The sequence below is a fragment of the Protopterus annectens genome, chromosome 2.part2, assembly GCF_019279795.1.
Source record: "Protopterus annectens isolate FY-2018-M chromosome 2.part2, PAN1.0, whole genome shotgun sequence".
Taxonomy (NCBI): Eukaryota; Metazoa; Chordata; order Ceratodontiformes; family Protopteridae; genus Protopterus; species Protopterus annectens.
The window spans coordinates 123,377,259-123,449,347 of record NC_056730.1 but is presented as its reverse complement, the minus strand read 5'-3'; positions in this window follow the sequence as shown (position 1 = coordinate 123,449,347).

The following is a 72,089-nucleotide window of genomic DNA, read 5'->3' as shown; positions in this document are numbered from 1 at the left end:
CTCCATCTGCCTAATGCATGACTGATCAAGTCAAGTCACTTTGCTTCATAGGTACATACTAGCTAGCTGCCCTTGCAGGCCATTTTAAGCCTACCAATTTTCCTTTTTGTGCTCAAATTAACCTATACTTTTTGGTTGAAGATTGGCCTTACCCATCGTTTCATAGGTTCATAGGTTCATAGGTTCATAGTAGGCTATCTGCCCTAGGGCATTTATAAGCCTAGCCAGAGTGTGTTTGGCTTTCGCCACCCATTTTAAATTAATTTTGCTATGCCGTTTTTTGAGGTTAGTATACTGTGCCTCTGTCTAACAGTGACACAGAAGTGATAGCCGAGGTAAACCTATGATCTCCCATCCACTCATCAAGATTCCTCTTGAAGAGAGTCAGTGTGGGACTCTGTCTAATCTGGACTGGGATTTTATTCCAGAGTGAAGGGAGCCTCTGGGCTATGAATCTGTCCCTCCAGCATGTCCTATTTATTTCAGTGCTGAGGTTCAAGTCTCTCGAGCCAGAGCTCGATGGGATTTGGATTTTCTGAGGTGCAGCATGTCCATTAATTCCGGGTTGGACATGGCTTTATACGTCAGGCACAGATCGCCTCTGAGCAGGTGGTATGCCACTGAGTAGAGCTGGAGTTTCTTTAACCGGGCAGCATATGGCATCTGTTTGAGCCCTTTGATCCTCTTGGTGAGGTACTTTTGGGGTCTTTCCAGTTGCTGCAGGTGTCTGGTAAGGTACATCCCAAAAGGGGCATTGTACTCAATTATGGACCTGATGAGGGATGAGTAAAGAGCCACGATGACCTCCCCGATCTAGATGTGAATCCCTTCATGATTAGGTGGGCTATATAAAATGTTTTTCTAACCACTTTGGCCACGTGGTTGTCAAATGAGAGATTGCTATCAACTTGGGTCCCCAGGTCCCTAATGACTTCTTCTGTACTTAATGGATTACCACCTATGTGGTAATTTGTGGGCACTTTGTTTTTGCCAAAGGGGATGACTATACACTTTTTGGCGTTTAGCTTGAGGCCATGGCTCTGGCACCAGTTGTCTGTTTCTATGAGGCCCTTTTGGAGGATGCTTGTGTCGGCTGGAGAGTTGATTATGGCGCCCAGTTTGCAGTCATCTGCGAACTTGGTCAGCCACAGTCCTTCCGTGTTGGCCTGTACCACCGTGAAATATATACCGAACAAGAGGGGTCCCAGGGCTGAGCCTTGTGGGACGCCACTTGTAACTGGTTTGGAGTCTGACATGGCTCCAGCAAGTCTAACCATGTGGGTTATGTCCTTGAGCCAGTTTGCAACCCATCTAGTGACAGAGGGGTTTATATTTAAGCTGGTGAGCTTATCTATAATGCCCAAGTGGGGTATTGTATCGAAGGCTTTTGCGAGGTCCAGGTAGGCTGTGTGGACCACCTTCCCCTCGTCAATGGCCTTGGTGATTGTTTCAAAGAAATTGACCAGGTTTAAGAGGCAGGATCTGCCCTTAACAAAGCCAAACTGAGTAGGATCCAGTGTCTGTAGGTCCCCAATATCTTTATTTATGAGATCCATGATGATCCTTTCCATAGCTTTGCAGACCAAGCTAGTCAGGCTTATGGGGCGATAGTTTCCAGGATCCGTTGAGGCACCACCTTTGTGGAGAGGGACCACTGTTGCTGTACGCCACTCTTTGGGTACATATCCTGTAGTAAGGCTAAGATTGAACAGTGGTTTTATGTTTGGGTTTAGCTCTTCTTGGAGTTCATGTAGGATGCAGCCCGGGACACCATCTGGTCCCATCGATGCTGTATTTTATGCTTTGGAGAGGGTGGCTCTTACCTGAGCATCTGAGATGTCAGGGGGGGCAGCACTCTGTTGGGATAGATATTTGCCCTTTTGGTGGGGAGGGGGGGGGGTTTGCACTGAACCTGTTAGCTAGGATGTTGGCAATGTCTGTGGTTTTGGTGTATTTTTTGTCATTTTGGACTAATTCTGAGCATTTCTGGGAATTCCCACCCAGGTTCCTAACATAACTAAAGAAAGCCTTGTGATTATCCTTAGTGTCCTGTGCAATTTTTCTCTCGAAGCTGGCCTTAGACGATTTTATGAGTGCCCGTAGTTTTTTGCTAATACTGATCAGAGATGCCTTCCCTTTTTGGGATTTTGCTCTATCATGTAGTAGCTTCCTCCTTCTATTGTATAGTTTGTTTATGGCTGGGGTCCACCAGACAGGATGTCTGCCTTTGGAGAATTGGATCTTGGTTTTATTTGGGATTGCATGATCCATGCATTCCTGAAGGTGTTCATAGAATGCGTTTATAAAGGATTCTGCGGTCTGGGCCATACTTTCAACAGGCCTGGGGGCTTTGAAGGATTCCATCTCGGTTTTGAGGCATGTGAAATTTGCTTTAGAGAAGTTTTTCACTGTGGTTTTCTGGGCAGTGGGTGGGGTCGGGTTGTGAATATCCAGTGAGATTAGTTTATGGTCTGATCTTACTAGTGAGGGATACACTTCTGGTCTGGAGCATAGTGTCCCCTTGTTGGTGATGATCAGGTCCAGTATGTTTTCCCCTCTTGTGGGAGTGGTAACAAGTTGTTCCATAGCATTTGAGTTTATAAATTCTAGGAACCTTTGGGCTAGGGTGTTGGAGCTAGAGTAATGCTCCCAGTCTATGTTTGGGTAGTTGAAGTCGCCCAATATAATGGTGTTTGGAGAGACCTTCATATTTTCCAGTATTCTCAGGAAGGCTGAGTGGGGTTCCTGTGTTTGGTAGGGTGGTCTGTAGCAGGCTATAAACGGGAAGGCAGTTTTACCCACTGTTAGTTGCACATGGATAGTCTCTGATGCTTCGTGCTGTGCCACCAACCTGGAGGTGTGGGTATCTTTGATGAATATTGATACTCCCCCTCCATTTGTGGTTCAGTCCAAGTTTTGGGGCCGAAAAGCATGGTATGAGGTATAACCTGGTAGTGCTGGGATGCTCTCGGGAGCCTTGAACCAGGTTTCTGTTACTGCACAGATATCGATGTTCTCCATGCTAAGGAGAGTTTCGAGTGTGTGCATCTTGAGGTTTAGACTTCTGGCGTTGAGTAGCATTACTCTTTGTTTCTTATCCCTTGTGATACCTATGGAGGTGGGTTTGTCTTTTGAGCCTTGCCTAAAAAAGGCACTATGGGGCTAGCAAGAGCCTTTGCAATATCCAAAAGCCCAGGGGTGACAGGTGCAAGCCATCCCTAGCGAAGCATCGTGGCTTGTCGAGCATGTCATCCCAAGCTGACAGGCATTGGATCCCCTTTGAATAACACCAATACTTAAGCCAACTGTTGAAATTGATCATCTTGTCTTCATATTGTGGCATCATTCTTGGTGAGGGTAAGATGCTACTCAAGGTCAGGGTCATCCCGGCCTGGGCTACATGCTCAGAGAGCTCCTCTATGTCTCTTTTCATGTAGTCGAGGGAGGTATGTCTCAGGTCATTCACACCAGCATGGACAATGACTGAGTCATATTTGTACTTGCCTTGGAGTGACCTGAGTGCTTGTGTTATGTGGTGGATCCTAGCGCCCGACAGGCAGCTCACCATGACCTTCTCCTTGTTCAGCCTGGTGAGCGGGACGTCAGTGTGCCTGACGATAGAGTCACCTATTACAAGTGTATCAGGTGTGTTGTTTAGCCTTAAGGGCTGTGACTGTTCGGCACACTGGCTTTGTGAGCTATGTGTTGCACGTGTTTTGTTTTGGGATAACGGTTGCTTGGGTGTCTGCTTTGGAGGTCTCTGCTGCTTAGGCAGATTTTTATTTAGAGCCTCCGAGTATGTTTTTGTGTGTTTATGTGTTTGGTTTGTTGTCGTGGTAGGTCTATGTGAGACTGGAATTATAGTGAGTGTGGTTTCCTTCTCCTCCTGACTGGTTACGCCAGTACTGAGTTGAGAGAGCTTAGCCTCCAGTTTGGTTATATGGTTGCATCTCTCACATGTGTTGGAATTTGTTGGGAGGAGGAGAGGGTTGTCTGTGTACATGAGGCAGTTGTAACATTGCCTCAAGATTCCCAGATTCACCAATTGGACCGGAGAGGAGATTGACAACTGACCTTTGGATATGCTAGAATAGTATTGGGAATTCCTTTATAATTGAAAAAAAGGGCCAATGGGGAACAAGGTACTCGAGGGGAGTTTGTGAGGGTGTAGTGCTTCTAATTTTTTAGAGCTGACATATAATTGCTTTAGTGAGCAAGTGCCAGGTAACTTAAATGCAATGTGTTACAGGTAACTTAAATGCAAAAATGACAAACAGTAACTTTCTTTCAAGTGAAACAAGGAAATAAGTACAGTAAGCAATGCAGATATCACTAGGGATCCACAGAAGTGCTAAAAGGCCGCGTTTTAGGTGGAATTAGCATTTCATGGAAATAAACAAACAACAAGCATACAAACAAAGCTAAATTCAGCAGGCCTGGATCTAGTCTATGCTACAGCAAACAATGTGTACCAATTTCAGTAGGAGACAGAATATGCAGGCACTATAAGCCTTTAGCCAGAAATTCCCAGCTCAGAAGGGCAGAGTCCAGCCTCTTCTCCCATAAGAGTGCAGGCCGCGATCCTTCTTAATGTAAAATAACTGGCCTGAAGCCCAAGTGCTTAAACCAGAACTAATACACTTTTAGAATAACAGACACTGAGCCCTCAGTCAGCAGTTCCCAACATAGAAGGATGTAAGCTACCTGTTCTGCCAACACAGTGCAGGCCACAAACCTTCCTAATGTAAAACAACTGGTCTGAAGCCCAAGTGCTTAATCCAAAAGACTTAGAAATGATAGCTACACTTTAATCAAGTTACTACCAAGCAGTAATAAATACAACTGAATACTTTAAAGAATGCCTGGATTAGTGCTCAAGTTATACAAACAAAGCTAGATTCAGCAGGCCTGGATCTATTCTATGCGACAGCAAACAAGGTGTACCAATTTTAGTAAGAAGCACTTCAAATATGCAGGCACTATAAGCCTTTAACCAGAAATTCCCAGCTCAGAAGGACAGACTTCAGCCTCTCCTCCCACAAGAGTGCAGAACACGAACCCTCTTAATGTAAAATAACTGGCCTCAAGCCCAAGTGCTTAAACCAGAATTAATACACTTTTAGAATAACAGACACTGAGCCCTCAATCAGCAGTTCCCAACTTAGAAGGATGTAAGCTACCTGTTCTGCCACTACAGTGCAGACCACAAACCTTCTTAATGTAAAACTGGTCTGAAGCCCAGGTGCTTAAACTAAAAGGCTTAGAATGAGTTACACCAAGCAGTAATAAATACAATTGAGTACTTTTAAGATGATGCAAAAGCAAAATAAAGTAGGAAAAAACACAAATACAGTAAAAGCAGATACATTTTTTTTTTTTTTTGGTCAATATTTATATATTACCCCTAATGAGAATAGCTGTGCTCATACCATAGATAAGTTGAGGGGGTCCGTGTATGGGATAAAGCATTTAGGAGCTGTCTCTGTCCTCTAGTAGTACAAGGGGCAGTCCAGGGGTACATTTTTTGTTTCTCATCCACAGATACAAGTCGTACTTGAATATGGATAGGGATGAACTTCATTTTTTGTGGATGCGGAGTCTGTTCCATAGCAATGGTTTCCTCTATGAGATATACCTGTCCCTCCAAGCCATTTTGCTGATGTTGCAGATGAGGGTTAGATCCATAGACTGAGGATTTCACATGCCATTTGACTTGATGAAGTGCAGTAAATTCATCAGTACTGGGTCGGAGGATGCCTTTTATGAAAGTTACAAGTCACTTCTTATCAGTCTGCAGGATACAGAGTATAATGACAGGGCTTTAAGTCCATGTTGGACATCTTGTTTAGGCCTTGAATCTTTTAGTTAGGTATCTCTGTGGGCATTCTGGACAGATACATGTCAAAGGGGGCCTTGTGTTCAATGATTGCCCTAATAAGGGCTATGTTAAGAGGGACAATGACATCCCTAGATCTAGACACAACTCCTTTGTTTATAAGCTGTGCAATATGCAACAATATTCTTAAAACAATGGCCACATGTTAGTCAACAGTTAGGTCATTGTCCACATAAATTCCCAAAAGTTGAACTACTGTGTTAACTCTTTGGGACTTATCATCAGTGTGGTAGTTCTCTTTGGTAGACAACCTCCTAAGGGATACAATAATGCATTTCTTGGCATTTTATTGTAAGATCATTGCCATTATATTTAGAACAACCATGAGCTTACTTTGCCCTTGAAGAGGTATTCTTGATTCCAATAATATTAACCTATAAACAAACAAATAAATAAAATAAACAAAGCATAAGGGAAATTTCATGCCATTCTTGTTGAAAGAAAGCACTCACACAAGGCAGGTACAGCAGTCGAGATTCACAACTTCAGAATCATGACTATGCTAAATGTAACGGCAATGATCTTCAAACAGGTTACTCAACAGCAACTCATGACCACCTCATAGTAAACACCTTCAGTGAATCACACAGTTGTTTTCTGAAGGTTTTCGCTCAATATATTGCCTTTTGATCCATCCATTCCCATGCTAACCAGCACATCAGGCAGCAAGTGCTCTCCAGCACTCATTATTTCCATAGTGGTTATAGTTATTATAGGGTCAGGTTGCTAGCCTGGCACCCAACTCTTCTCCCATGTATACACATGGAGTCAGATACACTACACTCACAGAAACACTCATACCTATGGCCTATTTAGAGTGTACAGTCCACCTACTACATGTCTTTGGAATGTGGAAGGAAACCAGAGCACCTCGAGGAAACCCACGCAAACACAGGGAGGACATATAGACTCCACACAGAAGGCACCCCAGCCAAGAATCGAACCAGTGAACCTCTTGCTGTGAGGTGACAATGCTAACTGCTGCACCACTGCCCTTTGATATTAACTAAAAATTGTTAAGGAAGAGCTTAACCAAGGGCATGTGATAGTGAACATATTTCTTGACAAATCTGTGGCATTTGACACCACTTCATGATTGTCTACTATTCATATAATTGAATAATTACAACATGCATTGGTTCCATGGTTATCTAAATGGCATAAAATGGAAGGTTAAGTAAGTGTTCATTTTATAGACTTCCTAAGTAACAGTGTATTAATCATAGTTCATTACCAACTTCTCTTTATTTATTGTACCTGTCAACTCACTACCTAATGGTAAGTAGATCTGGTCATACTATAATATGCTGATTATATTACCTGACAAAAATACTGACAATGAGTTCAGCAATTACTTTAAAAACATCTTTACTGAGCGCTTTAGTTTATTTACTTATTTGTTTACTGGGAAAGGGCCCATTTTCAGTTAAGGCCCAGGAAGAAACACTCAAGACACGTCTTTGGAATGTGGGCGGAAACTATAGCACCCGAAGGAAAACCACATGAATGCAAGGAGGACTTGCAGACTCTACAGACTCTGCACAGAAGGCACCCAGCCAAGAATTGAACTGGGGAACCTCTTGCTGTGAGGAGACAATGTTAACCGCTGCACCACTGTGCCACCCAGTTAGTTTATTTCTAGCTCTTTACTGCTCTCACAGCTAATATCATGCTACTTCTGATTTAGTTACATGAAACTCCAGGACTGATTAACCTATGGTACAAAACTCCAGGACTGATTAACCTATGGTGCAAAACTCCAGGACGGATTAACCTATGGTGTAAAACTCCAGGACTGATTAACCTATGGTGCAAAACTCCAGGACTGATTAACCTATGGAGCAAAACTCCAGGACTGATTAACCTATGGTGCAAAACTCCAGGACTGATTAACCTATGGTGCAAAACTCCAGGACTGATTAACCTATGGAGCAAAACTCCAGGACGGATTAACCTATGGTGCAAAACTCCAGGACTGATTAACCTATGGTGCAAAACTCCAGGACTGATTAACCTATGGTGTAAAACTCCAGGACTGATTAACCTGTGGTGCAAAACTCCAGGACTGATTAATCTATGGTGTAAAACTCCAGGACTGATTAACCTATGGCGCAACCTTTCCAAATGTGTCTGTAGACATTTAATGATGCTGTATACAAATAATTTACTTATATGTAAACTATTTGCTAAATTATTGTTCTGTTTTTCCTCAACGTTTTCTGAAAAGCTTTAAGTTTCACACTCAAATTTATATCAAGAAGTTAATAAAAGAAGATAATGCATCTAAAAATAAATATGATGGGTAAGTTAATAAAATTGTGAGACTGTATTTTTTTTTCAAGCAACAGTTCTTAAGTAGGGTAACCTGGCTACTTCACAAAGCAAGAATAGTATACACAAAGAACTTCTAAAAGGATGAAACACTATCTTTAGGAGTGAGTAAAACTTTATACCTGCTGATCCACAGGCATCACTGGGTATGAAAATACTTTCTGAGCTTCCTCATACTGATTCGTTATACAGATATTTGGTATCATAGAATGTAACTGTGAGGTTAGAATCTCAGCATGCAGAAATGCTAAGCAAAACGGAGTAAGAAACTTCAAGTGGCTGTTTAACATTGTGATTCTCAGCTTTTATGTATTTCTGCAGATAATTTGACTGCCACACATATTCAATGTGAAGAATGAAGAAGATATTTCTGCAAAGAAGTTAATTCTGTGGCATTGCTAAAAGAATATCTGTGGGTGCTTGTGTGACCCTGATTCTACTTGGCCTTCAAACAAGTATTGTAGTTTACTAGGCCACACCCTGTAGAGCCTTTCTAATGCAATGAATTATGTAACCTTCTAATGTCTGTAAATAGTGATAATAGATATATTTCTTTCTGCTGCAAGTTCAATTTTATGACCAGAACAAGGTGAAAGAGGTGGTTTGAATCACCCATAGTTTAGGCTTTTTGAATACCTAATTTAGAGGAGATATATTTTCTTTTGAATTTGAAAGCTAAATAGTTTGATAATGGATATGGGATTGAGACCTGATTGAAGGATTTTTTTCAGTTTCTTTTAATGAATATATGCCTTAACATTTTATAAAGTAGGCTAGGCTAAAAAATCAAACATACAAAAACACATTTTTGGAACCAGCAGTATATATAATAATTCCTATCTAGCTGTGTAAAATAATAAAACAATAAATTCCTAAGTAAAGAGTAAAGCTGGAAGACTGTATTTATTTTTTTGTCTTTGGTGAGTGGAAAAGTCTTACAAGGCAAACCCTACTTTCAACAGAGGACGATGTAGAAAATCTCCAGTAATTTACATTTCCATTACATATAAGATAAAAAATTTCATATACAAAAGTGTATTGTAGTAAAATAAATGTTTTTACATATCTCATATTGCAGTGCTCAGTGAGTTTGTATCATAGACGATAATGCATATAATAAGTAAATCATCTTGCATAAGAAAACAAGGTTTGAAAGGAAGATATTTAGATACAAGTCAGACAGGAAGTTAGATGTAGGTAGATTTGGAATTTTAATAAAAAAATGTTGGGGGGGAGGTAGTATTTAGCTTGAAAGTGAAAATGTTTATACTATATAATTGAATACATATAGTAAAGAGTAGGGCTGATTTGCAATGGTGAAACTGTAAGCTATGAGACTGATTGGACTACAAAAGACAGAAAACACTGGCAGTTTCAGCTTAGATAAATAATACAAATAAGATTGATGTAGCTGGGTCATAGATAGTTCTGAGATATAAAATGATCTATATGCAATGAAATTATTTTCATATTGACATAGTCTTATCTGTTAGCAAGGGTCTGTGCTAGCCTCCCAACCTTCCATAAAAGGGTGCATTTGTTAGGGAATTTTTATCTTACCTCCTTCCAGAATCCTCAGTTGGCTCATTTGTTCCCTTTCAGATGTGAGCCCTTGATTCATTACTCTTGGGGTAAGGGCCTAGTGAAAGATGTAATGATCCTTGAACAGAACTGGGTTTTTCTCTAGGGTCTTACGAGCCTAGGAACATTCTGTAAGCTTTCTTTCTTGGAAACTTAAAATTGGTGTCTTGTACAAGTATCATTCACTTCTGAGAGAGAGATGTAGGCCTTCACAACCCCACTTACTGCAGTGAAAACACTGTGTATATTCCTTAGTCTACATCAGGAAAATCAATGCACTTTTCTGTGCCTTGTACATGACTTCTATCACTTCCTGTTACAGTGAGGTAAGTGGCCTCATCCCCTTCACTCCTTTCCCTCTTTAACCTGTTCCAGTAGGTACCTGAGCTACTGAGTTCATTTTGCCTCAGTCATAATCAGGGCTCTGAACTTATTATGCCAGTGGATCTGTTAAATTATAAGTCAGTGGAGATGTTTTTATGAAAATTCAAAATTTCAGGTTTGTGTACATAGGCTCGTTTTACAGAGCACAATGTTTAAAAAGATGTGGAGCTTCAGAAATCCACAAAAATGTGTCAGTGTTTTTCACGCTTCAATGAGTGATCAAAACCCAAGACCTGAGAAAGCAATTGCATGATCCGAAAACGTTTACATCCCAACACCCCAAAAAACTATCTAATTTATGTAAAGCAAAGAGCCATCATTAAATAATTTCTTTATCAGTGAGTCAAGCTGCACATCCCCTGAAATGATTCCATTTTAACACATTGGTGTGGAAATGGGAACACCAAAATTAGATGGTAGTTTTATAAATACAAAGCTGTTATGTTAAGACTGTTAAATCTCAGTTAACTGCCCCTCAGAGAGATACAGTATAGCCATTGCTCATAAAACATTCAGAATTACCCAAAATAATTGTTTCTCGGTTTTTGGAATAGGACGGCTCTCCACAATTAAATAACACTATTTTTGAACAATTATTGTGAAGTTCTAGAATTATGTCACTTTTTGTTAGATCATGTTCTAGAACTATTTAACTGTATCAATAAAAGATTGTCTCTAAGCTCTGTGTACAAATACTGACACCATCAGCAATTTGAAAACGAAGATTATAGTTTACACAATATGTTTGAGGACATTGCAATTCACAGGAATGTACATATACTGATTCACAACTGATAGATGCTGGGATATCAAAAAACATCAAAAAACATACAAAAAACTTCAGAATTATTGAAAACAAAAGTGCTTGCAAAAGAAAAACAAGCAATTTCCATTTGTAGTGTTTTAGACAAAAAGCCTGTTACTAAATTAAAACCAAATTTCTCTGAATAGTGGCAGTGTTACAGTTATATTTTTATTACGGTAAGGACAATGGCATGGATACGGTCAGGATTAACATGTGTTACAAAGGTGACCAGCAGACTACATGGTATGAGAGACAAATTTCAACTGGTAACACAAAGGTTTAAATGTAGAGAAACTCGTTAACCTTTCCTAGGTATGCGATGCACTGATACCCATCTAAAATATGCTGAAGTAGAATTAATCGGGTCTATATCGCCTAATCAAAATGGCTAAATATCGAACACTGTTTCATTGACCACTAAATATCAAACTACAATTTATGTGAATAGCCAATTCACAGATTTTTTTCTTAGAGAAAGAACTCTCTTGACCAACAACAAATGTTACACCACTCCAAACATTGTAAAGTAGGGGCTTTTACACCCCAAACCCCCCAACAACTGGGTCTGTGTCATAACGCTGAAACTTCATAACACTGAAACTCATAACAGTGAACCCATTTCACTGAAAACTCATAATGTTGAAAACTCATTTGACTAAAAACATTCTCTACTAGAAATATAACCTAGAAACATTTTTATTGCAGGGGAGCAAGATTGCCTGCACCCCAAACCCCCTTTCTTATATATAGTAACTCTATGATCACACAACTGTGAAGAAAAGAAAACACACACACACACACACATACACACACACACACACACACACACACACACACACACACACACACACACACACACACACACACACACACAGTGAAATGGTGCTCAACAGCTAACACGGACATCTATAGATTTGGGGTACAACATAATGCTGAATATTGCAATGCACACATACATACATAGACTCAGTTTCCTAATAACTACTATTATAAGAAATTACACCATTGCATACTTTCTACAAAATTCCATACAGTTCTACACTTTTCAGTGAAGCAAATTTTCAGTGTTATGAGTTTTCAGTGAAATGGGCTCAACATTATGAGTTTCAGTGTTATGAAGTTTCAACATTATGACACAGACCTATCTCTCTCTCTCTCTCTTTCTATATATATATTTAGAACACGGCTATTTCAGTGTTAATAATTAATTATAAAAACAAGCGTAGAGTTGCCTAAAATGCATCTGCAATGCATTTCTCAATAAGTTTCATTTTACTTGCCTTTGCTTGGACTGCTGTATACTGACAAATGTATGAGTATATAAATTAGCTGACGAAAGTTCTACCCATTTCTTTCACAGGTTTAGAAATAATTACAAAGCTAGCTGTCCTTGCTGGCCATTTTAAGTCTAGCCAATCCCCTTTTTTTCTCTGCATAAATTAAACCAATCCCTTTTGGTTAGAGATTGGCCTTAGTCACCCATGGTAGATAGTTCTATAATACCCCTAATGAGAATAACTGGAATCAGACCATAGATAATTTAAGGGGACCTATGCATAGGATAAAGCATTTAGGATATGCCACTGTCCATTAGTAGTTCAGGGGGCAGTCATGGGGTAAATTATCTGTTTCCTATCCATAGAACCAAGGTGAAATTGAATATGGACAAGGGTTGTTTTATATGGATGGGAGCCGGTATCCTCTGTTAAATATACCTGTCCTGCCAATCTGTTATTTGTTACAGAAGAGGTCCATATCCCTAGAGCTAATCTTTCTGATGCCATTTGATTTGCTGATATGCACTAAATTCATCAGTATTGGGTTGTATGATGCCTTGAGTGCCAGACATTGGTCACTTCTTAACAGTCAGTAGGATACTGAGTATAGTGGCAGAGCTTTGTGGCAGTGCATATAGAACATGTAGTTTAGGCCTTGTATTCTTTTAGTATGGCATCTATGTGGGTGTTCCAGTTGTTGCATGTGTCTGGGCTTAGGATTTGGGCAGTCCTGTCATGGTTCAAAGTCCCAGAAACATTGGTAGAATTTGCACAAGCTATTGACTCAAGTATGAATAGTGTTTGGTCTCACAAAGGAGTTCCCAGTGGGAGTGAGTGAGTGTGCATCACAGTTCAGCTCTGAGCCCACTGCTGTCATACTGGTGATGGACAACATTAGCCAACAGGTCAGAGGGGAAAACAGAGCTGTTATATGCAGAGGACATAACATTACAGGCAGACTCCAAGCAACACCTTCAGGAGAGGATAGGGAAAATAAATGCAAAACTGAAGGCACATTTATTTATTTAGCATTTGTTTACTGGGATAGTCTGACTTGGTAAGAGACAGTTTCAGTGGAGTCCCAGAGAGAAAAGCTCCAGAGACAATTAAATACAACGTGCAAGCTATTCACACATACCACAAAATTAACTTGCGTTACATGCGCTACAACTGAGCTAAATATATGCAAGTTGGTAGAAAGTCAACTAAATAAGCATTTTGAAACAATGCACTGTGTGGGGAATAGAACATTATCTAGTAGAGAGAAAAAAATGTTAGTGTTGTGATTAAAGAAGTAGGATAGTGAGAAACATAAGTGTAATTGTCTACGTTAATTGAATTTTAATTTGCATCTACTTTTATTGTACTTGTACCTTAGCTGTGGAGCTTTTCTCCTCGGGTCTCCACTGAAAAACGACGTGTCCAGTAAACTTTTCAGGTCAACAAATGTAAAATAAAATAAATAAAATAAAAATAGATAAATAATAATCAATGTAGAGAAGTGTATTAGCAGAAGACTAGGTGGTTGCGGTGGAGGAAGAGGGAGTAGGGTTTAACCTGGGCCAGTACAAGGCCACAGCTAGTGGATACTGAGGCAGATTCTAATTAGTTTTTTGAACTGTATTGAGACAGCAGTAGTTATAATGTGTTGTGATATGATATTTCATAATTTGTAGATGAAGTTAGAGTAGATGAAGTCACTGGCATTATTTTTGAATTTAGAGACCAGTAATAGAGATTTATTTGAACAGATCAAAGTTCACGTGTATTGATATGAGTTTGAAGAAGAAATTGGAGTGCTGGGGTCTTATCAGGTTAGTGGCCTATTTTATGGCCAGTGGAGAGTTGAATGTAGAGTAAGTAAGTTCTAACCAGCCAAGTTGCTGGAGGGAGAATCAGTGGTGAGACCTATGCAGATAATTAGTAGCAGATTTTGCTATTTTATTGGAACAAAATTCAAGTTTGGCAAGATTTGTTTTTCTTAGGTTAGTGAAAATAGGGGAGGCATACAGCAGGGTGGGGAGTAAATGAGTTATAGCAATTGCCTGTCTCATAGCATTAGTAAGGTAAGCTATGATTATATACAGAAAATCAACTTTAATATGGGCAATTTTGATTGAGTAAGATACATGGATATTGAATTTCAAGTTATTCTCTAATAGAAGTCCTAATAGCTTAGCTTGTGAAATGGCTGTTATTGTAGAGTTGTTGGATGAATGATTTCAGGGAGGAGTAAGTGGATCTCATTATTTGACGAGGTGAAAGAGCATCAGTTTGGTCTTGGATGGGTTAAGGATTAGGTGAGAGTCAGACAACAAGGATTTAACAGCAGAGAAGGACTGTTGTTTTATGTCCTGAACTTGATTTATGGAAGGGGCGGCACAGATAAGAGTTGAGTCATCTGCATATTGAATGATGGAGGCAAGAGATGAAGATGTGTGTAGTGTGTTGGTGAAAACACTGAAAATATGAGGATCTAGAACTGATCCTTGGGGAACACCTATGTTAACAGGTAGAAGGGATGAGAGTTATTGTTGCCATTTTACAGCTTGTTGACAGTCAATAGTGATGAGTGGCTAAGCTTTAAAGTAGATAGCTCATCAAGAAGCTTCTGGTGAGAGACAGTATCAAGTGCTTTGGGTAGGTCCAAGGACACAGAGGATACCATGTTTCCATTATTTCTGTATTGGTTGCTAGTGTTGGTAAAATGTAGGAGGGTGGTTGTGGAGCTGTGACTGAGGCAGAATCCATGTTGTATTTTGCATAAGAGGTTATTAGATAATAGGTAGTTTAAAAGTTGGTTATGGGTGCACTTTTCTAAGATTTTAGATGGGGGAGATAAGATGGCTATGGGTCTATAGTTGGAGAATTCTGTAGAGTTGCCACATTTGTGTAAGGGGAGAATATAATATATTTCCATATTAAGGGAATGCAGTTTTCAGTGATAGAGCTGTTGATTAGGATAGTGATGGGTAGGCAATCACATCTGTAGCTAGTTTTAGGAATTCTGTTGGTATGTTGTCTACTGCTAGGGTTGTGTGTTTTCAGTTTGGAGAGCATTTTTTTTATTGTAGAAGTTTGGACTGATTTAAAGGGGAACTTTTTGTTAGAATCTTTTGATATGGTTAGAATAGAAGGAGATTGATTGGGAGGGGCATTGGGAAGAGAGAGACAGAGTGGAATTTATGAAGAATGTATTCAGTTGTACAGCTATGCTGTCATTATTAGCAGACGTTGAAGGAGTTTGTGAAGCTGGTTGACCTGGTTTGAGTAGTTTATTTATGGTGGTCCAGAATTTTCTGTGATTGTTGTAGGGCTGTTGTTAAATTCTGGTAAAATATCTTTTTTTGTCTAGTTTGATTTGTGACTTGGCCTGGTTCCGAAGTTGCCTGCAGTAGTCTAGGTTAACTTGATTTTTGTTGGAATGCCATACTTCCCAGGCCCTATTTCTTTGTTTAAGTAGGTTTCTAGTGTCATTTGTTAACCAAGGTGAATAGTTAGCCTTTACTCCGGTAGTTCTACAGGGGCCTAAACTGTTTAGTATGTTTAGAAGAGTTGAATTGAAACAGTGTAGAGAGTAATCAAGAAGAAGGGTTTTTAGTGGAGTCCAATCGCATAATTGTAAGAATGACTTAAAGGTTTGGGAATTAAAGGTTTTTGTAGCAAGACTGATGGTAGTAGGTGCATCTGGAGGGGTTAATATGATGTCTTAGAAGGAAAGTAGGAAGATGCAGTCAGGAAGACAGCCAGATTTGCAGACTAGAGAGGTTTTGTTAGTTAGGACCCAATCAAGTATAGATTTCCTTTTGGTGACTTTGTCTGTTCTAGATGCAGTTTGTATGACCTGGGTAAAGCCATGAAGGTTAATGAAATTAGAGGGATTGTTATAGATATAGGAGTACCAATCAGTGTTGAAGTTACCTATTATGATGGTTTCTTGTGGGCATGTAAAATATACACAGTTAAGAATGTTTTTAATTATGTTGGAGTTGGGGAAATGTAGGTAGCAATTATAGTCAGGTATTTGTGGGAGGTGATTTTGAGTTTGGTGCATATTATTTTGGTATTGTCAAAATCAGGAATGTTTGGTTGGATGAGCTGTAGTTTTAAGTTTTGTTTGTACATTATAACTATACCACCTCCACATTTGATATTTCTGTCATGTCTACATATGTTGTAGCATGGAGGGAGAATTTCATTGTCACTATATCTCAGGGTTTTAGCCATGTTTCAGTAAGTACTGTGATATTGGGAGTGTATTGACATAGGCAAACATAGATGTTGTGGCCTTTGTAGACACCTGAGATTCAAGTTGAGAAGCAGGAGGTTGGATCCTTTAGGGGAATTAGGAATCACAGAGTTGGGTAGTAGAACTGAGGGGGTGGAAGGTTGTTGATGGACTCTTTTGGGTCCAGGGATTGGATGAATATCACCATAGTGATGTAGTTGTAGAGCAAATTGTAGTAGGTGTTTTGAGAGCTTGGTTAAAAGTTTGGTCTTGAGAGATGTATGTGAATTTGAGAGAGTGTTAGTGTACTGTAGTGGGCAGTAGCTTATATATGCTGTATTATAAAGGTTAGGAGGAATTTTTAAGTTGTTAAGATGAGGTTGGAGAGGTTGAGCATTAATAACAGTAGAATATAGGAGAGATTTGTTTAGCATATCATGATATGAAGTTATGTGGTTGGTGAGTATGAGAAGTGTGATGATAGTGATAATGAATGATGTATGGAGATGTTTGTGTTTGAGAGAAGTAGTCATGGTTAGGAAAAGAAATAAAAGGACATTTACAAAATTAATAGTGAGAGCAGGAATTATTGTGCTAGGATAGTACTTACTGTTAGTGAGTGAGTGATGAGGGAGGTAAAAGATGCCTTAGATGTAGGTAGGTGGTGAGTTTAAATTAGAAAGTTGTGAGGCAAAGAACAGTGAGGGTGAGTAGAAGAGTTGGATGAGCTAGAAGTATAGCTGAATGTGGCTGGATGCAGTGTATTATATATTACATAGATGAGGCGAGGTATGGAAAATTATTAGAAGGTAATTGGCTAGATAGAGTTGATAGGAGTGAAACAGCTGATAGTAAGGTAAAGACGTTGATGTATATGGGGTGGGACAGAGGTATAGTGTGTGTGATTGATTAAGTGTAATTGGAGGGAGTGGTTATATGGGTCTAAGGTTAGATGTACTGGAGTGGGTGGGAATTGGGGGTACGGTAGGAAAGAAGAGTGAGCCCGAGCATTGCAAGGGCAAATGGAGCAGACTGACCCAGATCACAGTTGGCAGCAAAGAAAAAACAATCAACTAATCTGTAAGTAGTGGCAAGTACAGTAAATATATTCATGTACTATTAGTTGTGTGCAGAGTTATTTTATTATTAGTTTTCTTTCTTTTTCTTTTAAATTAAAAAATGCTGGTAGGACATGAGGGAGATGAATAGGACAGAAACTCAGTTAAGGTACCTTTTATCCCCAAGCAGAATAGTGGAATATCTGAAGAAGACTTGCACTAGGGTAGTGAGTGGGGTAGGGAGGATATAAATGGTGAAAGACATGTTAGAATTTAAAATACAGAGAGCACTAATGTGTGGATAACATTACTTAGGATGTCAAGGCAGTTTGAAAAGAAAGCAACACGTGTGCAGGAGCTGTTACTGTGTTTAAATGGGACAAAATTGTAGTTCAAGTTAAAACAGATAGGTGGCGGAATGGGAGATTCAGCTTGGTGATGTGCAGCCAGTCTTTAGTAACACATAAATAACATATCCAGTTACTCAAATAACAAACAAACATTAGATAAGAAAGAAGTTATTTCTGGGTTATTGCGACCTCTCTGTGAGGGATTATTGCAGATCCAAGGTCATCGGTGGATGAACTTAGCTTTCTTCAGATTTAATCAGGGTTACAGCATTAGTTAAGAAAGAAGTTATTTTCTGGGTAGTAGCAACCGCATTAAATGAAACTGAGTACAGATAAGTCAGTGTTAATGGTAGCAAATGGAGGAAATCACAAGAAGCTAAGAACTGAGACAGAAGGGAAGATAGTTGAACAAGTTAACATCTTCAGGTATCTGGGAGGGGTGGTTGAGGAGATGGGAAGTCTGAAGAAAGGAAGTCAAAGCATCAATAATAATGTCATTTTCCTGGTGGGAAATGTTGTTGCCTATAGGATGGTAGGTCATCTGGAAAACATTGATATTCATATGATAAGGCTCATATACAGCTGAATCAATGGACACCATATGTCAAAATGAATTCCTGTGCAATGCAAACATCTGTATAACACTATCTATGGGAAATACTGACATAGCATGTGAAAAGTATCAACAATGGCATCATACAACATCTGTAAAAACAACATAACTTGTAATATCTGTATACTTCACAAGTGAGATTAGAACTCCTGAAAGTACATATATGTTGAATACTGTTCCAAAGGTAAAACCATCATGCCACCACAACCTACTTGCATTTCACATTGCAATACTAAATCAATTAACATTAACTTACAGAAAAAGGTGGCATACCTTTGGTTCTGTGAGTAGTACAGCTCCATAGTAAATTGATACTGTACTGACAACACCTTTGTTACAAAGCATTATTGAAGAAATATTCATAACTGCATAACAATATGAAATAATATCCACATCAACATCACATACTTGATATGGATACTGCTGTAATCTATAAGTTTCACTAGTTAGTTCACAGAGTATAATTAATTATCAGTAAACACTGTGGATGATCCATAAATCCTTCATACACTGTTATCATTTACATTGGAAGTCTGTCTATACAACTGCATATGGGACTGAACTAAACAATTTAGAAGAGCAACTTCTGTATGCATACATTTAAAGACAATATCATTCTAGAAATTCATGACAACTTCTGTAAGACTTAACATTTGTATTAAATATGACCTTCCACATGTACCTTTTGAAATAATTAACTTCAACTGATATACTAATTACCACTAAAGAAAGCCAACAGTTGGCAATGTACCTCTCGCTCAGACTCACAGAATCAATGTGCAACTTGTGTGCACAAAGCTTTAAATATCATTTGCACCATGCAGAATTAATGAAGTTAATTAAAATTCAAGTTTTTTGAAACCCATTCATACACATCTGCATAAAATGCTGTTAAGAACTAAAATATCAGGTGTCCCGCATAAACACTCAGTATTTATTGATAAATGGTGCCACGTGTAGCACATGCCCGTTATCTTCCAACATTCTTAGAACATGGCAGCAGGGCCACTTTCAAATACTGATTTTAATGAATTTTTTGAGCAGACCATTGCTAACTGTGAACTGAGTGGTACCTCAGTCAGTATTTCTCTGTGTTTCTATTTTTCTGCTTTGAAAGGATTGCAAATTATGATGGTGAATTCAAGGAGGGTCAAATATGTGTTTGCACCCAAGTGGGCTGAGGAGGAGGTGACCCAGATATTGACTGTTAATAAACGAACCACGTAACCAGAAACAGGAAACCAAAGCAAAAGTAGAAATAACGAAAAATGCCCAGTAATAGCGTAGTAAACCTTTAATAACCGCTTTCGTCTAGAGACTTCATCAGAAAACAATATGATAAAATCAACCTACTTTAAATAACACTCCACATGAACAATTAAACAATTAATCAATTAAAAAAATGTGTATCCATTGTTTTAAAAACTGCTGACAATCAATTAAATAGAGATGTAGAAATGTTTTTGCCTATACATAACTTCCTGTCCTTTAAAAAACACTTGATATTAACGGCTTCATTCAAGCCTGGATGTTTGTCCGCTCTTAATCTGATTTGCCACAAAGTTTCCCTTTGCTCAACGTAGTTCTTAAAATCACCCCCTCTTAAATCTGATTTAACCACTTCAATAACTGTAAATAAAATTTTTTTTAAATGTTTACAAACCAAGGAATGTTTAAACAAGGCATTAGACTCATCATGAGTTTTGATGCTGTAAATGTGTTCACGAATACGTGTTTAAGTTAATAGAAAAAAATTGGAACATCATACAAGGTAATTATGACATTTCCAAAGTGTTGGGAAACAAACCCAACTTTGTTTTTAGGAACACCTATAACATCAAGTAGGCATTGGAAAATAACAAATTAAAACAGGAAAACAATTATGCCATTACGAAAGGCATGTTTCCTTGTTACAATTGTAACATGTGTAGATATATAGCTCAAGGACCTTTAATAGTTATTGATTCTATAGATAAGACCTTTCAAGTGCCTGAATATGTCAATTGTAGTACAAAAGGGGTTATTTACATCAGTACCTGCTGTTCTTGTTCTGCCTTTTACGTGGGAATGACCACCAGGTGCTTAAAAACACGATCTGGCTAAGGCCTTCGATACAATACCCCACTCGGGTATCATTGAAAAACTCATCAGCTTAAATGTTAACCCATACATCACAAGATGGGTTGCAAACTGGCTGAGTGACAGAACCCACAGGGTCAGAGTTGCTGGCGCCATGTCAGACTCAAAGCCTGTCACAAGTGGTGTCCCACAGGGCTCAGTCCTGGGCCCACTCTTGTTTGGCATCTACTTTTCCGAAGTACAAGCAAACACAGGAGGGTTATGGCTGACAAAGTTTGCAGATGACTGCAAACTGGGCCATAGTAGAAAACACATCTGACACAGATATCCTTCAGAAGGGTCTCACAGAAACGGATAACTGGTGCCAGAGCCACGGCCTAAAGTTAAATGCCAAAAATGCATAGTCATACCCTTCGGGAAAAACAAGGTTACCCCTAGCTACCAAATAGGTGGCAATCCACTGAGCACAGAAGAAGTTATCAGGGACCTGGGGACCCAGGTTGATAGTAGTCTGTCATTCGACACCCATGTAGCTAAAGTAGTCAGGAAGACCTTCTACATTGCCCACCTTATCATGAAGGGATTCTCATCTAGATCAAGGGAGGTCATAGTCTCCCTTTACTCATCACTCATCAGACCAATGATTGAGTACAATGCCCCATTCGGAATGTATCTGACCCGACACTTGCAGCAGCTGGAGAGGCCACAAAGTTCCTCACCAAAAGGATAAAGGGTCTCAAAAATCTGTCCTATGCTGCCCGACTGAAAGAACTCCAGCTCTATTCAGTCGCCACGCTTGCTCAGAGGTGACCTTTGCCTAACATACAAGGCCATGTCAAACCCAGATTTGATGAATATGCTTCACCTCAAAAATCTAGATCCATCAGAGCCACAAGGGCGGAGACTTAAACCTCAACACGGCTATTAATAGGACGTGCTGGAGGGATAGATTCATCACCCAAAGACTCCCTATGCTGTGGAACAAAATCCCGGTACATGTGAGGCAGAGCACCTCGCTGGCCTTGTTCAAGAGAAATCTTGACCAATGGATGGGAGATCGCAGATATACCCCAGGGATTACCTCAGTGTCACTGCTCGACAGAGGCACAGCAAAATAATGGGTATAGTTCCCCATACTAAAGGGGTGGCGTAAGCCACAAAACGATGGGCTAGGCTTGTAAATGCCCTCGGGCAGATAGCCTAGTATGAACCTATGAACCTATGAACCTATGAACGTATTCATGAACACATTTACAGCATCAAAACTCATGATGAGTCTTATGCCTTGTTTAAACATTCCTTGGTTTGTAAACATTTTAAAAAATTTTTATTTACAGTTATTGAAGTGGTTAAATCAGATTTAAGAGGGGGTGATTTTAAGTACTACGTTGAGCAAAGGGAAACTTTGTGGCAAATCAGATTAAGAGCGGACAAACATCCAGGCTTGAATGAAGCCGTTAATATCAAGTGTTTTTTAAAGGACAGGAAGTTATGTATAGACAAAAACATTTCTACATCTCTATTTAATTGATTGTCAGCAGTTTTTAAAACAATGGATACACATTTTTTTTAATTGATTAATTGTTTAATTGTTCATGTGGAGTGTTATTTAAAGTAGGTTGATTTTATCATATTGTTTTCTGATGAAGTCTCTAGACGAAAGCGGTTATTAAAGGTTTACTACGCTATTACTGGGCATTTTTCGTTATTTCTACTTTTGCTTTGGTTTCCTGTTTCTGGTTACGTGGTTCGTTTATTAGTGGTATTCTATTTGGTTTGGTTGGTTTGTTCACCACTATGGAAGAGGAAATCGATGAGCAGCTATTGAATGTAAGCATACATCCAACTCCAGGTAATGATTCCAGCAGAGACGTCAACAACCTGTTAGTCTCTACATTGGTTGATATCCAGAACTCGCTAAAGTTTTTGGTAGCGAAGGCTACTAATTCATCACCAGCAGTGGTGAATGCCTGTAGCCCGAGTGGCTCATACAAGGAATTAGATACCGTCATTGAAGTGGAACCAGTTAGTAATTCAAGGAACCGAGGAACAACGAGCGAGAACGGTTCATCACATCTACACCGGTGTCGTGATTCCGGTGTAAAATCTCTTTTGGAGACTTTTAGCAACCCTTTTGGGAATTTTTCTATCTTTCATCACTCAGTTTGCGATGAAGAATTCAACAAAAAACGCGAACTATTGACTAAACTGTTAAAGAGGTTTCACTCTTTAATGGTTGAAAATTGCTATTTTGAACGCTGTATTCAATTAAGGATTATGCCGAAAGGGCTCAGGTTTTTTAAATGCCCAAACGGCGTTCAAGCTGGTGATCTGATGTTCGGTACTTTGGTTTCATTCTTCAATGAAGCAGGTATGTCCTTTTTAAAACTGCTTATTGACAATAACTCTGCAAAAATGTCATCACTAAGGGAAGACATTTACCAGCTAGAAAGTGAAATTAAAACAGCCGGCAATGATACTAACCATTTAGACTACTTTAATAAAGTATTAGAAGAAGTTGAAAAACATTCAACTGAAATCATTAACAGGAAACATGCTAAACTGGAGTGGGATATTATTGCTTACAAAACTAATTCAGCATATAATTATTTCGCTCCAGGCAACAAGGAATACGCTTCTAAAGTATCATCATTTTATCTGGCAAATAAACAAAATTATAGTTCAGTAGTGAACAATAGGGAAAACACTGTTGATTTTAATTTTAACGGAAGAAAACATGTTTCAACTATGAATTCTGAAACGCCGGGTGGTGCTTCTAAAAACATTAACCAGACTGATACCATCGTACAACCTAACGTCAGCGTTACTGACGAGAGCATTACTGAAGATCAAACTAGCAAGGTTAAGACTGGTGATTCCAGTTCTAAAACTGCCACCAGTGTCTTGCTCGATTCTTCAAACATTTTTTTAGGCAAGAAAGCACCAACCGTGAAGAAAACAGTTTTCACAAGGAGCAGGACTTTTCTGGGTTCGAACCCGTCACGAGACGAGATCTAACCCGACAAACAGATGACTTTGACATCATTAATTTAACAGATATTGTCTTTGATAACAATGAACTAAAGATACTAAGGTTGGGTTTTAATTTTGTGCCCACCACTAAGGCAGATTTTGGCAAAACTGTTGTGGACATTAAAAAATTTGTTAGAAAGTTAAATCTTTCATACATATTACATGACATTCCTGAAACAAGTAAAGCTCTCAAAAAACCTTCAACTTATAATCCATCATTAGTGCATACAATAAAGGTATTTGAAGAGGCATGTTTGCAAGAACTTGAGGGTGTTTTAAGTAAGAATGCTAGACACGAGCACAATTTAAATCTTAATGAAAGAAAGGCTTTTAATGAGTTACGCAAGAAAAATAATACTTTGAGATTTATGAGGAGTGACAAAGGTGGCAATATTGTTATCATGACACAGGATTCATACACCTCGAAAATGGTACAATTATTGGACAATCATGATGAGTATGAAATCATTACATTATATGACATCAAGAGAAAGGAAAGATTAATACATTCCTTTTTGTATGAAGCTTTAATGTCTAATGAAATTGATTTGGACGTTTATGAATTCTGTGTCATAGAAAATCCAAGAATTGGTGTTCTTTTCGGTATTCCGAAAACACACAAAAGTCTTACAGACCCACCATTTAGACCAATTGTGTCCTCACCTCACTCTGTAACAGAAGGTATTTAACTTATAATAGATGCTACATTAGGTCCTTTGGTTTCCAAACAAGATTCTTTCATTAAAGATTCTTGGCATTTTTTAAACAAACTGAATGATTTTGCTGCCACTAACACTTTTGATCCGGAGACCCATGTTATTTTTTACAGTAGACGTTGTTTCTTTATACACCTGTATTCCCCATGAAGAAGGAGTTGAGGCCATATGCACTTTATTAAGTAAGAGTAATGAATTTAGTATAAGTCAAATTTCAACTATTTGAAGGTTTTTAGATATTTTGTTGTATCACAATTATTTTTTGTTTGGGGAAACATATTACAGAAAAATAAGGGGTGTAGCGATGGGGTCTCCAGCTGCACCATCCTACGCAAATTTAGTGATGTCCTGGTGGGAAGAATCTTTTTTAAGGTTATTAAAAATTAAATTTCATATAGTTTTATACTATAGATTTGTTGATGATTTGATATTTATTATAAAGGGCAACAAGAACACTGTTGACAGGTTTCTTACTGACATAAATAGGTCAGGTAGTTTTTTAAAATTCACCTTAGGCTGTTCAGGGCTGTCTATTAACTTTTTGGATATTTTCTTTTGGTGGGATACCTCAGAGAACAAGTTTAATAGTAAAATATATCGAAAAGAGACCTTCACTAATAGTTATGTTCATTTTCAAAGTGCACATCCAAAGCATACCATCAGAAACATTTGCAAGGGACAATTCATCAGGGCATGTAGAATGACATCAAATGCACAAAATCTTAGAGAAGAAATTGAATTTATTAAAAACTTGTTCCTTAGAAGAGGGTATGAAAAGCACATGTTAGAAGACATTATTAAAGAAGTTTTAGACAAGAGAACATCACACTATCCAGCTTTGTTGAATCACAATCAATCCAACAACAATACAGGTATTTTTAGAAAAAATGAAGAAGTACAAGCATTCAACAAACTGGTTTGTTCTTTGGACATGAGTGTTCATGGCGTTTATATCAAAAAGTTAATAGAAAAAAATTGGAACATCATACAAGGTAATTATGACATTTCCAAAGTGTTGGGAAACAAACCCAACTTTGTTTTTAGGAACACCTATAACATGTAGAACAAGGTCCCAGATCCACCAGTAGAGACAATAATTCCAATAGTAAAAATGGTAAAAACGAATCTTTATTCACACCTGCGAAACAGCTCTTAAACAGAGATAAAGACAAGCGCTTTCGCCTGGTTCATTCCAGGCTTTATCAAGTCAGAAATAAAATACAAATAGTAACTGATCAGTTAAATAGCTTTTGCTAATTGATCACATGTTCAAATTTTCATGAGGTAGTAATTAATAACACCTACTTCAAGTTAAAATGTAAACAAGTAGAATAAAATGGTACATGGTTTAAACCTTAACAACACTATGATATGTTTATACAAACTAAAAAACACTTTTTTGTATATAAAACCAAATGTGTGCTCTAAAACTGTTGCACTTATGACACAACTTTGCCTCAAACATAATGTAATTTAAATTCAAAAATCATAAGAATGAGACAATAATTTGCAGCCATATTTATTTCATCATAATTACTAATAAATGTATAGTCTATGGGTAGGGCAGCTACCTACACGGGGAAAATATAGTTGTTTACAATCTAGCCCTTCTAAGCTTAAGTACTGGACCTATACTAAGCATACCATTAAGTCCTGGGGCTTTGCCAGCATCAGGTCTGAGCTGCCAGATTAACTCCCTATATTCTAAGGTAGATTCCCAGTCTCCCCCTCTAACATTGGGGTTAACCTGTTCAAGCACCATAAAAACAAGCTTGTAGTCAGGGCATTCAAGCAAATGCTTGAAAAATGCATTACTTTCCTTCTTTTTCCCTATCTCGTAGATATGTTCATGTACTCTCTTTCTGAATTCCCGCTCGGTTTTACCTATGTAAAAACCGCCGCAGGTAATACAGCAACCAATGTAAACCACCCCTTTTGTACTGCAAGTGAAGTGCCCATGGGGCTTTATATTGGTGTGGTGTGCTCTTAAATAAATGTGGTGATCATTAATCATAAAGGGACACTGTTTACAGGCACCACATTTGTAGGTGCCATTCATTTGTCGTGATCTTCTGCAAACTGCGTTGGATCTTCTCTCGAAAATCTCTTTTAAATTACGTCCCCTTTTCCGAACAAATGTGGGTCTTTTAGAAATAATACGTTTAAAATCCTCATTCTTTTCTAAAACAAACCAATATTTAAAAATAGTACTTTATATTTCTGTGGAATTCTCAGAAAAAGTGTAAATAAAATTGCCACCATTCTCAACTGCGTGCAAATTTGGTACTTTAGACCCAGGGATGTTAAGTTGCGGATCTCCTAGTAATGGTGTGTATAATGAATCCCTTTTTGCTAGTACCTCATTAGTAAGATTTTCAACTAAGTCATTAGGATAACCCCTTTCAATAAACATATCACATAAATTTCTTGCTTCTTCCAAAAAATCAACCAGCCTACTGCTCATACGGGAAGCTCTGATAAGATGTCCCTTCACTATTCCTTTCTTTTGATGGAAAGGGTGTTGGCTATTGTAATGTAACAAAAAATTCGAAAAAGAAGGTTTCCTATAAACTTTTGAATGTAAATCTAACGACTGTGGATCTCTGAAAATTGTTACGTCCAAATAGTGAAGTTCATTCTCACTGATTTCATGTGTAAAAGTCAAAAAGTCAGTGGCTGAATTAATGTATTGCAAGAAGGTCAATAGTTGCTCCTTGGTGCCATCCCAAATAATGCAGATATCATCCAGGTATCTGCAGTAAAAGGTGAGGTGTTGGGTCCATACAGAATGGAAAATGTGGGCTTGCTCCCATCTGTGCAATACTGCGTTAGCGTAAATGGTTGCACAGGAGGCACCCATAGCAACCCCTTTTAACTGCTTGAAAAGTTCACCGTTAAAGAACACATAGTTATTTTCTAATACCATACTCAACATTTCGGTTGTTAGATTTATGAAGTTGTTACTCAGCTTGGTTTCATTCTTAAGAAAATCGGTGAACCACTCCAGGCCCGTTGTATGGGGGATACTAGGAAATAAATCCTTAATGTCCACAGTGACCATAAGAGATGACCTAGGGCACCTATCCCTGGGGAAATTTTTAAGAAATTCCCAGGAATCCTTACATACCTGGGTCATGGCAGAAATGCATTGTTTAGTGATATAGTCAATAAATTTAGCAATGGGTTCCGTCACTCCACCTGCACCAGAAACAATGGGCCTAAATGGCAGGGGATCTATACCCTTGTGGATTTTGGGGATTCCAAAAATAATAGGAACCCTGGGTTTACTCACCACCATAAAGTTGTAAAGTTTCTCGTTGATAACCCCTTGTAAAAGATAATCATAGAGCATATATTTTATCTTGGCTAGGGCAATGTTATACTCGTTATGAGAAGTCAAACAATATTGGTTCTCATCATGTAACATATTGTGCATGTTTTCTTCATAATTTCGGTCGTACATAAGTACGACCCCACCTCCCTTATCGGGTTTCATTATCCTAATGTGTTCCTTGGATAACATGGTTATATAGTCAAGCTCCTGTGCACTCATATTGGTTTGTTCCACCCCTATGGAGTAGAGAAACTTGTTTCATAAGTCCTGTTCAACCAACTCCTCATATAACTTAAGGGATGTTTCCATGGGGGGGGTTAAAAGTACTTTTTCTATGAAGTCCTGTGGTTTCACATGTTTTGCCTTTAAAAAAATGCTTCAGATTCAACCCTCTCGTGAACAACTTAAGGTCAACTAATAAGCTTGCTAAATCCACCCTGCTAGTTGGTACAAAGTGGAAACCCTTAGTGAAGATGTTGAAAGCTGTCTCATTTATCAAAACATCAGTGTAATTGTATATGTTAAAATTGTTCATCCTAAATACCTTACAATTACTTTCCTCGGTTACCCTAATACTGTTGTGATTTACAATGTGGTTAGTCGACGTAACAAGATTCAAAACATTAAGTATGTGAGGGTGCAGGATAGTCTCACTGTCTGCTATTGCTTGTTGTTCTACCTCCACCCCATTCTTTGTGGTTTGTAACCCCATGCCCCGGTTCTCCCGGGTGAAAATCTGATTCGTTCCCTTTTGTCCTTCTCAGCCAGACGCTCACTCCTTCGGGGGGCCTCATTATAATTGCGCTGAAAGACCTCATCTCCCCCATTATCCACTATGCTATTCAGTCTAACAGCACTTCCAGATTTATTATAACAGGGATATGCTAATTCCTCCCTATACTCATGCAGGTCCCTTTCCAGTTTTCTAATCTTCCTATTCATGATTTTTGAACAGAATTGGTCTACCTCATCGAAGACCTTGTCATAGTCATGCTTAACCATGGCAAAATCATTGTCTGAAGTGACCGTTTGATGTAATCTGTTCAATTCATCAGTAAGAGTACCCGCCTTATTTTCGTACTCAGTAATCATCAATTGTATGACTTCCAACCCTGCTTTATCAAATATATCACATAGTTGTTTATAATTTGTCGAGCCCTGTTTAACAAAATTGGGAAATTTGAAGAAACGCAGCCCTTTTGGGATGCGTTTGACGATGACACATTCACGTAAATAATCTATTTCACATTGGTTGCTTCTCAGAGCATACAGTTTACTTTTAAATCCTTCAAACTCTGATTCGATAGAAACCGAACCAATGGAATTTACAGTACCTTTGTGTTAAACAGGGCTCAACACATTATAAACAACTATGTGATATATTTGATAAAGCAGGGTTGGAAGTCATACAATTGATGATTACTGAGTACGAAAATAAGGCGGGTACTCTTACTTATGAATTGAACAGATTACATCAAACGGTCACTTCAGACAATGATTTTGCCATGGTTAAGCATGACTATGACAAGGTCTTCGATGAGGTAGACCAATTCTGTTCAAAAATCATGAATAGGAAGATTAGAAAACTGGAAAGGGACCTGCATGAGTATAGGGAGGAATTAGCATATCCCTGTTATAATAAATCTGGAAGTGCTGTTAGACTGAATAGCATAGTGGATAATGGGGGAGATGAGGTCTTTCAGCGCAATTATAATGAGGCCCCCCGAAGGAGTGAGCGTCTGGCTGAGAAGGACAAAAGGGAACGCAATCAGGATTTTCACCACCCCCCCGGGAGAACCGGGGCATGGGGTTACAAACCACAAAGAATGGGGTGGAGGTGGAACAACAAGCAATAGCAGACAGTGAGACTATCCTGCACCCTCACATACTTAATGTTTTGAATCTTGTTACGTCGACTAACCACATTGTAAATCACAACAGTATTAGGGTAACCGAGGAAAGTAATTGTAAGGTATTTAGGATGAACAATTTTAACATATACAATTACACTGATGTTTTGATAAATGAGACAGCTTTCAACATCTTCACTAAGGGTTTCCACTTTGTACCAACTAGCAGGGTGGATTTAGCAAGCTTATTAGTTGACCTTAAGTTGTTCATGAGAGGGTTGAATCTGAAGCATTTTTTCAAAGGCAAAACATGTGAAACCACAGGACTTCATAGAAAAAGTACTTTTAACCCCCCCCATGGATCCATCCCTTAAGTTATATGAGGAGTTGGTTGAACAGGACTTACGAAACAAGTTTCTCTACTCCATAGGGGTGGAACAAACCAATATGAGTGCACAGGAGCTTGACTATATAACCATGTTATCCAAGGAACACATTAGGGTAATGAAACCCGATAAGGGAGGTGGGGTCGTACTTATGTACGACCGAAATTATGAAGAAAACATGCACAATATGTTACATGATGAGAACCAATATTGTTTGACTTCTCGTAACGAGTATAACATTGCCCTAGCCAAGATAAAATATACGCTCTATGATTATCTTTTACAAGGGGTTATCAATGAGAAACTTTACAACTTTATGGTGGTGAGTAAACCCAGGGTTCCTATTAATTTTGGAATCCCCAAAATCCACAAGGGTATAGATCCCCTGCCATTTAGGCCCATTGTTTCTGGTGCAGGTGGAGTGACGGAACCCATTGCTAAATTTATTGACTATATCACTAAACAATACATTTCTGCCATGACCCATGTATGTAAGGATTCCTGGGAATTTCTTAAAAATTTCCCCAGGGATAGGTGCCCTAGGTCATCTCTTATGGTCACTGTGGACATTAAGGATTTATTTCCTAGTATCCCCCATACAACGGGCCTGGAGTGGTTCACCGATTTTCTTAAGAATGAAACCAAGCTGAGTAACAACTTCATAAATCTAACAACCGAAATGTTGAGTATGGTATTAGAAAATAACTATGTGTTCTTTAACGGTGAACTTTTCAAGCAGTTAAAAGGGGTTGCTATGGGTGCCTCCTGTGCAACCATTTATGCTAACGCAGTATAGCACAGATGGGAGCAAGCCCACATTTTCCATTCTGTATGGACCCAACACCTCACCTTTTACTGCAGATACCTGGATGATATCTGCATTATTTGGGATGGCACCAAGGAGCAACTATTGACCTTCTTGCAATACATTAATTCAACCACTGACTTTTTGACTTTTACACATGAAATCAGTGAGAATGAACTTCACTATTTGGACGTAACAATTTTCAGAGATCCACAGTCATTAGATTTACATTCAAAAGTTTATAGGAAACCTTCTTTTTCGAATTCTTTCTTACATTACAATAGCCAACACCCTTTCCATCAAAAGAAAGGAATAGTGAAGGGACATCTTATCAGAGCTTCCCATATGAGCAGTAGGCTGGTTGATTTTTTGGAAGAAGCAAGAACTTCATGTGATATGTTTATTGAAAGGGATTATCCTAATGACTTAGTTGAAAATCTTACTAATGAGGTACTAGCAAAAAGGGATTCATTATACACACCATTACTAGGAGATCCGCAACTTAACATCCCTGGGTCTAAAGTACCAAATTTGCACGCAGTTGAGAATGGTGGCAATTTTATTTACACTTTTTCTGAGAATTCCACAGAAATAGAAAGTACTATTTTTAAATATTGGTTTGTTTTAGAAAAGAATGAGGATTTTAAACGTATTATTTCTAAAAGACCCACATTTGTTCGGAAAAGGGGACGTAATTTAAAAGAGATTTTCGAGAGAAGATCCAACGCAGTTTGCAGAAGATCACGACAAATGAATGGCACCTACAAATGTGGTGCCTGTAAACAGTGTCCCTTTATGATTAATGATCACCACATCTATTTAAGAGCACGCCACACCAATATAAAGCCCCATGGGCACTTCACTTGCAGTACAAAAGGGGTGGTTTACATTGGTTGCTGTATTATCTGCGGCAGTTTTTACATAGGTAAAACCGAGCGGGAATTCAGAAAGAGAGTACATGAACATATCTACGAGATAGGGAAAAAGAAGGAAAGTAATGCATTTTTCAAGCATTCGCTTGAATGCCCTGACTACAAGCTTGTTTTTATGGTGCTTGAACAGGTTAACCCCAATGTTAGAGGGGGAGACTGGGAATCTACCTTAGAATATAGGGAGTTAATCTGGCAGCTCAGACTTGATGCTGGCAAAGCCCCAGGACTTAATGGTATGCTTAGTATAGGTCCAGTACTTAGGCTTAGAAGGGCTAGATTGTAAACAACTATATTTTCCCCGTGTAGGTAGCTGCCCTACCCATAGACTATACATTTATTAGTAATTATGATGAAATAAATATGGTTGCAAATTATTGTCTCATTCTTATGATTTTTGAATTTAAATTACATTATGTTTGAGGCAAAGTTGTGTCATAAGTGCAACCGTTTTAGAGCACACATTTGGTTTTATATACAAAAAAGTGTTTTTTAGTTTGTATAAACATATCTTAGTGTTGTTAAGGTTTAAACCATGTACCATTTTATTCTACTTGTTTACATTTTAACTTGAAGTAGGTGTTATTAATTATTACCTCGTGAAAATTTGAACATGTGATCAATTAGCAAAAGCTATTTAACTGATCAGTTACTACTTGTATTTTATTTCTGACTTGATAAAGCCTGGAATGAACCAGGCGAAAGCGCTTGTCTTTATCTCTGTTTAAGAGCTGTTTCGCAGGTGTAAATAAAGATTAGTTTTTACCATTTATACTATTGGAATTATTGTCTCTACTGGTGGATCTGGGACCTTGTTCTACAGTTGATTCATTTTTTTCGTGGTGTTCTTTGTCAACACCTATAACATCAAGAAGGCATTGGAAAATAACAAATTAAAACAGGAAAACAATTATGCCATTACGAAAGGCATGTTTCCTTGTTACAATTGTAACATGTGTAGATATATAGCTCAAGGACCTTTAATAGTTATTGATTCTATAGATAAGACCTTTCAAGTGCCTGAATATGTCAATTGTAGTACAAAAGGGGTTATTTACATCAGTACCTGCTGTTCTTGTTCTGCCTTTTACGTGGGAATGACCACCAGGTGCTTAAAAACACGTATTCGTGAACACATTTACAGCATCAAAACTCATGATGAGTCTAATGCCTTGTTTAAACATTCCTTGGTTTGTAAACATTTAAAAAAAAAATTATTTACAGTTATTGAAGTGGTTAAATCAGATTTAAGAGGGGGTGATTTTAAGAACTACGTTGAGCAAAGGGAAACTTTGTGGCAAATCAGATTAAGAGCGGACAAACATCCAGGCTTGAATGAAGCCGTTAATATCAAGTGTTTTTTAAAGGACAGGAAGTTATGTATAGACAAAAACATTTCTACATCTCTATTTAATTGATTGTCAGCAGTTTTTAAAACAATGGATACACATTTTTTTAATCGATTAATTGTTTAATTGTTCATGTGGAGTGTTATTTAAAGTAGGTTGATTTTATCATATTGTTTTCTGATGAAGTCTCTAGACGAAAGCGGTTATTAAAGGTTTACTATGCTATTACTGGGCATTTTTTGTTATTTCTGCTTTTGCTTTGTTTTCCTGTTTCTGGTTACGTGGTTCAGATATTGACTGTCTATGAGGGATTGTTGCAGAGGATGAGAGCCATGCCCAGGAACTTTGCTGTTATTGACATGTGGAACTGGCTCGCAAGGGAGCACTGACAGAGGACGGGGGCTGGAGTGCAGGTTCATCACCTCTATGATGACCTACATCAGTGGGATGCAGATGATCTTCAAATGAGGTTCAATGAGGTGTGTCGGCAGCCCATAGATCTCTACATATTTCATAGTATTCCTACAGATTTTGCAGATATTTATTTGACCCATATATATGTGTGTATGTGTGCATGTGTGTGTGTGTGTGTGTGTGTGTGTGTGTGTGTGTGTGTGTGTGTGTGTGTGTGTGTGCATGTGTATATATATATATATATATATATATATATATATATATATATATGTATATATCTATATATATATATATATATATATATATATATATATAAATATATAGGTCTATTTTGTTTCATTGAATCTCATTTCACTGAATTTCATTTCACCCCGACCACATCTCTAAAAACACAAATAACTGAAAACTCATTTCACTGAATTGCAGTTAGTATATATGGCACTGTGTAGAGCACTGTAAGGCAAGTAGAAGGTATATGCCCTTTTCCCCACTGTAGTGCAATCCTGGAGTTGGTATATATAGTTAGGGGGTGTGGGGGCACATCCCCCCACACTGGGGGTTGTGAGGGCATAGCCCCATACTTATTTTGAGTACATATTGTCTTCTGGAAAGTTAGTCATTGGTGTTGTAACTATGCATGTCTATTGTTTAAAATATATTGTTTTGAAGTTTTTGTAAAATATAATATAAAACAAACAAGGTGGGGGATATGCCCACCACACCCCCAATTCCCCCTAACTATATATATATATATATATATATATATATATATATATATATATATATATATATACTAACTCCAGGATTGCAATATAGTGTGGAAAAGGGCATACACCTTTTACTTGCCTTAGAGTACTCAACACAGTGCCATGTATATTAAGTTCAGTTCAGTGAAATGAGATTCAGTGAAACGAGTTTTCAGTAATTTGAGTTTTCAGCGATGTGGTCGGGGTGAAATGAAATTCAGTGAAATGAGATTCAATGAAACAAAGTAGACCCGTATATATATATATATATATATATCTATATATATATATATATATATATATATATATATATATATATATATATATATATATATATATAATATATATATATATATATATATATATATATATACAGAATTATAAACATTTTGTTATAAAGATGTTTAGCTGCTGTGTGAATTAGCTCAAGAGGATAATTCAGTAGACTTTATATTCATTGTCCTGTTGATTTTGGGTTCTATACCCATGTTGTTATTTTATCTAATAATTAATTAATAAATGTAATTATGTCCTCTGAAACTGTACATTTTTCACAATATCTAAATACATAATTTCACATAGACACTCTGTGAGGGATTATTGCTGATCAAAGGTCATCAGTGGATGAACATAGTCACTGTCTCCATGCATCACTCATGCCTATAATGCCTAGGTGTCAGATGACTGCACATTTTGCAGTTTTCTGTTATAGTCCCACTGTTTGAAATATATATATATATATATATATATATATATATATATATATATATATATATATATATATATATAGATATACATTTATATGTGTGTGTGTGTGTGAGTGTGTGTATGGATCCCCTTTGAAACATTTAAAACACATAAGATCTAATTTCATAACATTGAGACAAGAACATCTAAAACCCAAAACAAGTAAAACCCATAACATCAAATTTCATAACATCTAACAGTACAAATCACATGAAAATAGCATCCCCTCCACATATAACAACATATAATGACACCAAACTACCAAACACACGTTTTACTACATTTCTGCAGGGGGGCTTGATACAGTGGGGTAAGGAAATTAACTTTTCCCACTGTAGTGTGATCTTGGAGTTGGTATATTTAATTTAAGGAGGAGTGTGGGGTGTGCAGGGGGGCTTGCCCCCCTGCAGAAATGTAGTAAAAAGTGTGTTTGGTAGTTTGGTGTCATTATATGTGGAGGGGATGTTATTTTCTTGTGATTTATAGTATTAGATGTTATAAAATTCGATGTTATGGGTTTTAGATGTTTTGGGTTTTAGATGGTCTGGTCTCAATGTTATGAAATTAGATGTTATGGGTTTTAGATGTTTCAAAGTAGACCCATATGTATATATGTATGCATTCCCTTTATAATTTCGAACTACTGAAATCCCGACTTTCAGTATTTCGAAATTATAATACTGAAAGCTTTGAAATTTTTTTTTCCTCAAATATTTTTTATTTTCAATTAAAATAACATTTACATAATATTTTTAAATATCATTTTAAACAACTATATACAATATTTACAGCCTGACTTTCAATTATATACACTGTATGTTATTAAATATAGACCTAACATATCAGTTATCATAAATACAATATAGATTATTGCAGAGTGTCCAACAAAGATATAACTTTCTTCGAAGGATTATTTACCAATGGCCTGGGATAGATTCGTAGTTCTTTGATTTTTATTTCCATCAATGCAGTTGTCTTCAGTAAAGTGTAAAATTCTTCCAAGGTCGGGAGTGTATTTGAATTCCACCTTCTGGTTACGCACTTCCTAGATATAGCAAGTATTGTCCATAACAAATACATATTTGTCTTATTCAGGTAGGGACCTTCATTTACATTTAGAATTATCAATACTTTAGTTAAAAAGGATTCATTAAATAAAGCTTGTAAAAATGATTGATTCTGTTCCAATATGATTTAATTTTATTACATTCATAAAACATATGAATCCAGTCTGCTTTATTTGACTTTTCATACCGCAAGCAAAAACCATTTGTAGTAGTACTCATCTTTTTAATTCTATCTGGTGTTAAAAATGCTCTATGTAAGTATTTCCAGTTAAATATTTTCCAGTACTGTATGTTAGAGGTGCAGTTAACTGATAGCAAGATGTTAGTTTTAATTTCTTCTGTTAACTGCAATGACTGACCTTTTGTTAAGGACTGTCAGTATGATGGTTTGGGAATTGTTTTATATGCTATTAATTCTTTATATAGATTTGAAATGGAATTTTTCTTTTCACAACTATTATATATAAATTCATACAGAAAACTTATTAGATTTGGAATATCTTTAAATGAGGAATTCTTAATTAATCTGCATAAATCTTGGGTGTACATTAGAATGCTTTGTAAGGTTAACCAGTCCTGTGTTGGAATATTGTAAACAGTTTTATCATATGTATATCTAAAACATTTAATTTATTTACGCATTGAAACCGCATAAGAATCCATTTTGTTCCCAGTAGGTTATTGTTTCCCTATATATTTTGTGAGGAAAGTTCTTAGTGATGGTAAATGGGGTTAAAAGGTCAAACCAAAGTTTTAGATCTATGTTTGCATTGATAAGTTTTCTAAAGGAATTGATGTAATGATTAATCAGTGTTGTTTAAGAAGGTTTTGTTATATCATATTGTATACTTATGCATAGCATGTACCATGGTTTGTTTGATGTATCTACTATTACATTTTTTTAACAGATTAAATTCATTTGTTCATATAGCTGTTGTTAATTCTTTCCAGTTGGCAAAATACTTTGTGTTTATCCAGTTTATTGTAGTTTTAAGCACAGATGCTTTTATATATGTTTATATTTCTGGAAAGTCCAATCCTCTTTGTTTCCAGGGTCTAATGTGATGAGTTAGAGCAACTCTATTCTTTTTGGGATACCATACAATTTTTATTAAACATGAGTTTATTTCTTTAAGAATGCATCTTTCAGGAATTAACTGTATTGCTAATGCTACATATAGTATTTTTGGCAATAAGACCATTTTCATTAATTGCAATCTGTCTTTAAAAGTTAATATAATTTTGTTCCACTTTTCTATATATATTTATTGTTTCAATAATGTTTTTATAATTTATTAATACTGTTTTGTTTATATTTTTGCATAACACTATTCCCAAATAATTTAGCATAGGTTCTTGTTTTCCTATGATGGATTTATCTATAACTTGTAGTTCTTTTTTCTTATTTAAAAATAGAAATTTTGATTTTGATCTATTAAAATGTAGACCTGAATGTTATAAAACTTCTTCTAGCTCTTCTAATGACTCTCTGGAGTTTGATAGGGTTAATAAAATATCATCAGCAAAAAGTCTTATTTTAGATATGTACTGGTCATAGACTTCTATTCCTTTTATTCTTGGATTATTGCATATTATTTCTGCAAGTATTTCTATAGCCAAAGCAAATACAATAGGAGAAAGGGGGCATCCTTGTTTAGTACCTTTTGTTATATGGATAGACTCTGAGGTGAAAGGACCTAATTTAATGTAGGCTAAGTTATTAATATATATGTTTTTAGTAATAAGATGAAGGGAGGAGGAAATACAAATAATGCTAAAGTTTTAAATAGATATTCCCAGTTGGGGGAATCAAAGGCTTTCTCTATGTCTAATTTGATTACAAGTGTTTCTCTAGCTTCTTTATTCACATAATATATGAGTATGTATCCTTTTAATATTATCATGTGTGTGCCTGTTATATAAAAATCCAGTTTGATCATTATTAATTGTCTTTGAAAGTGGGATTTTCATTCTGTTAGCTAGGATTGACATGAATATTTTGTAATCATTATTCAACAAAGATATAGGGCTGTATGAGGTGCAAAGGTCTGATGGTTTATTATCTTTTAGAATTGGTGTTATGAGAAAATATTTCCATGAGGGTGGTATTTTTGCTTCTGACTGGACTTCTGACAAAGTTTTATAAAAAAGGGAGATTACTGTTGAAGGGAACAGTTTGTAAATTTCCCATAATTATACCATCTATCCCTGGAGCTTTGTTAGATTTACTTTCTTTTATCTTGTCAACAATTTCTTTGTAGGATATAGTTTTTTGTAGGTCTAGTTTTAAGTTTACGGAATTTTGTATTTATATTGGTAAGGTTTGTATCTAAGTTTATTTGGTTGGTATCTAAATTTTCTTTTTTGAAGTTTTCCATATAATGGTACCAAAATGCTTCAAGGATGTCTGCTATATCTGATACTTTTTTCCCTTTCTTTTCATGATATATACTACTAATGTTATGTGCTTTAGATTGTATTTTAATTATTGTAGATAAGTTATTTAGATATCTGGGGAAGTGGCTAATGAGTGTATTTTAAATTTTTCCAAGGCTAGACAAGTTTTGTGTGTTAGAATTTCATTATATGTTTTATTTAATTCCTCTGTTTCTTTTTTGACTTCTGGACAATTCTGATTTTTTTTTTAGATTTTGCTGTCAAGAGTCTGGTTTGCAAGTATAATGATTCAGTTTCCCACTCTCTAACTTTGTTTTTGTACCAGCTAAGGGTCTTACCAAATAAATATGCTTTTAATGAGTCCCAAACCATGACTCTACTGATTTATGTTGTATTATTAATTTCAAGAAATAATTGTAGTTCTGACAACATCCAGGGTCTGAATTCTTTACTTTTCATGATATATGATGGAATTCTAGTTGAGAGGATTAAAGGTTTAAACTCTGTTTGGAGCTTCATTATCAGAAAGTCATGACATGAGAAGGGGCATGGAACTATTGAGAAGTTGAGGATTTTTGTTTGTAAATCTTGAACTACGAATAATTTGTCTATTCTGGTTTGTGTACCAAATCTATGGTCTTTATGGGAAAATAATAAGGATTTATCATCTTTTACTTTAAAAGTGTCTATTAAATGAAAGGAATCAATCCATCTTTTTAAGGATTTTGAAATAGTTGCTATACGAAAAGACTTCTTAGTGGTTTCAGAAGCTTCTAAGGTACAATTAAAGTCTCCTCCCACTATAAGATTTCCTTCATAATTGTTGGAAATAAAATCTAGGTGTTTTTTAACAATTCCTACTCCAATTCCTGGGAACCAATATAAATTATCTAAGGCCCATATTCTGTTATTAAATTTAATTATAACAAATGCTAGTAGACCTTCTTTGTCTTCATATTTATAAATAACATTTGGAGTGATTATGTTTTTCTTCCAGAAAATTGATACTCCTTTTGTTTTAGTTCTATAGGAGGATTGAGCTAAGACTGTATAGTCCTTAGGGTTCCAAATAAAGCTATCATTAGTCTTACAATGCATTTCCTGGAGAAATACTACTTGTGCCTTATTTAGTTTTAAATATTTTAGTAAGTTTGATCTTTTATTTGCATTATTTAAGCCATTAGTATTTAATGATAAGAATGTTAAATCCATTTCAAGTTATTGTTGGAAGAAACTTTTTGCTTTTTTGTATTTTGATTATAGTAGTTATACCATATTCTCTGGTAACACTGGATGTTATTTTTATGTGTGAAAACTTGGGAGTGTAATTTAATGTTCTTTCTTCTTTAAATACAAGTAGGGTAAAATTCTGGTCAGGCTTTAAAAAAATACTTCTATAAAACATTAATTCTAAAGTATCAAATACAAGTAAATATGAATTTCCCATTAAACATGGAATGGAAGTCATTCCTAATTCAATAGATAAAGATAGATCTATTGGATTATCACTCATACCTTTAACCAACAATATCAGCTGAGCTCCATATGTTAAATTATTATATGTAGAATTTTCTTAAGAGATATAAAATGTTATATTATTCTATTATTGTTCTATAGTATTTTATATATCAGGATGTAATGTTAGTAGTGTAAATAATTATTATGTTGACTTAGAAAATATCCAATATTTAGTTACCCTTAAGAGATCCCAAACATGTCAGATATGTCATTTTGAATAAATTAAATGCAACAGAGGGGCATAAACGAAATAAGCCAACAACAATTAAATTATTACTAAAATAATTTGACTAAAAGGACTCTGCAGGAGACAATGAGTGATTACCAATGAAATATGAATTTACTGTATGTGTACTGTCTTCCTTTACTTTCCCACTCTTCAGCTCACCAACTTCAACTTACACTTATAAAAAGACATGGCTTATCAGTGGTATCCTGACTCTGAGTAGAGACGCCCTACATTCTAGTGTGCAGTGCTTTTACATATTTATAGATTTACAAAGCAGAGTGTAAGAATGAACTATGATCACCCTGATAATTACCATCCTGCATAGGGCACCTCCTGCTTCCAGAATGGGTAATCACGTTATGTCTAGAATGAATGTGAAGGTACCTATATGGTAATCAAGACTTACCTTAGGTATGTATTAATCAAATAGTATTTAGATCATCTTAGAGAGTTCTCGGGGCAGTTAGAATACTCTTAAGCCTCTCCTCCCTTGAACAAAAACAGAGATTTCCCTTACCTTTCTTTCCCTTGTTTTAAATCAGTACTAATAAAAGAAATTCAGTAAACATAAGTAAACAGAAATAACATTCAGTAGTATGTCTTGTACATGACTTGCAATCCATTAAACAAGTCAGTGACTAACATCACTTTAGTAAACATTATAAAGACAAATTAGAAATAATTTCCAAGCTCTTTAAATTTTCTGATAAAGCAAAAAAATTAACAATAAGCTATTTTAACTAAAAGTATAAAGCATTTCAATTTTTCATTGCATGTATACATTTCTACTTATATTGTAGTGTCAGTAGCTGTCTTTGAAATCTGTACAATACTTCACTTCTTCAAATCATTCCTTTTCAGTTTAGGTTTTGTTTTTTCAAAACGGCAACGATATTTCAAGGGCACAATTAATATTTAGACTGATGTTTCAAATAAATAACTTGTCAGTTGCCAACTAAATTAGTATAGAATGTATGGTTAGTACAAATATAGCATGTTGCAAAAAATAATATGTATATTTTCCTGTGCTCTAGAGGCTGTCATATGCAAGTGACATATATAATGCATATATAGAGCAGATAGGTTATGGATTCAGGTTGTTAAAGTAAGTTATGCTTATTAATTAGCAGTTTCATTTAAATTCATAAGTAATTTGGGGACATTTCAGTTGAGTTTCCAGGAATGTGTAGTCCAATGTGAATAATTGAGTCCACTTTTCCTCATAAACATATGTCACAATTCATTAAACAAAGCAGAGTTTAACATCTGTCTAATAATCATTATAAAGACAAAAAATAGTCATTTCCTAGCTCTTTAAACTTTCTGATATTGCATAATGTTGACAATAAGCTATTTTAACTGGAAGACTAAAATATTTCAATACTTCCTTGTGAATATATATTTTTACTTTTACTGTAGTGTCAAGAACTGTCTTTGAAATCCTATGTATTACTTCTTTCAAGTCATTAATTTTCAGATTATATTTTGTCAAAATGTCAATAGCATTTCAAGTGCACATTTAATATTTAAACTGATATTTTAAATGAATAGCTATCAGTTACCAAGTGAGTTTGTACAGAGTGTGAGGTAACTGCAAAGATAACATGTTGCAAAAAGTAATATGTATCTTTTCATGTGCACTAGAGACTGACAATTTCAAGTAACATATAAAATGTAATTTTTACAGTGGAGACAGCTTGTGAAATCAGCATGTTAAACTGAGTAATACTTTTTAATCAAGCAGCTACATTTAAGTGCAAATGTAGTTTGGGAACATTTCAGTTGGGTTTCCAGGAATATGTAATCCTATGAGGATAAATCATAAAATATTCCAAATAGTCCTATTATGTATTTATTTTGCCTTGCTTAGGTTGTTTTTCATTTTAATAACCAAACAACGCTACTTTCTCTTATTATTTGTTATCTGTGAAGCTAAATACACTTCGCAGGTTCACAGTGTCCTTAGAAACTGCAGTTGTTTACTGTTGCTATGGCAACACAAATAGAATGTGAAGAAAGCTTCACTTCTCTTGACCAACAGTACATTTTTCCATAACAGTGACTATCATTAATCTAATAAATATTGTAATAATTAATTAAGTTCACTATTCCAATTAGTCTACCTTAAAACTAGATTATTTTAGACTATTTATCTATGTATAAATAGTGAGTTATTATATATATATACAGACTATATTAGTATAGTAAATAGGAGAGAATTTAGAAATGGAGACAAGACGCAGTTAAAATAATAATGAGAAAAGAGAGAAGAGAGAGAAAAAAAAGAGAAAATTAAGAGAAAATACACATATACTATGTATGTTGATTTTCTGTATAAATATGTTATGTGCTATATAATTATCCTTCTGTGAAAGAAAAGTACCCTGTTTTACATACCTGAGGTAATATGAAAACTCTCATGTGCCATCTATTTTCAAAAAAATATAGATAAAGATTCCAGTAGTTAGTTACCTTTGTTTTAAAATTCCAACCAGTAAAATTGGGCCTTTAAAGTAATGTTAAAACAATTCATATCATAGTAGATGCTTTGAGAGATTTGGCTGTAACAGTATGTCTTTTGCTTCTTCTTTTTGACATCTCTCCAGACATTTGTTTCTTTTGTTTTCTTGAGAGAAGGTGATATCCAATCCATATATTCTGGTAAAGTATTCACATTATTAGTTTTAATAAATGAAGAGGCTTCCTTCAAGTCAATAAAAGTCCTCATCTCGTTGGCATACAGTATTCTTATCTTAGCTGGATATGCAAGTTGTGCCTTGATGTTATTTTTTTCAGAAACTTTATCATTGACCACACTTTTTTCCTTTGTTCCATTATTCTAGATGAATAGTCATTATCAAATCTTATCAGGCTCTGTTTATATTTTAGAGGTGCCTTCCTCCAAGCAGATCTTAAAATCAGTTCCTTGTCCAAGTATGAAAGAAATTTGATAACTAATGACCTAGGAGGAGAATTTGAGTTAGTGGCAGGTTTCCCAAGAGCTCTGTGTGCCCTCTTAATGTTAAAGGAAAGTCCTCCTTTTAAATTTAAAAAGTCAGGGATCCAGCTTGATAAAAAGGAAATAGCATCCTCACCTTATGTGTTTTCAGGTAATCGAAAATCCTGATGTTATTTCTCCTCTCCCTATTTTCCAAGTCATCTACTTTATTAACCAACCAAGTGTTTTGTTTAAGAAGCAGTTCTTTCTGTGTTTCCCCTTCCTTAAGTCTGCTTTCTAAGTCATTTAGAGAAACCTCTATTCCTGTTATCCTTGTCTGATGTTGTTGTAGTATTTCCTTGAGGGTGTCAGCCTGTTTCTGACTGCATGTTTTAAGATTTTCTAGGTTCTCTTTAGAATCATCCATCTTCAAAGACAACTCCTGCAGGGTAGACACCATCTGTTGCAGTTTCTTCTTTAAGGCAGCATCCTGGTGAGAATTCCTTGAGTTGTTCATTTTAATAAGTGAATATATCTCCAAGCTTTGTGACAGGAAATTTTTTGTAAAACTTCATCGTTTCTAATTATGTAAATTAGACGTTTATCTATAAGATTTTATACTTTGAAGAAAAAAAATAATATTTTTTCCTGTCTTATTTAACTGGTTATATGGACCTCTAAAATACTGCCGCTTTCAGTTACCATTCAGGCTCCTCCCCCAAAGGCTTAAAATTCTGAAACACCAGAAGAGTGAAATTCAAAATACCAAAGTTCGGAGCTTCTGGTGTTGCGGTGTGTGAATGCATAGGTGTAAGTGTAGGTAAGTACGTATGAGTGTGTTGGTTAGGGGCATTTGTGTATGTTAGTGTGTGTTTTGGCTGTGATGTGTGTGTGCAAGGGGCTGTAAAATGTGTGTTTGTGAGTTACCTTTCTGTGTGTGATTGTGCGATCTCAGAGTTAGTATATATTAGTAGGGGGGTGTGGGGGTGCTGCCCCCTGCTTGACTGTAGTGTAGGATTGTTTGTTTGAATGTGGTGGGAGATTGTGTGTATGTGTATGTGTGTGGTGTATTTGCACTGTAGGTTCAACATTTTTAAATTTCGCTGTTATGAGGTTTCGGTATTTAAAGGTTTCGGCTATAGAATTTCAAAATACTGAAATTCGGGATTTCAGTATTTCAGGATTCTAAAGTGAACCCATATATATAATGACATCACCCCCTCTGAAGTTATTATATATCTTCTGAAGTACATTGGAATGTGAAGTGAGATGGATCATCAGGTTAAAAGCTGATGCACCACCAGGCTTGAACGATAAAGTTCAGATCAAACCTATTCTTAAAAATAGGAAGATTTTTAGACCTAAATAGCAGGTTCATTGATTTAGCAATAGTACCTGACTATTAGTTTTAAATATAGTTCAGTTATTACTTTTTATCGGGTTATTTTTTATTCTTATTTTTATGTATTAAAATGTATATATATAAATGTTTTAGTATTAGAGCAGTCTCTATATTTGTATTTTTATATTTGTGAACATGAAACATTGGATTTAATTGTTTGTATCTGATCAATTGTCATTGCAAGCTCTTAACCAATGGTTATAGAGAAGGCTATATTTAAATTGATGCATATGAGTGCTATTGTATAAGTCTGAAGAAGCCTATTGGCGAAAGCGCTCACTTCTTGTCGTTTTGGAAATAAAACGTGATCATTTTTCACCATTAGAGTATTTTGGATTGTGCTTTTTGTTCAGCTTGAAGCCAGCAGTGACTTAAATTATCTGGGTAAAGAAGAACTTTGTTTAAAATAACTGGAGTGTCTTTAGCGTCTTTTTAAGGGAGAGCGTGCGCATGGTGTTTGAGTATTTTGTAATTAAACTTTGCAGAGCAGGTGCACGAGAATGTTCACCAATCTGAAGACTACAATGTGCACATATGAGGCTGCTGCACAAGTCATCCAAAGAAGATGTCCCCTGGCTATCACAGAAATGATTTTTGGGAGGAGATCTGGGCAATCATTACTGACATGTTCTAAACACATGTGAGGGACATGATGGGGACCTTCTTCAATGAAAAGGCATGGGCTATGTGGGACTCATTAAGGATGATAACTCATGAGATAATTTCGGAGTCTGATCCACATCAGCTTGGTCCCTCCAGTTGGTTGTTATCGTCTCACTTGTGTTCTGCTGCCAACATGGTGATTGGCATGTATTTGATTGGACTGTATATACACTCTTGTGCATGTATACCATGTATCTGTCATGCTTATGTGTTATCATGTGACATTTACTGTGGTTTACTGTGGTTTCAATGTGTACATGACACACATTAACACATCACACTGTCTACACTCATTCAACTGTCCATGCATTGTGGCAGTTAACCTGTTTATAGTGCTACAACAGGCAGCCTGTAAACAATTTTCTTACTGGGATGAGTGACAGATAACATATGTCGTCCATAGTCCAATGCTAAAGGTGTCATAGACCTTGGATGTCTGTTTTGCCATATCAGATAGGTGCAATAGACATGCCATTCCACATGGTTTTGGATGACAGTCGTCATGATGTCTCACTCTCATGATGCAGTGTTGCGTCATGGTTTGGCAATACTGATTTCATGTGGGATCAGATACATGTATATCCTGTGTCTGTGTCGTCTGTGTAAAAAACTGCATGGAATGAAGGATGCAAATGTTTTTAATATGTACAACAAGCAAAGTTTGTTTATTCCTACAATGCCAGCTAATACTGATGTTTTTATTAAGGCATGTGAAAGGGATTTATATGATGCTCATAGATTAGTGCTAAATAGGCATATGGATAATTTAACCAAACAACAACGTTCAGCAATCAGCTCTTAATAGAATAACAGTAAAATAGTTATTCGTCCTGTGGACAAAGTTGGGCCAGTGGTTGTGTTAGATGCTAACTGCTATTACACAGAAATGACAGAGATGTTATCTGATTTTAGAACTTATCAAGTTATAAACAGAGAAAGTGTTTTGAATATGCAGTATAGGATCTATTCAGTTTTGCAAGATAGTTTAAGCCTAGGACACATAAGTAAAGACATCTATGAGTATTTTCTTGTGGAAAACCCAGTGGTACCCCAAATACATGGCTTGCCTAAGATCCACAAGGATCCCTTAAGACCTAAATTTAGACCCCATAGTAGCTGGAGCTGGGTGGATGACTGAGTCTGTTTCTGTGTATTTGGATAAAGAGCTTAAAAAAGTTCTTGAAGGCAATGAGGTGGTACTTAAAGATACTGAACATTTTCTGCTGGATTTACACAACTTCCTGGCGGGTAGTAATGGTAATGAGTTTGATTTAATGGTGACCTTGGACGTAGTATCCTTGTTCACTTGTATCTCCAATAGTGAACGATTAGAGATGGTTAAGGCCTGTTTAATGAAAAATGGGATATATAATGAGATGAGAGCTGACTTTATACGTATGTTGATGGAAATGGTGTTGGAATACAATGTTTTTTTGTTTGACAATACATACTACTGGCAAAGGTCAGATATTGCGATGGGGACCAGCTGTGCTAATATATATGCTAACATTGTTATGAAAGAATGGGAGGAGATGTACATCACATATAGCAATGTGAAGTTTTTATGCAGGTTCGTGGATGACCTTTTCATTTGTTGGACAGGTGACTGCGAATCTTTACATGAATTTGTGCACAACCTTAACAGCAGCAGTAGTTTCCTGAAGTTTACATATCAGTGTTCTCCTGATGAGATCCATTTTTTAGATGTAACTATTACAAGAACTAATGGTGAGATACAAACTAGTGTACACAGGAAGGATTGCTACCAACCCTCTTTTTTGCAGAGGAGTAGTATGCATCCACCACATATGTTCCCCAACATTGTTGAGGGACAAGCACTTACGGTCTATAGATTGTCATGCACATTTGTTGTTTTAGCTGCTATTCCTTTAAATTTTAATTGGTTTATATGTTTTTAAAAAAATGGAGGGAAATATGTGGAACATTATTGGTTTCTCTATATGTCTTTGGTGTATATATATATATATATATATATATATATATTTATGCGCTGTTTTTATGCGTCTGAGGAAGTAACTGATGTTATGAAAGCGCATATGCTATATTATTAAAAGTTTTTTACATTCTGATTGGAGTTCTCTGGCTACTGTTACTTCCTCTAGCTGCCTTCTACTTGGTTTGGAGGGATATTTTTATATTCAGATGCATACTGACACAGATATGTAGCTTTGACAAGTGAGCACTCAGTGATGTTCTGCTGATGTGCTGTAATGATGCTTGTAGGGGTGTCCTCTGCTCCGTACTGAGCAATGTGGTTGACATACACATGGGTTTCTTTATTTGACATTTGCATGATGGTATATGTGTATGTGATTGAAATGTTTAACTTGCTTACCTATGCATGTTGATGTGACATGATTGTATATTACTGTGTATGTGTGTTTTATACATGTCCAGTTTTGTGGACATTGGCAGTCTATCTGTCAATTTGAAATACATTTTCCATTCGTTTAAATGGATGTCTGTGTGACTTCTACAGCACCCAATATGCTTTAAATATGTACTTGCTTTGTGTCACATTAATGTGTCCTGTTTTTCCGTGAAGTGGTCCCTAGTTGCCCTCCTCCCTACAGCTTAAATATATCCCTAGTGTTTATTGCAGGTATGTTTGCCTTTGTCAAAACATCCATTGCCGGTTGTTAATTTGAGACCGTGAACATGTGCCAAATGTATGGGCATTTTCCATTGTGGTACATGTGCACAGAAGCTGCTGGCTAATGCTTGTAGTACATCCTTTTTTTCATTCTTCTTGTGTGCTACTGTTACCCACTGTGTTTTTTCACATGTGTGTGCAGAACCTGCTATATTCAATATTATGTTCTGTTAGATTTTTCATAGGATCACAGAAGGTTACTAGGCTATTGGCCCTGAGGCTGTTATAAGCCTAGCCAAGAGTTTAGCCCATGTTTAGACACATCAGCACCCAAAACCCCTGTCCAGCAGGGACACAGGTAGAATCCCAGGGGTGTATTTTCAGTTTGCCATCCAGTTATCCAGGTTGCGCTTAAAAATGGATAATGAGGTACTCTGCTTGATGTGGAGAGGGAGTCTATTCCACAGATGGGGGATTATCCTGTTCATACATCTGTCCTGCCAACAAGTCCTATTGATATCACAGACCAGGTTGAGGTCACACCAATGAGTTGCTCGAGTGGAGCTTGACTTGCGTATATCCAGCAATCCCATCAAGGCAGGGTCTGAGATTGCTTTATATGCCAAACAGAGGTTACCTCTGAGGAGTCTGTATGAAACCGAGTAGAGGGATAGGGCTTTTAGTGTATTTTTGTAGGGTAGATGTTTGAGGCCATGGATTCTCCTGGTAAGGAACCTCTGTGGTCTTTCCAGCTGCTGCATGTGCTTTGTGAGGTACATGCCAAAGGAGGAATTGAACTCAATAATTGGCCTTATAAGGGAAGAATACAGGGATGTTATGACCTATTTGTCCCTGGATGAGATCCCCTTACTTATGAGGTGGGCCATGTAGAAAGCTTTCCGTACAATGGAAGCAACATGGTGGTCAAAAGTCAGGGGTTGCTATCAACCTGGGTGCCCAAATCCCTCACTACTGATGTGTACTTAGGACATTGTTATTTATGTGATAATATGTGGAGATGTCATTCTCCCCCAATATTATTACATGCCATTGGTGTATGTGTGTGCATTGATCTTGATTTCATGTACATTCCATTTATGCCACTGACACACTTACATACACATGTACACCTGTGTGTTGCCTTTGACATGAGATATGTGTGTAACATACACACATTTGGCTGTGTACACATACTTGTGTACATAACAGCCTTGGCTGATTTTCTGCAGTACTTCTGTTTGGTACTGTGCTTGACTGTTTGCCTTTCACATGCATGGTCATAGGTACGATTCTGCCCTCTGGAGATATGCATCATTGCTTGACCTACATTTCCTCATCTGTGATGTGGCTTGACTAACACCTGCACTGCTGATGGACTAATAGGCTATATGTATATTTACCCAGTGTGTACTGTGATCCTTATTTATTATCCTGGAACATACATGTACCATTGGTCATTCACATTCAGGTATTACTGTCCACATTATGCCACATGTGCTAATATGATAGTGCATAGGCAGATTTTTCTTTTTGTATTTCACCATGGCTGGTCTGCATTTCCACCCTGTTTGACAGCATTCCATTGCTCATGTTGTGTAGTGTGCTGTCTGTGTAAATAACCTGTCAATACTGTTTTTTTCCAGCTTTTGTCTTGCATGTGTTGCTATGTTTGTTCTATGTGTATACCTTCTGTGATGACCATCTCTTCTTTCTCTAGCTTTACCTTTCCTTCTATTGTTAAAAAATAAATAAATAAATAAAATAAAAAAATGGGGCCTATTCCCACCAAAAAAAAAAAAAAACAAAATTGAGCATGCCCTTCTGATTTTCCTCCAGATTTTCAGATGTTGCTATTCCAACATACCTCTTGTGAGAGTCCCTCTTTTTCACCCATACCCTACGTCTTCTTTTTTATCTACCAATTTCTTTGCGGATGTGTGTTACCTGTGCTCCACATACATGTCCTGCACCCATTGTTAGCTAATGTTGGCTGTGGTGATGTGGCCATTATTGCCCTTCACCTTTATTAATTTTTTTTTATTTAAAAATTACAGATTCCATCAGAATCCATAAATCATAGCAAGTATATTTTAATAATAACATACTTACAGTGATATTCTGTATTGTAATTAAGCTTCCTGGAGAGATTCTGTTACTGATATGTATTTATGACTGTCTGGTTGCTTTGACTGGGAGCTTCTTTCTGAATGTTTTTAGGCGTGCGCCACACCTTGACAGTGATTTTTCATTACAGGTTACTCCAAAGCAAATACAAATATGACTCAGTCATTGTACATGCTGGTGTGAATGACCTGAGACGTACCTCCCTGGACTACATGAAAAGAGACATAGAGGAGCTCTCTGATCATGTAGCCCAGGCTGGTATGACCCTGACCTTGAGCAGCATCTTACCCTCACCTAGAATGATGCCACAGTACAAAGACAAAATGATCGCTTTTAACAATTGGCTAAAATTTTGGTATCATTCAAAGGGGATCCAGTGTCTATCAGCCAGGGATGACATGCTCGACAAGCCACGTTGCTTCACTAGGGACGGCTTGCACCTGTCACCACTGGGCTTTGGGATATTGGCAAAGGCTCTTGCCACCCCCATAGTGCCTTTTTTAGGCAAGGCTCAAAAGTCAAACCCACCCCCATAGACAGCACAAGGAACAAGAAACTAAGGGTAATGCTGCTTAACGCCAGAAGTCTTAACCTCAAGATGCACGCACTGAAAGCACTCCTCAGTATGGAGAACATCGATATCTGTGCAGTGACAGAAACCTGGTTCAAGGCTCCAGAGAGCACCCCAGCACTACCAGGCTATACCTCATATCATGCTTTTCAGCCCCAAAACCCGGACCGAACCACAAAAGGAGAGGGAGTTTCCATATTTATCAAGGATATCCACACCTCCAGGTTAATGGCATTGTACAAAGTATTGGAGACCATCCATGTGCAACTAACAGTGGGTAAGACTACTTTTCAGTTTATAGCATCCTACAGACCACCCTCTCAAAGTCAGGAATTCAACTCGGCTTTCCTGAAAACATTGGAGAACATGAAGATCTCTCCAAACACCATTATATTGGGTGACTTCAAATACCCAAACATTGACTGGGAGCACAACTCAAGCCCCAGCACCTTAGCCCAAAGGTTCCTGGAAATTATAAACTCAAATGCTATGGAACAACTAGTCACCGCTCCCACAAGAGGGGACAACATACTAGACCTGATCATTACCAACATGGTGACTCTATGCTCCACACCAGAAGTATATCCCTCATTGGTAAGATCAGACCATAAATTAATTTCACTGGATGTCCACATCCTGACCCCTCCCCCAGCCCAGAAAACCACAGTGAAAAACTTCTCAAAAGTGAACGTCTCACTTCTAAAAACTGAAGTGGAATCCTTCAAGGTCCCAGGGCCAGTGGAACCTATGGCCTAAACTGCAGAATCCTATATAAATGCATTCTACGGACATCTCCAGGAATGCATGGATCATGCTATCCCAAACAAAATCAAGACCCAATCATCCAAAGGCAGGCGTCCAGTCTGGTGGACCCCTGCCATAAATAAACTGTGCAACAGAAGGAGGAAGCTACTACATGACAGAGCAAAATCCCTAATAGGGAAGGCATCTCTGATCAGTACTAGCAAAAAATTACGATCCCTCATAAAATCCTCCAAGGCCAGCTTCGAGAGAAAAATTGCACAGGACACCAAAGACAATCATAAGGCTTTTTTCAGTTATGTTAGGAACCTGGGATGCAACTCCCAGACTTGTTCTGAGTTGATTCTAAATGACAAAAAATACACTGAACCCACAGACATCGCCAATATCCTGGCAGACAGGTTCAGTGCAAACTTTTCCACCCCCTCCCCCCCAAAAGAGCAAGTATCTATCCCAGCACAGGGCTGCCTCCCAAACATTTCTGATGCTCAGGTGAAGGCTGCCCTCTCCAAAGCAAAACACACTGCTTCCATGGGACCAGATGGCGTACCAGGTTGCATCCTACATGAACTCCAAGAGGAACTAATCCCTCAAATAAAACAGCTATACAATCTCAGCCTCACTACAGGATATGTGCACACAGAATGGCGTACAGCAACAGTGGTCCCACTCCACAAAGGTGGAGCCTCTACGGACCCTGGAAACTATCGCCCCATAAGCCTGACTAGCTTAGTCTGCAAGGCTATGGAGAGGATCATCATGGAGCTCATAAACAAAGACATTGAGGACCTACAGACATTAGATCCTACGCAGTTCGGCTTTGTCAAGGGCAGATCCTGCCTTTTGAACCTGGTTGACTTCTCTGAAACAGTCACCAAAGCCATAGATGAAGGGAAGGTAGTCCACACAGCCTATCTGGACCTTGCAAAGGCATTTGACACAATACCCCACTCGGGCATCATACATAAGCTATCCAGCTTAAATATAAACCCCTATGTCACAAGATGGGTCGCAAACTGGCTCAAAGACAGAACCCACAGAGTGAGAGATGCTGGAGCCATGTCAGACTCGAAACCGGTCACAAGTGGCATCCCACAGGGTTCTGTCCTGGGATCACTCTTGTTTGGTATTTACTTTTCCGAGGTACAGGCAAACGTGGGAGGACTATGGCTCACCAATTTCACAGACGACTGCAAACTGAGCGCCATAATCGACTCTCCAGCTGACACAAACATCCTTCAAAAAGGTCTCACAGAGACAGATAACTGGTGCCAGTGCCATGGTTTAAAGCTAAATGCCAAAAAATGTATAGTCATACCCTTTGGCAAAAACAATGTGCCCACAAATTACCACATAGGCGGAAACCCATTAAGTACAGAGAAAGTTATTAGGGACCTGGGGACCCAAGTTGATAGCAATCTCTCCTTTGAAAACCACATTACCAAAGTGGTTAGAAAGACCTTTTACATAGCCCACCTCATCACGAAGGGTTTCACATCTAGATCAAGAGAGGTAATCGTGCCCCTTTATTCATCCCTCATCAGGCCCATCATAGAATACAATGCCCCTTTTGGGATGTACCTTACCCGACACCTGCAGCAATTAGAAAGACCCCAAAAGTATCTCACCAAGAGGATCAAGGGTCTCAAACAGATGCCATATGCTGCTCGGTTAAAAAAACTCCAGCTCTACTCAGTTGCATACCGCCTACTTCGAGGCGATCTATGCCTGACATACAAAGCTATGTCAAATCCAGAATTAATGGACATGCTCCATCTCAGTAAATCTAAATCCCTTAGAGCCACATGCTCGAGGGACTTGAACCTCAGCACAGAAATAAATAGAACTTGCTGGAGGGACAGGTTCATAACCCAGAGGCTCCCTTCACTCTGGAATAGAATTCCAGTTCATGTGAGGCAGAGCACCTCACAGAATCTCTTCAAGAAGAATCTCGATAGGTGGATGGGGGATCGTAGTTTTGTCCCAGGGATTACTCCCGTGTCACTATTAGACAGAGCCACAGTAAACTAAACCTTAAAAAGGGCACAGTATACTCAAATCAAGGGGTGGCGTAAGCCATACAGAATCAGGCTTGGCTTATAATTGCCCCAGGGCAGATAGCCTAGTATGAACCTATGAACCTATGAACTTATGGATGACTTGTGAGTGATGTACAGTGCACAGATACTACTGAGATACTCCATTTTGCGCAAAGATTTTCGGAGTTCACAGTCTCATATTTTCATCTTACATTGTTATCCACAACTTTCCTAGGGAAAGTTGTCAAACAGGACGGAGATGCATACCAGCCACGGATAAACACAGAAAAGCATATGTACCTATGCAGTATCACATAACTGGCATGGCTTAGTGGTAAATCACTTTGTCTATGGTGTGCAGGATCCTGGGTTTGAGCCTTGCAAAGGCTGTTTATATAAATAGGGAGGGTGGCCTAATGGTTTAGGTGTTTGCCTTACAAACACAAGGTGCAGGGTTTGAGTCTCACAATGGGTAATTGGCTAGGCCTAAAATGGCTCGCAAGGGCAGTTAGCCTAGTACTCATCTATGAACATTATGACATGTTGCAAACTGGGTGACAGTCATACCTGAATGTGTATGACCAAAGGTAGATGTGTGTTGTAGGGTAATAAATATGGAACACAGTTCATATTGGATAAATAAACACATATCCAAGTAGCCTGTCAGCAGTGTGAGTGTAAACCAAATAACATCACAGATGAGCAAATAGAGATCTAAGAATGCTAGATAATTCCAGGAGGGGACAGAATCTAATCTCTGACTATACATATGAAAGTCAAACAACAAAGCTCAGTGACAAACAGCAGTACTTCAACAAAGAAGTAAAATATTTCCTAAATACACAAGTAGGTGTACATAACCCAACCAAACATATAATGGAATGCATATATATATAAGACACATATGCAATGTCTAAGTCAACACACAGGTGTAGGCATATATGTATGATGGTCAGTAGCCTAAATACAATGTACATGAAAGACATGTTAATATACATACACATACCAATGACATTAGGAATATTTACACATATCTAGCACTACAGCTTAAAAAATGTAAGGTTGTGTACGTAAATTACAGAAATGTATAATGGTTAGCACACAAGTATAATGAGAACAAGGATGTAATGCAAGCAGTAACCAGTGACTTGTGTGCAGATGTGCTGCATTGGTATAATGGGCCTAGAGTTGGCACATGTTGACATCAACAATGTAACACATTACAAAGGGCAATAATTGCAACAAAGGCAAGCATATCTGCAAAATGTATTACATAACTATTAAGGTAAAAGGGAGGTGGACAACTCGGGTCTACATCAAGAAAGACAATGATAACACTGAACAGCAAGGCAAGGTTGCGCATTGCAAAGGCATGAGTACACCACAGAGGGTACTGTTGATGCAAACCCAAAATACATTTTAGCAAATGGCAAATGCATGTTACATGGGCAGACTGCATTTCTGACATCAACAAAAATGGGCATGTATAAATTACACATACAAAGTAATGTATAATCACATAACATCAGCAGGCATACATACGTGAGCTGAGCATTTCCATCACATACACATATACTGTCATGCCAATGTGGAATAAACAACTGCAGTTATATGTCATGGACTCTGCTCCTAACTGACCAGAGAAAAGTCCTGTGAACATCATTACAGCTCATCAATGATAAATCAGTTAATCTTTACTTGTCAAAGGTACAAGGGTGTTTCAGTATGGATCAGGCTATGTGCAGAGACATATACATATATCTGGAAAACTATTGCTGGAAGGTGTGAACTTCTCTGAATAACTAATGGATGTGGAAATGTAACATAGACCAAACACAGCATACTGTACTGTTACTGAATGCATTGTGTATTCAGGAATGTTGAAATGGTGTTTAATGCAGTCAAAAAAAGAGGACTGCCCATATGTATAACATACCTTTATATGAACCAACATGGTATCAGCATTGCCAATACAAGGGGCTTAACAGGACATCATGCCATTGGGATATCCAAAATGGCAATGACATATACTTCTGTTGTACATACATGAGGTGGCAATACACAGATTTTAACCATACCTCTGTGGTAGTGTCGGACTATGGAAAACATGTGTTGTCTGTGAGCTTCTCTCACTAAAACACAGATTTACAGGGTAATTGTTGCAGCAGTAACTGCATGCTAACTGCCACAATGCATGGGCAGCTGAAAGTGGATGGAAAGTGCAAGTGTTAATGTGTGTCATGCTCAGATTGAAAGATAATTAAATGCCACACAATGATATCTGTGTTGCAGTTATATGGCAAATAGCATGGTGGCAGGATTACACAATTGGAGCACACAGACAATACTTATGGACCTTAGGGACCACCCTGATGGGGATGAACATAGCAAATGATCCCTTGAGCTGTCTCACAGGATGAGCCACATACAGCCTGTGTCATAGCCTGGAAAAAATTCCCCATCATATCCCTCATCTGTGTTTGAAAAACATCGGTCATCACCTGCCAGATCTGCTCCCAGTAAACATCCCTCTATTGTTCCTGGTGTCATCTTCTCCAGGTTGCAGCAGGGATGATGGTGTGTGCAGGTCTAGCTTCCTCATTATCATCCTCATCATCATCATGGTCATTGTTATCTGAGGACTCTGCTAGTGGGCTGGCATGTGCTCATTGTCTGCGCCTGATTGGTGATCATCCATGGGTACCATGCTCTACCACAACACAAGATTGAAATTACATATGCATACCTGATATTACCTGTCTGCATAGCATAGCCACTGTGACACAATAAACAGGCAGAAATATGTAATGACCATAGTCCACTGTACCACCATGTGTGATGAATGTCAGTAATCAGAACCATAGCAAGGAAAAGCAAATGTCTATCAGGCCGCACATTCCGATGATGATCATAGCTGACATTAAACTGAAAATGATGTGCACATCCACAATCTGAGATACAATAATTGACATCCCATCCACATGTGAGTTTTGCTTATAAAAATATGAGACTGAAGGTGCATTAGCATACTTTGTAGGCCTTATTTAAAATACAGTTTAAGATGAAATGGTGCAAACATTAGCAAGTAGCACAATTATAATCAACATATTTGCTGCTAGCAAATGGTTACTCATGCACACAACACCTTACCTGTGTCACATTATCTATACTTATGGACATCTCCAGTAACACAACATGTCAAGGACACTGTAGCAATCACACAATGTGAGCAGCTTAATCAAGTCTGTGTAATAACATGCATAAAATAGCTTACCAGTAGAAATCACAACATGACCTAAACAATTGTTTATTTGGCCGCATTAAGCATGGCAAGCATATGTAAAGCAAGCACACGTAACATGTCCTGACATGGGAATGGAAGCATGTCCAACACTGCCTCATGCAACATTCCCATAACTGAAATTTGAGAAAAGAAAAGCTTATAAATACAATATAATATTAGTGTTGGGACCTGCACTATTTAATAATGATGTCTGTCTCAGTAAACTGGACAGCCAAGTGTCTGACAGGCTATCAGCAGTTCCATTCTTTTTCCCTTGCATGTATTCCCTATACGGTTATGTCTGTTAAACTGTAGTCTGTGCATGTAATGAGCCACGGAAACAGCTACCAATTAACATTGTTAAAATGAAGACAAAGTGAGATGACAATAATGTGGGAAATATGCAAGCCATATGAGAGACAGACAGACAGCATGGTCATTTGTGACTCCACATCAGTATAAGGGATACAACACTAGCAGATATAAATAATGATCAGTCATAAACACATTCACTGCCTGTGACACATAAGAATCTAGTATATGTTGTACAAATAATATTGTCTGTCTTCAACTGTATGTATGACCTATCTACATTCATTAACAAGCACTATCCTTCAAAATGCAAACATCCCGAAAACGCTTGCTGATTATGAAATGGTCCTCCACTCTGTGCTGTACTTTGTTCAAAGATGTAAAGGTGTGTGTGTAACATTGCAAAATGTGCATTATGATTCTCTGATTTTTGTCAAATGAACATCAAAGGATCATTATACATATTTTGCAGTTTGCCTATGTACACAAGTATCCCCAAACACAGGATACAAGTATATTGCAACAAAAAATAATCATAGATGTTGTAGGCAGATGTGATACCTATGTTGATCTAAAGGGCATGCCACACAGTCTGTCAAGAACAGTGTAAACAATGACACATCAGACAACCATTCAGTATGTGAATAGGCAGGCTATTCACAACATAACAGTTTTTGGAAACCATATCCATACATATAGGTGTGCCAACACTTGCATTATAATCAGCAGACACAGCACTACAGACGTATGAAAAACATTCACCTCAAAATCTGTGTGGTAGTTACACAAAACAGACTATCACTTAGGCTGTGTTCTACATTTCTAAAGTTATCTTCAGAAAACATTGCTTCTACAAAATTATATTTAAACATATTTGTATATAAATCTGACTTGTAAGTACAAGTATGGTGTGATTACTACACTAACATTGCATGTGCTTGATAGGCATTCCAGCATTATAAGCAATATACATGGTAATGTAAAATATACTGGCCTATATCAAGGATCAGATATATGTTATTTAACAAAAAAGAGTAAGCAACATACCTCTCTCCGTCCACTCCTCATCCAGCCTGTACATCCACTGAATGTACAGGGCACGGTTATGGGACCTGTCCTCGTCACCTGCAAAAAGAAAAAAAAAATTATTACAAATAATATTGTCCTCAAATAACAAGGATATGCATTGCTCAGATCAGGTTCTAAAAACTTCTTTTTGAAGAACATCAAAGAATCATTGCACACATTTTGCAATGTTACACACATGTCTTTACATCTTTGAATAAACACAGAATGTAGGACTTAAGGTTCAAGCCTAATACTGTAAACTCATCCACACTGACATGTAGCTTCCTAGCCAATCCCTCTTGACTGAGAGTGGGTGTTTTGAATGCAGTGAAACGATTTGGGGTTATGAATGTGCACATAGGGGTTAATAAGATGGATCACGGCTTAGGTTTTACAAAAGGGGCAATGTGCCAGGTGTTTGGGTAAATAACTTGCAAGAATGAATTCATGTCAACATAGTGTCCATAACCAGTAACAACAACTGAAAACCTTCATCCTTCAGACAGTGGGACAATGAAATGTATCACATAGCTTTTGTTAACAGAGAAATACAAGGTACTGTACATCAGGGACACATTATTGTATGTGAGAGGACTACATGTAAATATATTCCTTGGCAAAATGCACATTACAAATCAAATACATACATCACTTATCTCTCTGTTCTGCACGTCATCTATATCTCTGACCATCTGACTCACTCCAAAGTAAAAAATAATGTCGTTTTTGAAGTGAATGTAATAATGAATGACAAATGTACACATAATTGCACTTTAGTGAATCATAGCATATTCCACAAAACTTTTTGGATGGAATAAAGCTGGCTGTTCCAAGCTTTACTGATAACCCTGTACTAAAATACACTGTTCACAGAACATTATGGATTATGAAGATATTCATAGAAATTCAGAGAATAAATAACTTGTTGGTAAGCATGCACAAAATAACCATTAATATCAATAACCAGGTATGTAGAGCAGAATTTCTGATAATGTGTGAAAGACAAGAACGTAATAAGATGTTTCTCCACTGCAGAGTTGAACCCACAACACACCAACATATGTGCATGTTAGCATGTCCCTTTACTGGCTGAACTACCAGCCAGCACACAGGTAATGTATGAATCTATCTGTATTCCTGCAGATAACTGATGAATACAGGAACATCTGATGCATAAACACTAGCGGCCATCATTATCTGCACAAATAGCTATCAACACATATTACAAATGAAAACGTATGTACTGGCAGTCAGACAGGCATTCCTCCTGGCTGAGGTTAATATGAATGTTGACTTTATTAAGAGGAACAGAGTAAAAAAGTAATTTTAAGTTAATGTTCACACATATACAGATAGACTAGGAGATACTGTTGTATTATTACGGATAACTGCAAAATGTGTAGTCATCAGCAGCCTAGATACTATAGGCGTCAGTGATATATGTAGCAGCTGTGTGAAATTATGTTGTTTTATGTTGGAAAAGAGATATACATCTACAATGTGCAGTATGTACATTATAAATATTAATAAATAACTACACCATATGGGAATAGAACCCATTCTTATATGGAAGCAGACACCATGTCTATTATTTAGATCAGTTAATTGTCAGAAGAGCTAAAAGGCATGTATCTGATACATTTGGGACACAGCTATATCTGTAAATTCTGTAGGAATGCTTAGGTATGCATATTATTATGACACTGACTGTAGGCATCCACCAGCTTCATTGATACCTTGACAAAGCTCCTTTGTGTGCAGGTCATCATAGTACTGGCAGACCTGCACTCCAGTACATTAGATTCCCCTGTGTCATCAATTGTCCAATTAACCCCCACCTGTAGGACCTCCCCACTTAACTTTACTGTTATATCAAACAATGGTACTAGCATATCTCCTGATCCCACTACTAAACTTCTAGGGGTATTAATTGATAACAACCTTAACTTTGATACTCATATTAACAGTACTATAAAAACAGTCAACAAAAAACTAGGCTCCCTTTATAGGATCAAACCCTTTCTGACTCCATTAGTCAGGACTACTATTGTCCGTACCCACTTGATCTCTACTCTTCTCTATGCCTCCCCTATATATACTAATCTGTATAAAAACAACCTTAACAAGCTGGCAATCTCCTACAACAATATTGACAGATTGCCACTGGCTCTGCTTTTGGAACCCATCATTGTCATAATCATGAACAACTAGGATGGCTAGAGTTGCCAAACCTACTACTATTTAACCAATTAACAGTCGCTCACAAGATCCTGTATCAACCTACTAATACCCCAGTACTTACCAACCTTATCACCCCTTACAACAACCTTAAGACCCTACGCGCATCAGATAAACTACTTGTACAATTAGGTAAAACCAACAATATAGGTGGTGACTATTTATCCTCTAATACCATGGGCAAAACTTGGAACTCACTCCCCAGTGACCTGACCTCACTTTCCTCAATAACACTACTCAAAAACAAACTGAAACTATACCTTAAAACACATTGGTTATGCCCTTGTGCTAACCCTGACTAACTTCCTCACTTATCATTGGATACTTACCACTATTCCTGTACTAATCTAGTTGCTTTTCTGTTAACCATATAGAGTGTGCTTTTATATATTAATTTAATGTCATTATAAATATATTCTTATAGCTATCCAAATATAACATGTATAAAGATTCTTTAAGCAGTAATGTAAGGAAATGTAAAGAATTGCTAAAATCTGTAATGTACCTGCATTTTTAAAAACTGTCATATAATATAAATAATACTATGTTTTTGGAGCTTTTCTCCCTGGGCCTCTACTGAAAATGGACATATATCCAACTGGACTAGCCCGGTCGACAAATGCAAAATAAATAAATAAATAAATAATCTGGTTCCAAATGCCGATCATTGTGAAGTGTCGTGGCTGGTTCTCATGTGATGCTTCACTCCAGAGTAGATGGTCAGCATCTGGGTAGTTTCCTCCTCTGTCTAACGGGATTCCCAGACATGTCAAAGCCTGCTGGAATTTGCCATCTCAATAATGTCAATAATCCAAAGCAAAAAGTAGTCAGATCTGGAAATTGCTCACTGTGGTCACACTCGGTCCGCAGGTAGCAATGGTCTGATTTGTAAATGTGTCAAAATCAATATTTAAAAGTGGTGCTTGCATCATGTTATCAGATCACTAGGGGATAATGAGTATGTGCTACACATGGTACCATTTAAAAATACCTACTGGTTGCTTGCAGTTTCCAGTTACAATGAGCTGTTGGTGTGCCAGATTTCCAGAACTTATAAGGATGCACACAAATGGGATTTCAAAACCTGAAATTTTAATGAATCTCTGTGCGTGGTGCAAATGGTACTTAAAAGATTTATGTAAAGGTAAACTATGCTTGAGTCATAGGTAGCTGCTAAGGGAAATTTTCACCTGATAGCATTTCTGTTTTGGGGAATATAAGCTCGTTATACACCTATGTTAACATTACTCATTCTCAAATGTATCTCTGTAGATTTATGCTCTTATGGAAAATGTGTACATTATGAAAAAGGTTTGTAACTTACTGGTGTGGTGTGTGATTTACCTGTATGCATACAGGTGTTGACATCTGCATCAAGGACATGCAGTAATTTTTCACATTCAGTTGTGCAGGCAGATTTACATAGCAAAACTGAACAGTGCATACATTAAGATGGATTTACAGATTATTCACATATATTGCAGGTGACTCCATGCACTCCGTGGTGTATGTAGATTAAACTATGAATTCCAACAGTATATGTGCGTCACTAGGTACTATGTTTTCCTCTAGCTGTCATGAATATTTACTCACCGATGGTTTGTAAAAATGGTATTAGACCTACTGGGTCAAGACAAACATGATCTATACAATCTGTTACCTGCTTAGAGATGCTTTAATTTTCCAATTCCTTCAATAAGTTGCTCATTTGAAAATTTACAGATACTCTGTGCTGATGTGGATGGCACTCAATCCTCTGAAATAATTGTGTTGATCTGAGGTCACCATATATAACATGTAATATAACAGATTGTTTTGAATACTTGTCTGGTTAGGCTGCAAATTTATTACAGCTGCAGCCATTATACATTTCTTTTGTGCACATATTTATGTGGCGATGTTAATGATGTTATTGTGAAATGCATGCAGACTGTTACATGATGTTGTTGTGTTTAGACTTCTGTTTTATGGATATCTGTTTTAAGAGGTTCAAACCCTATAGGTAGTCTGCACATATATCATGAGTTATGTTGCTTTTACAATTATGTATGTAGGCATTGTTGTATGTCTTTATATGTCACATTACTATATGACACAGTGAGTATTTTCATAGAATTTTGCATTGCACAGGGATGCATAGTGTTTACAGTGACATAATCTGTCTATATAATCATCTCTATAAGCACTCCCAGATGTGCATGTAGATAGATCTGAACTTAGCTTTCAGTACACTAACACATACTCAATAGTATTTCTTGTTGTTGTGTGGACTCTATTTTAAGCCTCATCTGCAGGGCTTGATGGTTTTCTATATGAGGTCATTAGTCACTTCTCATGTGGATAACAACACACAGCCACCTGTCGTGGGAGTAAACACACATGTTGTCAGCATGGATAGTGTTGGGAGGGATGCCCTTAACTTACATCCTGGCTGTGATCATGTACTTACCCAGTAGTAGTCCCTTAGGGTACTTCACCGTGCCAGAATGTGGCCCTGAGACCACTTTCCTTCTATATGGTAGTATCATGTACACTCCCAGGATGTGTTGCCATGATGTTTGTTATGCTGCCATCTGCTGCACACACAAACTGGCAGTTCAGGGATGGCCAATCCTTTCTGTTATTGTATCAGTCTGCTTCTGGATGAACTAGTGTCTTGATAGGGATGTGGGTGCAATCTGTTGCTCCAAATGCATGTGAGAAGTTTGCAAGGTTATACAACTGATGTATTACAGTTCTGCACTCCATGGGGGTAGATGTATATTGTGTATGCAGTCATCCAACTTGCTGCACTTTGCTGGCAGGAATTTTGCTAGGATGCTCCCCAGGCTAGTGAAAGCGGATAACATATACATACTAAATCTAGAGCAATTCATAATAGTTTTTCAATCTTACTCACAAACACTGGCTAATCTACAATGTGTGTACTGTACCTGTGTACTATGTATGTATTCTACCTACGTTCCAAAGTTCAGCCGTACACCACAAATCTATTACTTACCTTTATTTTTAAAATTAATATTTTTTTGATTGTTCTCTCCACTGTAACTGTTTGTGCCGCATACCACTGTAAAAACATGTCTCTTGTAATTTGCGTGTATACTGATCATGTCTAAATAACTAAAATGTGTCTGTAATTTTTTTTTGTGGAGCTTTTCTCCCCAGGCCTCTGCTGAAAAAGGGCCTTTTTGGCTCAGTCAGACATCCCCAGTTAACAAATGTAAAATAAAATAAATAAATAAAATAAAATATGACTGGCAGCTATTTGTGACACTCCCACAACATTCCCCATGTGTCTTTGGAATGTCCCAGATGCAAGTACACCCTGCTGAAACACAGTTTGCTTTCCAAAGGGATGGCTTGCCTCATAATGACTGCACTGACAAGCTGCACACAACCTGCACCAGCTGTCTGTCTAGGCAGTACCTGTCAATTATTTGTTTTCTTCTGACAGTTGGCTTAGATGCAGCACTGCTCTTAATCTAGCTGACTACCTTCTAGGGTGCACAGCCATATCCTCCTTCATGGCGTGTAACACTGCAGCCTGTTGCAGTTCATTCACTGCAGGTTGCATTTTTTTTATTTATTTCCTTTTGGAACTATTATTATAATAGTAGTAGGTTCTGTTCCTTGTGATGTTGTATAACATATGATAAGGAGTTCTGAAAAAGAGTCAGCATTGCAGTTTGTCACATTTAAGTTGCATTGGGAGCTCATGATGTGTTTTGGAATCTGATGAGTGTGCGCAGAATCTGTAATTATCTTACATTAAGTACCTGGACTGCTTTTAGTATGTCTACTAAAATCACATCTGCGGCTAGTGCTCTGAACTCTTCCTTAGGCATGCTGTGCTGTCCACAAATTGCTTTTGGAATCCAACCCAATATTCTGTTTGTGCACGTTTGGTAGCCAGCTCATGATTTCTGTCCAGTCTGAAGGGAGTAAGTCTATGCTGATTATGTGAACTATTCAAAAGAATTCAGGCTGGAATGAATTTTGTGGAAAGATATTTGCAATAAAGTGAAAACCTGGCCATTTGTTTCACTTATTCATTAAATATTCCTTTGGGAATAATTATATTCATTATGCTCCATCATGCACTTAATATGTAGAATATATGTTTGGAATGTTCTTAGCTTTACTTAATCAATGTACTCCTGATGTTAGTAATGGAAAAGTCAACAAAACATTCTGGTAAATTCTGGCAGCTTGTTAAACAATTTAAATATTAACCACGGTGTGCAAGTGAATAAGAATTTACACTAGTTTATATTTAGTAAGTCATAATTACAAACTAATACCTAATAAATAATATAAATTTAGATTTAAACTTCATCTCCAGGTTACCTATAGTTATAATATTTTGAATAAGTCCATTGTTGTCATGTTATAGAAGGGTTTTAGTGAATGCGCTATTGCAAGAACAGCAATAAGTTGCTGTACACTGAGTTCACATTATAAAAACTCACTTTTGTCTGTGAAGCCTGGTGATAAAGTGGTGAATCAGTATGTGAATGGAGTGGCAGAGAATGAATACAGGTGAATATTTCACAGTAAAGAAAAAACAACACTGTCCTAGGAATTCATTAAAAGGTATTTACACGCCACTCAAAGCCTATGTGCTCGCTTATCTTGGAGCAAGGAGTGGCATTGCTAATCGAATATGCAGGATGCCAGGCAACCACACATGTTAAGCTGTACCTGTTCATGGCCAGAACACCTGCTTGTGGACATTGAGGTGCAGATAGGCTTGAGTTTAACTTCAGTAAGTGAGCACGCATGAACAGACAATGCAAGGCAAGGGCAACTTGAAGTAGATAAATTAAGAGGCACGTTGATCTTAAACTGGAAAGTTGTATTATTATATCAATAGAATAGTATACAAACACCACTGATTATAATAATCTATCAGTACAGAAGTAATCATGGTAACTCAGGACACATCACATGATTAAAAATTTGAAATGTTAATAGGAGATGAGAGGGACACAGCTAATAGGTAAACTGATAGGAGAGATAGTTACCAAGGAAAATGGATACAGTAGGGGCAATGCATACACCATAGATAGTGCGCAATTGTGGAACATCAGTGGCATTGTCACATATATTGTGAAAGTAAACAAAGGTAATAATTTATATATAAATGAACTGTTTGACTGCACATACAGGTGAAAGAACTTTAAATCTTCCCTTGTCTTACACATATGAAGAAAACAATACTGAAGTTTTAATGGCAATATAGACATATGTAAAATTGGGGACCTATTGAGAAGAATCATGCACACCTGTTGAACTATTCCAGTGATAGTAGTAATTCTGGAAATAATCAGTTTTGACAGCAACCTTCATGTTGTGAATGGTAGAAAGTGTGACTGTTAATATATTTATTTATTTATGTATGTATGTATGTATGTATGTATGTATTTATTTATTTATTTATGTACATTTGTTAACTAGGTAGTATCCGACTGGGCCATTGAGCCCATTCTCAATGGAGACCCAGGAAGAAAAGCTCCACACACAATAATAATGGTTCATAGAGTTCATAGGTAGATACTAGACTATCAGCACCAGGGCCTATATAAGCTTAGCCATAAAGTTTCCCTCGCTTTAGCCACCCAAAACTCTATTTACCTGTGCCCCTGTTGAGCAGAGCCACAGAAGTGATCCCCGGGGTAAATTTCCTATTCCCCCACCAGTTGTCCAGATTTTTTTTTAAACAGGATCAGTGAGGTGCTCTGTTTGACATGAATGGGTAGCTTGTTCCAGAGTATGGGAAGTCTCTGGGACAGGAACATATCCCTCCAGCAAGTTCTGTTTATTGTGGTGATAAGGTTAAGGTCTTTTATTAATATAAAAATACAAATAGAAAAACACACAAAGTAATGCAAAATAATACAAAATATTATATGCATACTCAGGAAGTCCAGAATATATTATGTACAGAAACTGTAGATAACTGAATATTTGAAATACTAACAGAGACAAAGTTAAATCACTGAGCATTCTGTGTATAGCAGTGTAGATAATTGAGTGTATGAATGCTAGTAGAGTCCAGAGCAAAATCAAGAAACATCTAATGAAAAAATTGAGTGACAGAAAAACATTACAAAGTGACATTAGTCACAGTACATCATATAGACACATTGTTCACAATGTAGTTACAATTGTAATGGACTTGAGCCAAAGTTTAAGACTCCTATGAGAGGAAGATTGTGAAAGTACTGGGAGAGAGGATGGATTATCCAGAAGAACTACAAGGGCATAGCCAGGTGGATTTGAGATATTCTTTTGTTTCTGTTTTAAAGGAAGAATAGCTGGAAGTGTTTTGAATGTGTTGGGGGAGAGCATTCCAGGTCTTGCCTATTTTATTGGAGTAGAGGGAGTCGCCATAGTAGTTGTGTGACTGGATTATTTTTAGCATTAGCCTGTCCGAGGATGTAAGGGACCTTGTACTGACCTGTGGTTGGACTAGGGTGGAAAGTGCAGGGCATTGACTGGGGTTGTGAATGATCTGGTATGTAAAGGTAAGTTGGTTTAATATTAACAGGATGGGTAGCTCAAGCCAGTTCCGTTCTTGGAGAGCAGAGCAGTGGTGAGATTTATGGAGATGATTACTGGCAAATTTTGGAATTTTATTATAGCAGGTTGCTAGGTTGTTTAGATCAGCTTTGCCCAGGTTTGTAAATATGTGTGAGCAGTAGAGCATGGTAGATAGAAGTTGGGGTCTAACGGTGGCGAGTCTGGCTTGGTTTGTTAGGAAAGATCTTGCACGGTAGAGAGACCTGAGTTTGGCATGGACATTTTTGATTGCCATGGAAATGTGAATATCAATTTTCAGCCTGTCATCTATAGTTACTCCTAGGAGTTTGGTATGGTTTGTGGGTTCAATTTTGGTTCCATTGGTGGAATGAATAATGAGTGATGGAGAGTGGGGTTTGGAAGATTTGTTGGTGAAAATCATTAGCTTGGTATTATTAGGGTTTAGAATGAGCTGGTGGTTAGATAGGTACATTTCTATTTCCTGAAATGTTTTTTGAGTCTTATCTTGAAGTTCTTGGAGGGAGAGGGCAGATCAAATAAGGGATGTATCATCTGCATATTGTATGATGGTAGCAAGTTGGGTTTCTGAGTTTATACTATTAGTAAATAGGATAAAGAGGAGGGGTCCAAGTATGGACCCTTGGGGTACACCAGTGGACAATGGCAGTAGAGGAGAGAGGTTGTTTTCCAATTTGGTGGCATGTTTATGGTTAGATAGGTAGCTATGAAACCATGTAAGTGTTGATGAGCTGAGACTGTAAGTGGCAAGTTTGTATAGGAGAAGCTAATGGGACACAGTGTCAAATGTCTTTGACATGTCAAGAAAAATTGCAGAGACTAGGAGACCATTGTTCTTAAGGTGAAGAATAGTGCCAGTAAATGATATTAAGGCTGTGTTAGTGCTATTCATAGGTCTGAGGTCATGCTGGGAGTGGGATAGTAGATTGTTAGTGGTGAGGTGATTTTGAAGTTGTTGGTGAATACATTTGTCTAGGATTTTATTTATGGTTGGTAAGATGGCTATGGGATGGTAGTTTGTGATATCTCTGGAGTGGGATTACGTGTGAGATTTTCCAGAGGTGAGGTACATATTGTTCAGAGACAAAATGATTGATGAGGATAGAGATAGACTAGGAGATAGATGGAGCAGCGATGTTTAATTATTCATTGGGGAGTTGGTTGGCAGCAAGGCAGCAGGATTTAAGTTTGCTGAGGAGCTTTTTTTATGTAAGAAGTTTGGACAGGTTTAAAGGAGATAGAGTTAATGGTGCTCCAGGTAGAGGAGGGGACTGAGAGAGGAAGGTTTTGGTGGTTATCTATGAGGGAGGTGATTGAGTTGATAAAATAAGAGTTGAATTGAGATGCTAAGGATTCAGACGTATTGGATGTAGAAGGGGTGGGGGTGGAGGTTTTACCAGGGTTTAGGAGGTAGTTAATGGATTGCCAGAATTTACAAGGGTTGTGTAGGAGCTTTTGTTGACAGGTTGGAAGTAGTACTTTTTGTTATTATTTATACTTTTCTTTGTTTGGTTCCTTAGTTGCTGATATGAGATGAGATCATTTTTTGTTTTTGGTTTATTGGTATAGGGCCTTTGCTCTATCTCTTTGTTTGATAAAAAGTTTTGTGTCATTAGAAAGCCATGGCAGCTGTTTGGAATTGGTACATATTTTTCTTATGGGGGCTAAACTATTTAGTAGGTCAATACATTTTTTATTAAAGAATTCCACTGCAAGGTCCAGTTTGAGGTTTTTTAGTGGTGACAATCACATTGCTGAAGCAGTAGGTTGAAAGTATCGGGGGAAATTTGTTTTTCACAGCGGGTGTATATGAAGGGAGTACATGACTGGGTTTGAATTCTTTTTCTTATTAGAAAAGTGGGGGTATAGTCACTAAGGCTGATTGGAAGGCAGCCTGCTTGATAGCTCAGGTTAGGTTTGTTGGTTAATATCCAATCAAGAAGAGACTCTTTTTTGGGAGTGTTTGTCGGTACGAGTGGGACAATTAATAATTTCAATATAGTTGTATAGATTGATAAAGCTACTAGGGCAGTTGGAAGAGCAGGAGAGCCAGTTCAGATTAAAGTCACCTAAGATGATAGTTACTTGACTGAAAGTGGAGGTGGACCAGGAGAGGAGATGTTCAATGCAGGGAAGATTGTTTGTTGAGGTCAGGTAAATGGCTATCTTAATCATGGCTTTGTGTGTGTTAATTTGTAGATGTGACATGTATTTATGTACTGCCAACCAGATGGACCTGACACAAATACAGAACTGTCACTTTAACCAGGATATCAACAAACAAATGTGCTGCTATCTATATCTACAGTCTAATTACAACAGATGTAAGATGTACATGGTACTGATAATCGTCTCGATCCTGGTAGTGTCAAAGTCTCCTCTGGGATGCAGGCAGGATAGCTTTGGTAAGGGTGAGTCCAGCCGAGAATCGAATAGGAGAACATCTTGCTGTGAGGCAACAACACTACCGCTGTACCACCGTGGCTGCTATGTGCTCAAGTGTCAGTAAACCTACTATAATAGCAATTCTACATAAACACAGAATGGATTGGTGACAGATGCAATACCAATGCTGACCTGAAGGGGGTGCTGAATAAGAACTGCTGTAATCAAATGTCTGTGTGCTCAGCTGTCAGTAAACCAAGGCTATAACTATGTATGTCCTTACATTCACTGCTGCAGTATTCATTACTGTATGGGATTGCTGCCGTGAAGCCCATCGTCCAGCCTGTCCACCAAAAGTTTACCATTGCTTTAAGGTATGCTGAATGTCACCTACGTACTCCTCATGTAGTGTAGGGCATAAAGGTGATGTTCAGGTGTACCATCCTCAGAACTTCTTTACTGCCAGTCTGAATGCTGTTTTTAATCATTGGTCTGTTTGCCTCCATCCATTTTTTGCCATCTTTTTTCTGTTTATTGGAACTCCGGTGATTTCTCCTGTTTGCTGAAGTTCTCACCATTGCAGATAAGTGCCCAGTTGGGTTTTTTGTTCTTTTGTTCATGTTTTGTGTCATTTGGGGGGTTATCATCATCAAGGAAGGGTAAATGCCATTGTGGTAGACAGATTCCCTGTAATGGCGGCCACGATAGCTGCCTTTTTTGCCTAGGAGCTTCTCATAATTATACGTCTTGTTCTATTTGTCAGGGATTTGTCCTGAGAACCTTTCATAGCAGGCTTTCTTTTCTTTCATTGTAATGTGAGAATCAGTGTCTTAAGCTACTTGCTCAAGATACACACCTGGATTTATTAAACTCTACACAGAGTGTATTGATAGTGCAGAAGCTGCTGCAGGCAATATGCCTGCCGAGCGATTCAGCAAAGTGGTCCCGGGACGTGCATGAGTGCTCCTACACTATTCCTACATGGGCACCACTGTCTCATGCTAATTACCTCATTTATTTAATTTATTTATTTATTTTACATTTGTTTACTGGGAAAGTCCAACTGGATATATGTCCATTTTCAGCGGAGGCCCGGGGAGAAAAGCTCCATTCATTTACTGGTGAAAACCATGCAAATGAGGTGAATTAGTGATTCAGCAAGCAGGCAGCTGTCCATGCAGGAATAGTGTAATCTGCAGAAATGTATTCAGTTACTAGGTGAATACATTTCTGCAAAAAAGAAAACGGAGGCATGACACCCTTAAATAAAGCATGTAATCCATTCATTTGGCATGCCAATGGTCAAATATATTGACATGAAAAATAGATTAAAATTTCTAAAATAAAAGTTCTTTTTTTTTGGCTAATCTTGGCCGTTTAAGCATAGGGTAGTGACGCACAAACGGGATCATGCCAAAAATTAAAAAAAAGGGGGAAAGTCAATTTTGAGAGAAATCTGCATTTTGCCATTATAGTCAATGGCAGGCCGAATGAAAACAATACCAGGGAATAGTGGTTGCTAAGGGGAAAGGCTAAGTGTAAGTGTTGTAACTCAGGAGTAAGGCAGCGGTGTGTGAAAATGAGGGAATTTATACTGAATCACAAATTTCTTCTAACTGTCAGACTGCACCAAACTGTGTAGGTGCTCTAACAACATGGTGTAGATAGGAGGAGCAGCTAACTTGAAAAGGGTGTGTGTCATGATTGTTGTAAGCACATAGGAGCTCAGTGGCCATGTTTTCCCTTAGCTAAGCACAGCTAAGGCAGGGGGTGTGTCTGAGGCTGTATTTCCCTGTCCCATGAAATGCAGAGCATGTTCACATCTAGGAAGGGCCAGTTCTGCTTAAAGGTGTTAACTTTAGCTAAACGGGTGTGCGCGGTGTGCACTGGGCTTAGAACAAAACAAAACAAGAAAAACAAAACACAGGAGATAGCAGAACTGTACACATTTGAGCACTGGGAATGCGTGGCATGCATCAGGGCTGAAACGGGGAGGAAATGGGAAAGGAAACTGCAGAAAGAAGGCAATCAAGGAGAACAAGCATAGCTGGCAGGTGGAATGTATCAGAATCAGCCAATTACACAGTCAGCAGCCCAGCACACTACTATAAACTATGCAAACACCTTTCAGTCTGTTTTTCCCACAAATTCTACACCACTGGTGTACACATTTGGGGAATTTTAAACAGACAAATCTACCAAAACATATTAGGGGCTGCTGTTGCTCTGATCTATCAGCATGTGCTAGAGACTGAGGGTGGTGAGGAGGAAAATGCTGACACAACCAACTCAGACCGAGGAGGAGGAGAAGAGTTTTCAGACCCAGGGAAACCTACAAGGGGCTACATGATCTGGAGATAGTAGAGTGATACAGGGTGGACAGGGACATACTTCAGCAACTTATTGAGCTGTGCAGGCCTCACCTCAGAGCCAGATCCAACAGAGGGGAACCCGTCCCAGTGGATACCAAGGTATGTGTAGCCTTAAGAATACTAGCTACAGGTACTTTCCAAAGATCAACTGGGGAAACCATGGGGGTCTCACAGGTATCTGCATCCAGGATACTCCACCAGTTTTTGGATGCCATGTGAACACATGCCGCTGAGCACATTTACTTCCCCAGCACCCGTGAGGAGAAGACCAGCAATATGCTTCTCTTCCTCTGTGTAACAGACTACCCAGAGGTACTCGGTGCCATAGACTGCATGCACATCCACTTCAAAGCACCACCTGGTGAACGGGGTAGGGTCTATGCATAAACTACAAGGGCTTCCCCTCCATCAACTGTCAGGTCATGTGCGATGCCCAGGGTATTATCATGAACATGTGCGCTGGCAGCCCTGGAAGCTATCACAACTCCCACATCTGGCATTCACCACAGCTGTACCAGGCGTTTGCCAGTGGGGACATGCCATATGGCCAGCTGGTGGGGGATGCTGGCTATGCACTGGAGCCGTGGCTGATGATACCCATCAGAAATGCACACACACACACACACACAAGAACA